Source organism: Perissodus microlepis, chromosome 4 (genome assembly GCF_051167445.1).
Source record: "Perissodus microlepis isolate ML-2025 ecotype Zambia chromosome 4, ASM5116744v1, whole genome shotgun sequence".
Taxonomy (NCBI): Eukaryota; Metazoa; Chordata; class Actinopteri; order Cichliformes; family Cichlidae; genus Perissodus; species Perissodus microlepis.
Window position 1 is genome coordinate 2,023,035 of NC_140464.1, and position 70,713 is coordinate 2,093,747.

Here is a 70,713-nt window from a genome sequence, read left to right on the forward strand (position 1 = left end):
TCGTTAGTCCAATTTCTCCCAGCTGTGTCTCCCTCCTGTTGCCCATTCCCTGATTACCACCCTGTGTATATTAGCCCTGTGTTTTCTTGTGCTCAGTGTCGCGTCGTACCCTCAGAATTATGCCTGTGTGTTCAGTTCTCAGTGTCATTGTTCAGTTCATGTTTTCGTTTATCACCAGCAATAAAGCTAAGGTTCTCAGTTTCAATTCAGTCTCAGAGTCTCGCATTTGGATCCTCCTCTCCATCTGCCTGCACACAGAGCCCTGACAGAACGACGTGACCAGTAATGGATCCAGCAGACTCCGTATGGTATCGGCGACCCGCAGTTTCCATCTTCCTCAAGGAGAGGGAGAGGCAGGGGGCTAGGTGTGCCTGGGAGCACGAGTCACCCTTCGATGGGTCTCGTTTGGCTCTGGGTGGGCCCCGCAGCTTCCAAACTGCGATGGCTACCGCCGTTCCATCAGCTGTTCCGTCAGGGATGCGAGGGGCCAAGCGCTCTCCCTCGACGGCAGTAGCTCCTCAGTTTTCTGGTGTCACTCCACCGCTGCTCTCAGAATTCAGGCCCTGCAGGAGGGGCAAGCAGCGGCGAAAGAAGGATTATGTGGTGGAAGACACTGGGCTCACTCCACTGCAATCCTTTGCTTTGTTTTTGGGACTTCCACGTTCGGAGCTACACAAACTTCCCGCCCCTTCGTCCCAGCCCAGCCCACCGAAAGTCTTTCGGCCCGGTCTGCAGGAGGATTCGCAGTCTGGCTTACCTCCCTCTTCCCAGAGTGAGCAACGCTCACGCAGCCGTCGCTCCGCTTCCTCTGGACAGTCAGCAGTGGTGAGCAACAAAGACTGTCTTTCTCATGCTCCTCCTGAACTCATGAACGTAACAAACAATAAATCCACCCCTAAGATTCTGAAGACTACCTGCCATGCAAGTGAATCTAAATCTACTAACTTAAAGGTAGTTGAGTCTGTGTTTAACCCTGTGAACCCCTGCTCTGAGGATTTAAGAACCTGTTTTCATTCTGCACAATCTGAATCTAGTGTTAAAATGACTAAGACTACTCTACTTAAATCTGGGGGAAGAAATGTTCGAACTGCTGTGAAATTTCCGGAGGCTTCAAGTTCTGTTTTCAAGTCAGCTGAAAGGGAGGTGGTTAATGTTTCTAAGCCAGCCTTTCAGCCATGTACTTTTCAGCAAGGGCACAGGCAGTTGGTAGGGACAGAAATTGCAGGCTGTAACTTAGGCTCTCTGAAGGAAGAGGCTGTCTGTTCCCCAAGGACATTTAAGGACTCTAGTTGCACCTCTCTACAATCTATTAAGACTATGGCTCTTCCCAGGGACTGTTCTGTGTCCCAGTTGAATGTTTCTGAGGTTGCCCACTCTGCTAAGACTATATGCCCAGACCCAGTTGGCAATATTGGGCATTTTGAGACCATTCCTGAGCTTCTCTCTCCTCCTGTTCCTGCTCCTAGGGTAGCTCGGGCCCAGCGTTCCCCTCCACCCGTTTCAGTTCCTCGGGTGGGAGGGGTTGGTGTTCAGCTGGTGCCGGCACCCGTTCCTGTGTTAGCTGGAGGCTCAGGCGAGCCCTTCCAGCAGTTTTTCTCGTGTTCAGAAGGCTCAGGAGGATTAGCTCAGTCACCATCACAACCACCATCACTACAACCTTTATGGCAGTTCCCAGCTCAGTTTCCAGTGTTTCCTGTTCAGCAGCCGCCTGTAGCTCAGTGTCCAGTGTTTCCTGCTCAGCAGCCGCCTGTAGCCCAGTCACCAACTCCACCACCACCACTTTCACCTCAAGTTCAGTCACCCATAGCTCAGTCTTCACCCCCGCTATCCATAACTCAGTCGCTACCACAATCGGATTTTCTGCAAGCTTTGTTACAGTCCATAACCCAGTCAGTAGCTCAGTTAGTGGAGGAATCATTAGCGTTGTCATCTGCTAAGTCAGCCACTCATCTTCACCCTCAGCCAGGAGTCCCAATTGCCTCTGGTCCTGCACCTGCTCCAGCTGGAGGGCCCGAGGAGCCCATCCAGCCTCAAGTTTCGTCTGCTGGGGGTTCGGGAGAACCCAGCCAGCCTCAAGTTTCGTCTGCCCGAGGAGCCCGTCCAGCCTCATGCCACGTCTGCTGGAGGGTCCGAGGAGCAGGTCCAGCCTCATGCCACGTCTGCTGGAGGGTCCGAGGAGCCCGTCCAGCCTCATGCCACATCTGCTGGAGGGTCCGAGGAGCCCACCCAGCACCACGCCTCGTTAGCTGAGGGTCCTGGAGGACCCAGTCAGCACATCCTCACATCTGCTGACGATCCGGGGAAGTCTGTTCAGCCGTCACCTGCTGAATCATCCCCCGCGACTTCTACATCATCGCCTGCAGCAGCATCGCCTGCAGCAGCGCTGCCGTCAGGTTCCGCAGCCGTCCCGCTGCCGTCAGGTCCAGCCTCTGTGCCTTCATCCACGCCTGGCCCAGCCTCTGTGACGCCACCTTCGTCTGGCCCAGCTCCGCCTTCGTCTGGCCCAGCTCCGCCTGGTCCTGCCTCGTCTGGTCCTGCCTCGTCTGGTCCTGCCTCGTCTGGTCCTGCCTCGTCTGGTCCTGCGGTTGCCACACCGCCGTCAGAGCCAGCTCGACCCGTTCCGCTTCGCCTCTGCCGGCCGTTTTCCGGGCCTCTAAGTTGGCATCATGGCCTTCGGGGACGGCCTCCGGAAAGAGTTCGTCGCCGCCGCTGGCATCGCGGCCGACCTCCGGACCTGCTCAGTTGCCACAACTGCCACCCGCATGGCCGGCCACCTGATTTGTTTTGTCTGCACCGCCATTGCCGCGTGCACAGTCGGCCCCCAGAACTGTTTCCCCGTCATGACCGTTGCCGTCTACATGGTCGACCCCCTGAACTTTTTCGTGGACTCGTGTTGAGATCCGCTCTGGTTTTGTTTGGGTCATTTCTGTATTCCTGGACTTTTGGTTTCTTGGACTGTTTCTAGGTCTCCAGTGTTTTTGGTTTTTGACCTGTTTCCCTGACCTCCAGTGTTTGTGTTGCACTGTTTTTCTTGTGTTTATGAACTACTTTGGACTCATGCTCCTTGTTTTCTGTTTTTGTTTTCTCACTTTGGTGAGTGACTCATTAAAACTCGATTCAGTAAAAAGAATCAAATTTACCATCACTACTATACAGAGATGTGCTTCTGAATGTGGACGATGTGTCTTCTGCTGCAGTGATGCAGTTCTGCTTGTGTTGAGTGATGTAAACAACTGATCGATCTAAACTCTTTAAACGTCAAAACTGATCATTAGATTTTTTATGACACAACAGTGGTGAGTGTTCCCACCTTCTGCTTTTTGTAACTTAACGCGATCTTTCCGTTTTCGAGTTTTGGACATGATTTTGGAGTATATCGTCGCAGTAGCGATTGACTGCAAAGTAAAGCTACCGGAAATGTACAACCCCACATCCGGTCTCAAACCAGGAAGTTAGCATTTTCTCGTGCACAGGGTCAATAGACTTCAATACTTGAAATGTGCAATTCCCTTGTATTCCTATTCCTATTTATTCTATTTATCCCTTTTGTATACTCTTTATTTACACATGTCTCTGTATTTATATATGTGGACATATATAATATTCTGCTCACATTCTGTAACTTCTGTCGGTGCTGTGCTATTTGGAAACTGAATTTCCCAGAGGAATCCACCCGAGGGATTAATAAAGTTATCTTATTGTAAGCGCCAGACGTCTGCTTTATATTTTTATTTACGATTGAGTTCATGTTTGTTTTATAATTCATAGATTCATTACATAAGTCATCTTTTCAGGATTAATAAATGCGAAAATATATGTGTTTACATAAAGTAATTTTAAGTCACTGTTTTGGGATTGGAACCTAAAAGGGGGTACCTCTCACTTTAAGTATGTAAGTGCAATAGTAGCATGAAACCCTGTGTGAGAGGGAAGGGGCGGAGCATGGACAGAGAGGTTAGGAGTCTCACGGTTTTCTGACCGTGTGCACAGGTAGTTCTGGATAACTGCTATTTTTTTGGAACTTTCATGCTTATTTAGGAAGGAGTTCATTGTTACATCTTCAGTTTGTAATAAATAAACAGTCTTCAAATCATAATGCAACTGGAAGCATTTCTTTTGGAAACCACGAATACGCGTCAGCCATAGACTCCCTTTTTGAACTTGGTTTATTGGAAATTACCCTACACTTATCTTATCTTATCTTTGTCGTGTTTTTAATAAAACATCAGTAGTAGTGAGCAAGCTTCTTTATTTTAACGTGGCTCACATCCATGCATGTAAACATAACCCGCCGCTGCCTCTACGACACAGTATATATCACAATTTGGTTTAGACAGCCCCCTAGTGGTGAAGCTGAACTAACCCACATAACTCCTATCAACACAATCTTATCTCTCTCTTATCTAAAAAAAAAAGTTTTTCCTAATTTTCAACCACAGTCAGAATTTGCATTTTTATTCTAATCATAAATCATCATCATAATCTGTCAGATTTGTACCACACGAAACAAATGTCATAACAAAATAATCGGTTTTAACAAAGCTGTGGACAAACGGCGAGTCGAAACTGGACGGTTTTCGCGCTCGCCTTTTTTGTTCCTGGTGGGCTCCCCTCTGTCTCCATGGTAACGCAGCCACCGCCATAGCGCGAGTGTTGTCTTGTTTTTGAGCAGTAGCAGTGCGGCGGGTCCAGAGAAATTGCTTTCTTCCACATTTAACGATAAAACCTGGCAAATGTGAGTTCACCGAAACTCCCCGCGCTCATGTTTGTTACCGAGAGCGCCGTGAACGCGCAGCAGGAGCTTCCGGTCGTTTGTTTCGTTGTAAAACGTCTGTAACGTTTCAGGCTTTATTAACGGCAGCATCTTCAGTTTAACAGGTAACTGCAGTTAAACTATAATTGCCAAAACGGATTCATCAGGAATAAAAACGTTTCAGAGCTAACGACACAGAACGAGCTAAAGATGACAGAATAAGGTATAATAAATAAATACATTAAAGAAGTATTGTAAACAAGGAACCAGCCAGAGTCCTTTAGAGGGAAACAAAAGAAAAGTAAATGAGATAGAATCAGAATAACAGACAGGGACATCACTCAAAGCTCAGAAACGGCCAGACTTTAATAACCGCGTTAGACTTCCTTCCATTAAATTGGTTTCTGAAGCACTCCAGATTGGTAAAGAGCACTGAGGACAAACCTGGAGCTGATGGGCGTGGCTGCAGACCCAATTTTAACAGGTGGAGAGGTTTAGGAGGAAAAGCGATAGAAACCTCAGACCTCTGAGATAATCCTGTGTGGTTGTAGTGCGCGTGACTCTCTGAGTGAGGGTGGCTGCGGCAGCACCCTCGTGTCCACAAACGTAGAAGAGCTGAGCGCAGGTTTCTGAAATGCTTGTGGACGAGCCGCGGTGCTTCTGGCAGCTGATTTTCTCTGAAACAGAAGATAACGCCAAGTTTTTCCTGTGTCGTGGTGAAACTTTAAGTCTCTGTGTTTTCCTCAGACTCTCCCGAGGCTCCTCTGACTTCAGAAAAACACAATGCCGGTGAGGAACCTTAATCCATTACTTTTTGTCAGAGGACGGCAGGTGTGACGCCTCTTCAGCTCGACTGTCACGTGTTTGATGTTCAGTTGGTCTTCTTCTTCAGGTGTTGCCTGTTTGGAGGCTTGCAATCCCTCTGCCTGCAGTGCTGATGATCACTGTGAGCCTGTACATGATCGTCCTAGGGATTGGGCTCTGGATCCGATACTGCCTCAAGGTTGGTGCTCTTGGCCGGGTTCATGCTTCTTACAGACCAGAAAACTAAGAAATGGTTCCCCGTGAGGTACTTACCTTTGGTTTGACCCTTGCAGGGACCCGTCTTTGCTCTATGGGCTGTTTTTTTTACCCACTGTGCTGTCAGCTTTGAACTTATAATAAAATTCTCTGCTGGATTCATGCAGGTATAGGAAAATATACATGAAACGTTTATATTGTAAACCTGGCAGTTATCATTTTACAGCTTATGAACACTTATATCTCAGTAGTTCTCAGAAACATGCCTGTGTCTGCTTGAGGTGCAGTAGTTAACCCTGTGGGTTTACTCAGGTTGTGGCTGTGCAGGCAGTCATGCACTTTTACTGTTCCCCTGATTCTGAGAGATGCAGTTTATAAAGTGTAACACAGACGACTGGACTCTGGAGAAGATCGGCCGACCCAGCTGTGGAAGGGTTATTTATTCAGCATTTAAAGAAGTTTGTATTTGAGGTTACAGCGTGACGTCCAGGGTCTAGCAGGATTCTGACTGAGGTCATGTGACAGATTTTTGCATTTCTGTGTGCCTTTAAGGACTACTGTTCTTTAGAGTGCAGTGAATGCTGTGCAGGCCTCTCTGTGTGCGAGCAGTGCATCAGACTGGGTGAAATGTGCGACTGCCGCCTGCCGGCTGTGGGACCATTCCTGGCTGAATCGTGCTCTCCGGCTTCTGTAAGTAAACCAGCAGCACTGGCGGTCACAGGAGCTCCGGCACAGAAACCATCAGCTCACGTTTGGAAACACTCTCCTCAATGTTGGTGTAAAATGTGATAAAACACTCAGACACATTCAAACAATGATGCTGATGAGGTGGGCAGAAGGTTCATTTTACAGTGAATAATTATATAAAATAAATCAATGATAGTCATTAAAAGCAGAGCGATTAAAAACTGACGTAAATAAAATGAAGCCTCACTGTTCCTGTAGTGGTCACATCAGGTGCCACTACCCCTAAACCAAAGGAGATTACTGGAGACAAACCAGCAACCCTTCACTTTCTCAAACCACTTTGGAGGCACTAATCCTGGTGATCTCAGATGTTATCAGTAATGACATGGTGTATTGATAATGTCTGTGAACTGGGAAGCCAGTGACCCCATTCACAGTGAGGTGAACATTTGCTGCAGAGCTGTGTGTCAGCTGTCGCCAGAAAGGAAAGGTTCCTCAGAGGGTGCTGGACCGCCCCACCATGACTGACAAAGGTTTGCAGATCATGTAAATGTTAAACAACACTGCGTTTTCCATATCATGCTGCAACCCACAAAGAATTTGAATCAGCAGGCTGTTAAACCCACAGCTGACCTCTGAACTCTGTGCTTCTGTAGAAAAAGCTGCTTCTTGTTGTTGCCTTATGTGAAGAAAGTAAGCTTACATATGATCAAGATTGTCAGCTGTGTTAGCTGATCAAAGTGTATCATTAATGCAAAATGTATAGTTTGGTTTGCATTAATAAAATCAGGAGGTATGAATAACCACACGCCTCATGATCTAAGTGTTATTGTCAGGGGTATAATGGTAACTTAACATAATGAATGTGTGTGGGTAAAGTTCACCTGCTGGGACAGGTGAAGCTACACAAGCGTGCTTGTTGGTTTCTGCGGGTTCTTCAGGACACAGCAGGTGCCGCCGTTAAATCCTCGCCCAGAAAGTTAGTCTCCTGTCTGAGCTGCTGTGTTTTTCTTTCCCACAGTGCTCCAGGTGGGACTGTGCCTGTACCTGCCAGGTTCCTGACTGCGACACCTGCAACTGTTTATGCTTCGAGATCAGGATGAAGTAGGAGGCGAGGATGGAGGTGCTCATCCACCGAACTAATTTTATACTTGTTATAGCATTTACAGCGGAGATGGAGGTGGCTACACACAGAACCGGCCTTACACCTTCTCTTCTGAGTCATTCACTGACTTTTTCTCTTTGACTTTTTGAGACTGAACATTTTTCTTTCATTGCCAGAGAATGGGTTGCCTTGCCGCTGATAGGCTAACCGGCAGCTGTATGCTGATATATTTCTTCTGTAAATGTGGCTCCATAATCACTATGGTTGGCTAACCTTTTCTACAACATCACACTGTGCTGCTCTATACACTAATTTCCACTAATTTAAGAGACTACCCACCTCCACCATCACATATCCTCCTCTACATTTACTATAATTACTGCCTTTGGACCATCTGTGCATTCATCTGAGTAGCTGCATCGATCTTACTCGGATCACACGGAGCTGACTGAATGGGCAGGTTTTCGCTTCCTTCCTGATCAAGGTCCGCCCTTGGTGGATTGTGATAATGTCGACTGTAGGTCTCTAAAACGGTGCCATTATCCCCGAGCAGCGGGTCTTGGATTAAAAGCATCAACGCCAAAAGAGACCTTGTGCCTTATGAAACGGCCTGAGGTCACGCCGAGCTGATGTCTGTTTTGCTGAAAGTACATTCAGTACCTTGTTTTTGACGAATGGTTTATTAAATCCACATTTACACCACAGAAGCTTCTTCTTGTTTTATCTCCTCCCACTAAAACCTCCCTCCTCGGGAGGTAGCTACAAAGTTACAGCTGAGTTTGCACACAGTGCCATATGTACATGAGCATGTTCAGGGATTGTACTCCTGTTTATGTTTCCAGGACAGTACTGCAAACAGGAAGGATTTCCACGTCATCTCAAAGCAATAAAACAGACACATTTTGTGTTTACCCCACAATTTTTTTATTCTTTCATCCCTCATATCAAACATTTGTTTTCCACATGTAAATTCTTTATGTCATTTTATCTGTTTGGCGGATATTTGCTGACTTCTGCTCACTAACTAAGATTTGTAGTCAACCTCTCCATCAGGTGTTCCAGATGTTTGTGTTGATGATTCGTCCAGTAGAATGTATGATTTGATCCTCCACAGCTTCAACACTGAGCTTTCTTTAGATAACCTGTTAAGAATCAAGTCAAATTTTTGCAGGCACAGCTTTAAGACTGAAAGTCTCAAGGTCGAGGCTTGTTCACATTCATTTTTGTCCGCGACATCATGTAAATCAGGTCAGACTCTCTACAGGAAGAGTTGGAGACAAAGGGTGAGGCTGAGGAGGTGGAAGATGGCAAATGTGTAGGCCTGAGCCAGACGACCCCTGCTGCTGTCAAACACACTATTTGAGTCATTTGTAGTGGTGGCCATAGTGGTGGTATAGGTGCTGCTGGTAGTGGTAGTGATGGGGGCATTGGTGGGGTTGGCAGTGGTGTTGGAAGCCGGAGCCAAGCGCATCTCGAGGGTCTCAGTCAGGAAGGAGTCAAAGGAGCTCACTCTGGAGAAGGTCATGACTGAGTTTCGTCTTCTCCTGGCAGAGGGGCTTGGAGCTGTTAACACGACCGCCTGGAACCAAGAGCCGCCCTGCACACACCTCTGGGTGCCGCCAGAATCACCCTGAACAAAGAGACAGGAAGGTTCAAATTTAAAATTCAGAATTATTTGGGTGCCAGGTTGTTCCCTCTAATAAAAAATGTAAAAAGGCTTAAAAATAACACAAAATACAGAAGCTCTCTTAAATGAAATCTAATTGGCCTGTAATGAAGACTGAAACTTCAAAGCTAGAACTGCTTTATGTTTGTACATGTTTCTAAAGATTGTAAGCACTCTGGAAACTCAAGATGATGAACTATCCAAATTCAACATGTGACTGTGATAAGCAGCTAAATCCAAGGTCCAGAATAAACAACATGTCAGCAGACAGTGTTATAAGAAGAAGAATCCAGTCATTTACCTGCTGCAGTGCAAACACGTCTGTACAGATGCTCTGACTCGATGATGAGTTCCCACAGTTTACCACCGAGGTCTGAAACTGCTGCATAACTTCCTCAGCTAACAGTATGAAAGATAAGAAAATGTGATGTTTGACTAAAGAAACTGTAAGTGCAGTGGTCCACATGTGTAATCTGAGAAATGGACTGGTGCAGAGTCTGGGCAGAACTCTGTCAGCCTTCATGTTGCTGACTCACCTCCTCCTCTTCCAGGACTCCAACCGGCCGCCCAGCACGCCAAGCCCTCGGCGAAGGTTCTCCCGTTGTCCAAGCAGATGGGCTGGATGTAGTCGGTCAGGGTGGGCTGGGCAGATAGACGGAGGATGGCTATGTTGGTCCCGGTCGTGTTGCTCAGAGTGATATTTGTCACATTCAGCGTCACCTCAAAGGGGTTGGATCCATTTAGCTTCAGACGCCCCAACACGACAGTCCACTCGGACGCTACAGGGGAGCTGTGGGAGGAACGAAGCACACAAACATAATCTTCAGCTTCAAACAAAATCTACACTCAACTTCATGGGACCCAAGTTTCACACATTTGAACCTGGTGACATTCAGGCCTGGTTCTAATTAAAGAGGTATATATTTAACTTGATGAACTCCATGCAGAGCAGAGCAGCATCCATGACGGCAGGTGTGATGTTAAGTCGGGAACAGGGCTGGAGGTGGGTTGCATTGTGGCTTGCAGATCCACAGTAACCACTGTCAAAACAATTCACTTCAATTTTATTTATACAGTGCAAATTCACAACAACAGTCACCTCAAGGTGCTTTATATTGTAAGGTAGACTCTACAATAATACATACAGTGAAAAACCCAACAATCGTATGACCCCCAATGAATAAGCACTTTGGCAACAGTGGGAAGGAAAAACTCCCTTTTAACAGGAAGAAACCAGTTAGCAGTGAAGTTTCTCTTCGAGTTTGTTTGGGGAAAAAAAAGTATCCAGAAATACGTCAGAGAAAATGCTGCTGTCAAATGGACCAATCACAGCGGGCTGAATCGAAGCCTTGTTATATTTCTATACAGCTGCACATCAGGTTACACTGTAAATGACAATGTACCTATGGAATAGATTTAACACAGAATCAGCTTTAATGCTAACCCGGTGTGGGACTGACCAGTTACATGTGTAAAAAGTATAGAAGTGTGGCACCATCAGGTGATGTGGGCTGGCACTGAGATCATCTGATCTGCTGGGACTGTGTTCAGTTTCCATTTTTAAAGACTCGCTCATTTCCTTAAAGGGATGGTTACATTTGTAGTCTGTTGGGCACAGTTTGTTTACAACGCATTGAGTCAGTTTGAACTGTAAAAAGAAGTGAGTGTAAATCTGAAAAAGACTTACACCATCTTTACAGGTTTACATCCGTGGTCCATCTCCATGTGTATGCTTTTATTTATAATTCTGTAACTTTACTGTAGATTTTTTGCTGTGTAAAGCAAACAGCGGTGAACGGGAGCAGCTGCAGACTAAACTTTTCTTCATGTTGAGCTTGTAGCTCAGGGGATTTGATTCCCGTCAGCTTTTCTCAGTGAAGGTTTTATAGTGATTACTGGAACAAGACGTGCTGCTTAGGATGCTGTAAACTTCATTTCACCTGTGCTCATCATTTTGCTAATGGCTCCACCTCTTTGATCTTTGCTCTCTAATGTGAAAATTCTGATTCATCATAAAATGCAAACATGTGTTACAACTCTTGCTGGTGCTGTTGTTGGTCTTTCAGCCATGTTTAGAGAGGAGCCACATCCTAACAAACAAAGAGCTGCATGTTAAAAACAAAACTATCCACTGCAGCTGCTGTCTGTGCCTTTTTTTTGTCTTTCATGTTTTTCCTTGTGGTTCCTCCCTCAGCTGTCTCTTCCTGTTTTGGTCAACTTGTCAACCAATCACATTTGACTGGACAGTGTCATACACGTCACCCAGCGTGCAGTTTGAATTTTGGTGGATTAAATGGGAAGGCATCTGAAATGAATGGAAACCGGTCTTTGTACACTGTCGCTATCAAAGTTCATGCACAGATGGGCACAACCATAGTACTAGAAATTACGCAGGCCCAGAGGATGAACTGTTTGATCGTCTGTCCAAACTTGAACCTCAGCTCTAACTCACCTTGAGAAACAGTCAGCGTCGCTCAAGACCGAGTCCAAGGTCACCAGAGTCCCACCACACACGTGACTTCCATTCTTCTGTAGGCTCACCATCCACGGCCACAAGCCAGACATCACTGAGGTCCCCTCCAAAATGTGAGGACTCCTTGGCGCTTGTCCACAGACCACCGCTGAGGAGAAAAAACAGAAGGAATGTTAAAAAAAAACCCTTTAACCACATGAACCCATCAGTACAAGTTCAGGTAGTATGTACTAGACTCAAGGTTAGAATATTTTTCATAAAGTGTTGTCATGATGGGCGCTCACATTGGGGAGTAGCTGGAGGTAGCATGGCTGTAGTGGAGGTGGTTTTTGCTGAGGAGGTGGTTATAGGTGTGGTATTGGTGGCAGTTGTAGTGTTTGTAGGGGTGCTGGTGGAGGTTTTGGTAGTGGCTGTAGTGGTTGTAGGGGTGTTGGTGGTGATTGTAGGGGGGGTAGTATTGGTGGCAGTTGTAGTGGTTGGAGGGGGGGGTGGTTTTGGTGGCAGTTATAGTGGTTGTAGGAGTGGTGTTGGTGGTGGTTGTAGGGGTGGTGTTGGTGGAAGTTGTAGTGGTTGTACGGGTTGTGGTGTTGGTGTGCAGGAGACACTAAGGTCACTGTTGGTCCCAGTGGACGTGAACGTCATGAAGCCCGGCTGGTTGGAGGAGATCTGGCTGTTGATCCAGGTCTGGCACTGGGATACTCTGGTGTAGACTCCTGGAAGATTCGGCCTGGCACAACCTGTTCCAAAACTGACGACTCCCGCCTGAATCCAGCGACCGTTCTGCTTCCTCACCATTGGACCTCCTGAATCCCCCTTTGAGAGCAGAAACATTTACTGTTAGCTGAGGAGAAGAAACTGTAGAAGGTGAAAATGTGCCAAACACGGGTAACAACAATCACCTGACAGGAGTCCTTTCCTCCTGCACTTAACCCGGCACAGATCATGTTGTCAGTGATTGATCCCACTCCACAGTTACACTTCCTGTTTCCCACAACAGGAACCTCCACCTCCATCAGGTTTTGTGGCGAAGGTAGAGGCACTGAAGGGGTAAAAAAATGGTTTGAAATATATAACATGTGACTCATCAAATGCACCCTCAAGCTAAGTATCAAAATAATGCTGCTACTCATAAGCCAGGTGAAACATGGATGAAGATTAAATCCAAAGACAAGTTTCTCTGTGCAGTCGTGTGTAAACAAAGATGGGAAACATGTCTGTCTGCTGTGGCTCATCCTGTGCTGTTCCACTGGCTGACAGTTGGTGGCAGTAAAACAAAGTAAATGTAGAAATTTGCCAACAAAGTCTGAGACACAAACTGTATAAAAGGATTGATTTTGATTGAAAAAGACTAATATATAGTTTACAACTGGTTACACATAATCTTTCTTTCTTGTTTTGAATTGTCTCCACAGACTTAACCTTATAGAAGAATATGATTATTCTAGATATTTGTGAGACAGCACACTTGTTTCCTGCATTAAAGTGATTATTTCTCTAAAAATGAACAGGTGTCTTTATGAACCACCTCCTTCTCCAATGTTGCCCCAGCCGGTGACCCAGCTGTTAACACCGCTGTAGAAGGTGCTGTTTGAAGCTGCCAGGCAGACGGGAGAAATGTAGCTGCTGAAAGTCACAGATGAGGAGAGCTGCAGGAGGCAGATGTCGTTGTCATCGGTATCAGAGTTGTAGTTTGGATGTTTGATAATCTTTTAATAACATTTAGGTTAATGTTTGCATTAGCACCATAAAGTGACAAATCAACCGTTTGGTGGAGCACTTTAAAAAAAAAATCCAACATTAAATTTCATTCATCTATCACATGTCAAAAAAATATACCTAAAATGATTCTCGACCGTTTGGTTTAGCAGGTTGTTAAAGGGTTAAAGAGCCATACTCCCTTCTGCACAGTACCTTTGTCTCAGCAGGTTCTTTGGCTTGTTCTGGCCGGAAATTGATCATGTGATCAGTGTAATTGATAACATTGATGCAGGTGAGCTGATCCACGGTGGTGGTGTTGTGCTCACCGGCCTGGATTACTGGAGTGCTGGATGGAACTGAAACACCTGAGATTTCCTGATCTTAACTTATTACTACAATCAGCAGAAGCACTTTTGATAAACAGGGGATTTAACTCATTTTGAGAATTCTTTGAGTGAGTGAGTTAAGTGTAAAATAATAATAATAATAAAACATGAGGTGTGGTCTGTGTGTGTGTGTGTGTGGGGGGGGGGGGGGGGGGGTGTATTTTTGGAAACTGTGTTATGTAAAAGATGATTTCCTGGAACAATGCTTTACCAGTACCAGTAAAAGATTACAATCAGAATAAGGAACAGCTAAGCACAGTTGAGTTTACAGGTATGCAGAAGTGCAGATTCATGTTTGTAGTGCCAGGAGAGGCCCTGAGGATGAAACAATTCCACTGGTTAAAGGAGACGATAGATGATAAACAAATGAGGTCAACAGAGATTGTATGAGACGTTGTTTACATAAGTAGGTTATTAAAGGTTGCCAAAAAAAAAGGTTATTAAAGTGCAAGTGAAGAGCCGGCGCTTGCACACGCTGAGTTTGACACACCTGAAACACACAGCAAGTTTATTGAGATGAAAAAGTAACAACAAAAAATGTAACATATATAAGCAAGTTTCTTAGTAAGAATAAACTTGTTACATTTTTGTATGTTTACTCATTTTAGGGGGTTAGTGAGGTAGAGGAGTGTTTATCTGGAATGGAACACAAGGAGGGAAACAAGACGCAAGGGCTCACACAACATATATAAACACAGACACACACAGGGCAAAGACACAAGAGGGAATCTAATAATCAAGTGAGAAAACTCACAATAAAATACCTAAGATCATAAATGAACCTGAACATAAACCATAATACAATATTACTAGAACACAGGAAAGTCAAAATGCTGGGTCAGAAGGATCCAGAACCATGACAAATCCCATCATATTCATTCTGCAAATTGTTTGTAAGATCTCAATTAAAATGTCTGGCTTCTGAATGACTGTTATCCAAGCTGGCCAATGATGAACTAGAGTAAAAACAGATTATTGTCCGCAATGGTTTGTTCTCCTCCAAACACTGAACAGCTAACACACCAACATGTGTACACTGAAAGTCCATTATTGAGCCTTTTCCCACCTTTATCTGGAATTGTGGAACATCGAATGCTGTAGTGATGTGGCGGTCGTGAACGAAATGACTCTTAGAGCCGGATCTTTGACGTGAACGACGCCGTTGTTTTTTTTTTCTGTCTCTCACCCTCTCTCTCTCTCTCTCTCTCTCTCGCACTTTTTTCCGCTTCACTCCGCACGCGAGCCTTGTGCTTTGCGCTGGGCAGGGGGGGGGGGGCGCGGTAGTTACACCCGCAGTAGCACAGGAACAGAGCAGGAGGGAGAGAGAGAGAAAGAGAGCCAGGGACAACAACGTCACATTAGAAAGGTATAGTAATCATCCACAACTATTTTCAGTTGTGGATGTTAAAGGATTCAGAAAGTTTATTCATGCAGGTCCATATGACAGAGAATGTGAGCGACAAGGGTGCAAAATTGATAGAGCTTTTTAAACTGAGACAGAATTCTGCGGAATTGGTTCTCGTGGGCAAACCACAGACATGTTAGATCGAGCACCGCCCCCTCATCTTTTAAAAACCATCTCGCCCCAGTTTCCCCAGACCATCCAACATGTTTACCGAGGACAGCTTCAGAGCCCTTGCTGCTCATGCCTGGTTCGAGCCTTGCTCTGAAACTACGCCTCCCCCGAGCCTGCCGGCAAATGTGGCCACGCTGCCTCCAGCGACCCCGCCACCGTCATCCCCTCAAGGATGGAACTCATACCCAGGCCTCGCGAATCTCCCCTGGGAATCTCCAAACCAGACACCTGGCAAGTCTTCAGGGTCCACCGCCTCGCTTAAGCCCATTGAGCAGATATTTCACGGCTGTAAATATTTGGAGATATGTGGATGTTACCAGTTATCATCGTTCCCCCAGTCAAGTACATTGAGAGAACACACCGCTAGTATTTAATCAATCAATCAATCAATCAATCAATCAATCAAAGCTTTATTCGCCACGTGCAGGTTGCCCTGCAGTGAAATGGGACCCCCCCCCCCGACCTTACACACACAACACAGACATCACATGGGGATACAGGTCGGAGATCGGTAGCGTTACAGAAAAACACTGAAATGTACACTACAATGGGAAAGTACAAGAGGAAAAAAAGAGACCTCTGCTCATGCTGGGCTCCTGGGAGGACAGCATGAGAACAGGAAACAAAAAAACTCCTCTGCACAAAAAAGCACATAAATGTCCACAGCACAACATTATGGAGCACGTGACAAGCAACAGGGTCGGGTGGGGGGTGAAGAGTAATCCTAGGCAAACACAGCAGCCATCCTGCCCAGCGCTACCATTCCAGCGCGGGCTCAGACCCGCCTCGTGTTCTCAGGAGGGAACAAGCATCGAAGGCGTTTGGAAAGGGAGGGGGGATGAGTGTGTGCATATCAGTGTATATGTATGTGTGTCCAGAGTTCAGCTGAGACAGTGTCCTTCGCCCTGCCAGGCTAAGTAAACAGTCTTCCAGCCAACCCAGGTGGCCTTGCATGGAATGAGAAGGAACAGTCTAAACAGTCGTTATCAGGGTGTTGTTGTTCAGCTCCAGCCTTGAGACCGCAGCTGGCACCGAATGTATGGCACTTTTTCTATTTGTTCCAGAATAAGCTCATGAAATTTAAAAAGGGAGATCACGTGAGATTGTCTCAAGTTAGAGGTGTGTTTGATAAACGCTATGAACAGACTTTCACGGATGAAATATTCACTATAGACCAATGCATACCTAGGGATCCTCCGGTTTATAAAATCAAAGATTACGATGGGGAACTAATTATCGGTAGTTTTTACGAGCATGAGCCACAGAAAATCAAAGTGGTTGTGGGTAAGCTGTATCATATAGAGAACATTCTGACCAAACGTAAACAGAGGGGGCAAATGTATGTCCTGTCAAATGGGGAAACTGGCCTGAAAAGTTTAATAGCTGGATTAAAGCCAGTGACCTTAAAAACCTAAAATAAAAAACTTCCACCTCATTTCATGCTGGTGACATGACTCTCAGGTCTCAAGGCTTTTATGTAACACTACCTTCAAACGCTAGCCTAAATGTATTTAAAAATAACATGAGTAGCAGTTTCGGTGAGGATCTTGCCCAGTATCTCCATCTCGATGGGGCCTGGGAGGTGGCTGTCACTAAAATTTCCTATCCCTATACATGGTTCAATCTTCCAAATGATATGGCATACTTTGAATGGAGGAAAAAGAGTGATGCAGAGCAGAAGCTGGCTGATGTTGATAAGCAAAAAATATTTTTTTTATGGTTTTTATGAGGATCCTAACATGTTGAGATCACAGATTGATGATGCCTGCCTTAGACGTATTGAATTTGATATTTTTCTCAAATATAACCCAATTCAGAAAAAGTCTGAATTCACATCTGGTGGAATATATCATCTCAGAGTTTATCCCTCCCCCTTGCATATATGGTTGGTGTCACACTGGGGTCTGGTTAAGATTCGAGCGCAAGTTTGCCCTGTATCCCGCGGATGTAACGGCTGGCTGTTACCATTTCTTTTGTTATTCTGACATTGTGACGCCATAGCTTGTTGGTGACATCTATTTGCTTCTGCTGCGTGCTGTCAAAATACAGGGTACTTATGGAGATGTCGTTACACTGAGTTTTAACAAACCAGATTACATACCAGTGTCGGAACCATATCGAAAATATTCATATTGAAATCAAAACGGATCAGAACGAAACTGTGAACTTTACCTACAATAAAACAGTAGTTAAGCTACATTTCCGGCCTATCGAGGATCTGTCGTAATTCATAAACAAAATGGATAATAATAGATTCATAAAATATTCCGAATTTCAGGCTGGTAATGGCATGCCCGGGTTTTCAGGTGCTCCGCTTATTTCTGGGTGCAGGTTAGCATCTATTTTTTCAAAATTCTTCCGATTTGTCACTCCTTTCGTAAAGCGGGGTCTCAGCGTCGCAAAACCGCATTTGAAGACCGCTGCCAAGAACATACAGTGGCTTGCAAAAGTATTCGGCCCCCTTGAACTTTCCCACATTTTGCCACATTACAGCCACAAACATGAATCAATTTTATTGGAATTCCACGTGAAAGACCAACACAAATTGGTGCACACGTGAGAAGGGGAACGAAAATCATACATGATTCCAAACATTTTTTACAAATAAATAACTGAACAGTGGGGTGTGCGTAATTATTCAGCCCCCTTTGGTCTGAGTGCAGTCAGTTGCCCATAGACATTGCCTGATGAGTGCTAATGACTAAATAGAGTGCACCTGTGTGTGATCTAATGTCAGTACAAATACAGCTGCTCTGTGACGGCCTCAGAGGTTGTCTAAGAGAATATTGGAAGCAACAACACCATGAAGTCCAAAGAACACACCAGACAGGTCAGGGATAAAGTTATTGAGAAATTTAAAGCAGGCTTAGGCTACAAAAAGATTTCCCAAACCTTGAACATCCACGATGGAGTGCCCATGTTAGCATGTACATGGTCCGTAATTCTGGCTCTGAGAAAGGCCCTGAGACGGACTTGACAGCCACTTCTTCTAATTGTGATGATAATTCATCAAGTAGAATTTCACGTCCAATTTGATCCTCCACAGCTTCACCACTGAACTCTTAGATAACTAGTTAAGAATAAACTCAAAGATTAGCAGAAAAAGCTTTAAGCCTGTAAAGTCTCAAAGTCAAGCTTGTTCACATTCATCTGTGTCCATCACATCATGTGAATCAAGTTTGGGTTCTCTAAAGACAGAGCTGGAGACAAAAGGCGAGGCTGAGGAGATGGATGAAGACAAAGATGAAGGAGTGAGCAGGACGACCCTCGCTGCTGTCAATCAAACAATTCGAGCAAGTTGTGGTGGCCATGGTGGTGGTGTAGGTACTGCTGGCAGTGGTGGTGACGGAGACATTGGTTGGGTTAGTGATGGTGGTGTTGGAGGCTGGAGACAAGAGTGTCCCCAGCGTCTTCGTCAGGAAGGAGTCAAAGGAGCTCACTCTGGTGAAGGTCATGACTGAGCTTCGTCGCCTCCTGGCCGAGGGGCTTGGAGCTGTTAACACGACCGCCTGGAACCAAGAGCCACCCTGCTTACACATCAGCGGGCCGCCAGAATCACCCTGAACAAAGAGACGGGAATTCAATTTAAAATCAGAAAATCACATCTAATATTATTTGGTTGCCATGTTTTCCCCTCTAATAATGTTTTTTTTAAAGGTTTAAAACAAAGATACAGAGACACTCTTAAATTAAATCTAACTGGCCAAAAATGAAAACTGAAATTTCAAAGCTGGAACTTCTTACATGTTTCTGAAGATTGTAAGCACTCTGGAAACTTAAAATAATGAACTATCCAAATTCATCATGTGGCTCTGATAAGCAGCTAAATCCATGATCCAGAATAAACATGTCAGCAGACAGTGTTATAAGAAGAAGAAGAATCCAGTCATTTACCTGCTGCAGTGCAAACACGTCTGTACAGATGCTCTCACTCGATGATGAGTTCCCACAGTTTACCACCGAGGTCTGAAACTGCTGCATAACTTCCTCAGCTAACATCATGAAAGATAAGAAAATGTGATGTTTGACTAAAGAATCTGTAAGTGCAGTGGTCCACATGTGTAATCTGAGAGATGGACTGGTGCAGAGTCTGGGCAGAACTCTGTCAGCCTTCATGTTGCTGACTCACCTCCTCCTCTTCCAGGACTCCAACCGGCCGCCCAGCACGCCAAGCCCTCGGCGAAGGTTCTCCCGTTGTCCAAGCAGATGGGCTGGATGTAGTCGGTCAGGGTGGGCTGGGCAGATAGACGGAGGATGGCTATGTTGGTCCCGGTCGTGTTGCTCAGAGTGATATTTGTCACATACAGCGTCACCTCAAAGGGGTTGGATCCATTTAGCTTCAGACGCCCCAACACGACAGTCCACTCGGACGCTACAGGGGAGCTGTGGGAGGAACGAAGCACACAAACATAAACTTCATCAGCTTCAAACAAGATCTACACCTTTACACTCAACTTCATGGGACCCAAGTTATACAGATTTGAACCTGGTGACATTCAGGCCTGGTTCTAATTAAAGAGGTATATATTTAACTAGATGAACTCCATGCAGACCAGCATCCATGACCACAGGTGTGACATTACCTCAGGAACAAGGCTGGGAGGGGTTACAGTGTGGCTTGCCGATCCACCAGTAACCACTGGCAAAACACTGGTTAGTTATAAAGTTTCTCTCTTTGAGTTTGTTTGGGAAAGAAGTCTCCAGAAAATGCTGCCATGAAATGGACCACAACACGCTGAATCAATTCAATTCAATTCAATTCAATTTTATTTATATAGCGCCAAATCACAACAAAAGTCGCCTCAAGGCGCTTCATAGATACAGAGAAAAACCCAACAATCATATGACCCCCTATGAGCAAGCACTTTGGCGACAGTGGGAAGGAAAAACTCCCTTTTAACAGGAAGAAACCTCCGGCAGAACCAGGCTCAGGGAGGGGCGGGGCCATCTGCTGCGACCGGTTGGGGTGAGAGAAGGAAGACAGGATAAAAGACATGCTGTGGAAGAGAGACAGAGGTTAATAACAGATATGATTCAATGCAGAGAGGTCTATTAATACATAGTGAGTGAGAAAGGTGACTGGAAAGGAAAAACTCAATGCATCTTGGGAATCCCCCGGCAGCCTACGTCTATTGCAGCATAACTAAGGGAGGATTCAGGGTCACCTGGTCCAGCCCTAACTATATGCTTTAGCAAAAAGGAAAGTTTTAAGCCTAATCTTAAAAGTAGAGATAGTTTCTGTCTCCCGAATCCAAACTGGAAGCTGGTTCCACAGAAGAGGGGCCTGAAAACTGAAGGCTCTGCCTCCCATTCTACTTGTAAATACTCTAGGAACAACAAGTAGGCCTGCAGAGCGAGAGCGAAGTGCTCTAATAGGGTGATATGGTACTACAAGGTCATTAAGATAAGATGGGGCCTGATTATTTAAGACCTTGTATGTGAGGAGCAGGATTTTGAATTCAATTCTGGATTTAACAGGAAGCCAATGAAGGGAAGCCAAAACAGGAGAAATATGCTCTCTCCTTCTAGTCCCTGTCAGTACTCTTGCTGCAGCATTTTGGATTAGCTGAAGGCTTTTCAGTGAGTTTTTTGGACATCCTAATAATAATGAATTACAGTAGTCCAGCCTGGAAGTAATAAATGCATGAACTAGTTTTTCAGCGTCACTCTGAGACAGGATATTTCTAATTTTAGAGATGTTGCGCAAATGGAAGAAAGCAGTCTTACATATTTGTTTAATATGTGCGTTGAAGGACATGTCCTGGTCAAAAATGACTCCAAGGTTCCTCACAGCGTTACTGGAGGCCAAGGTAATGCCATCCAGAGTATGAATCTGGTTAGATACCATATTTCTAAGATTTTCAGGGCCAAGTACAATAACCTCAGTTTTATCTGAATTAAGAAGCAGAAAGTTAGCGGCCATCCAGGTCTTTATGTCTTTAAGACATTCCTGCAGTTTAACTAATTGGTGTGTGTTATCTGGCTTCATGGACACATAGAGCTGGGTGTCATCTGCATAGCAGTGAAAATGTATGCTATGTCTTCTAATGATGCTGCCTAAGGGAAGCATGTATAATGTAAACAGAATTGGTCCTAGCACTGAACCCTGTGGAACTCCATAATTGACCTCAGTGTGTGAAGAGGACTCTCCATTTACATGCACAAATTGGAGTCTATTAGATAGATATGATACAAACCACTGCAGTGCAGTACCTGTAATACCTACAGCATGTTCTAATCGCTCTAATAGGATATTATGGTCGACAGTATCGAACGCTGCACTGAGGTCTAGCAGGACAAGCACAGAGATGAGTCCACTGTCAGAGGCCATAAGAAGATCATTTGTAATCAGTTGTAAGAATGGGGACGTGTTCAGTCTGAAAAAGATTTACGCCATGTCTTACAGTTTCTAGGTCAGGGGTCAGCAACTGCATGCGGCTTTTTAGTCCTAGTACTGTGGCTCCATGTTTGGAAAAAAATTAAAAGTATTTAACTGAAGTGTATTTTATTTGTGTTAGTTCTTTTTAACTTCTAGTTCTAAATTGGAAGATTATTGTGATCTTGAAATATAAAAATAAAATTATATGTTATTATTATTTTTTTTATCACTCAAAATAGGCGTTACACTCGCATAAACCATACCCGCCAAAAAAAGGTGCATTTATGGAGACTTTCAACCCCAGGCAGGCCAAGTATGGATCTTAGGATCCACATACGTATGTGTGTATATATATATATATATATATATATACATACACACGTATGTGGATGCTGCTTTGATATGTCCTGCCTACAGATGGATGTAGGCAGGACATATGTAGGTCCCAGGTCAGTAAAGTCTTAAAACTGCGTTTTGTTTTGTTTTTTGTCAGCAGGGGGCGACTCTTGTGGGTTTAAAATAAAATCTGTTGAATTAGATTTTGAATTAGTAAATGAGTCTACTGCTCACTATGAGCTCTATCAATCAATAGCATCATGAAAAATATCTAATCCCCAGCAGATCTTTAAAAAATTTTAACCAACATCCCACCAAAGTGTGTAATAGACACACGTGCAGAAGCTGCAGTACTACCAGGGGGAGCACTGCCAAAAAGAGAAAAGTTACGAGCAACCAAGGAAGGTGTGTAGCTAGGTGGCTAATATGTATTTACATGTAAATGTGTCTGTTTAAATCCTTTCCTGTAATTATTTTCATGCTGGCTTGAAACAGCTTAGTGCGGTCGTGCAGTTCGTCTTGTAACCAGTCTGCCCCAGGGCAGCTGTGGCTACAACTGTAGCTGCCTCCACCAGTGTGTGAATGTGAGAGTGAATGAATAGTGGAATTGTAAAGCGCTTTAAGGGTCTCGAAAAGCGCTATATAAATGCAATCCATTATTATTATTATTATTAGTGCAACTTCTTATTGTGTGTCCTATTACACGCCTCACCAAGATACTGGGGTCGTCTTCTATAAATGTACACTATGGTACCTCCAACCTAAACCATCTATGCAGTTTAAAGAATTAAATTAACAGGAAATGAAGTACACCACAGAAAAAAAATGTGGCCTATTAGGGCCAGAGTGCCATCATGACTGAAAAATCTAAACAGCCTTCGGATTTACTGAATATTTCCTAGTCCGAGGCAGATGAACTGTATGATCATCCGGCCAAACTACAGCTCCAACTCACCTTGAGAAACAGCTGGCGTCACTCAGCACAGAGTTCAAGGCTACCAGAGTCCCACCACACACGTGATTTCCATTTTTCTGCAGGCTCGCCATCCACGGCCACGAGCCCACTGACGCAAGCAAGGTTCCCCCGAAAATGTATGAATTCCTCGGAGCTTGTCCACAGACTACAGCTGAGGACAAAACCAGAGGCAAACACAAAGAAATCTTAAAAACTTTAACCACATGAACCCATCAGTTCAAGTTCATGTAGTGTATGATAGACTCAAGGTTAGAATGTTTTCTTTAATAAAATATTGTCATGATGGGTCCTCACGTTGGGCAGTGGTCGGATGCAGCGTGGTTGTTGGAAGTGTGGGCGTTGTAGTGGTGGCAGTTGTAGTGGTGGTGGTGGTGGTGGTAGTAGGGGTGGTGGTTGGCACTGGTGGCAGTCCTGTGCAGGAGACACTAAGGTCACTGTTGGTCCCAGTGGACGTGAACGTCATGAAGCCCGGCTGGTTGGAGGAGATCTGGCTGTTGATCCAGGTCTGGTACTGGGATACTCTGGCGTAGACTCCTGGAAAATTAGGCAAGGCGCAACCATTCCCAAAACTGACGACTCCCGCCTGAATCCAGCGACCGCTCTGCTTGATCACCATTGGACCTCCTGAATCTCCCTTTGAGAGCAGAAACATTTACTGTTAGCTGAGGAGAAGAAACTGTAGAAGGTGAAAATGTGCCAAACACGGGTAACAACAATCACCTGACAGGAGTCCTTTCCTCCTGCACTTAACCCGGCACAGATCATGTTGTCAGTGATTGTTCCCACTCCATAGTCACAGTTACACTGCCTGTTTCCCACAACAGGAACCTGCACCTCCATCAGGTTTTGTGGAGAAGGAAGCGACACTGAAGGGGTAAAAAACAAAATCTGTTTAATAAACAGCGTGTGACAGATTAAAGGTACAAACCAGAACAGTAAACAAAGCATTGTTCCACTTCCAGGCATTTATTCTGGTGGTGACTAAGTTTTACCTCAAAGGATTTCCCACTTTCAGTGGTCACATGACAGAAAGCTGTATATATTGAACCACCAGACAAATCTGATTAAAAGTAAAAAAAATGGACAATCAGTTTTTAAAAGTGTTTTTGACGTTCGGTTCGTATCTTTATCTTTGATGCTGCAGACATTTCCCAAATATTTCAGTCCATGTTTCTTTTAGTGTTTATAAAGTCTGTTTCCCCTCCACGTGCACAGATTTATCATCAAAAACGAAACTGCATGAGGCCAGTTTCTTTTTTACAAACATTTCCTTTGAGGTTGGCTCAGAAATTTGGTGTCTTTCATTCATAAATCATAGTTTCTGAAACATTTAGGCTTCTCTTCAGCAACAGAATCATAAAATAAGCAGACAAAGGCCTCCTTTATGGATACTTTGGAGAAGCTGTTTGTTTCCTGTCATCCTCAGACAATATTAATCTGTTCTAACCAGTGACCCACCTCCACTTCCTATGTTGCCCCAGCCGGTGACCCAGCTGTTAACACCACTGTAGAAGGTGCTGTTTGAAGCTGCCAGGCAGACGGGAGAAATGTAGCTGCTGAAAGTCACTGGTGAGGAGAGCCTCAGGAGGCAGATGTCGTTGTCGTAGGTACCAGAGTTGTAGTTTGGATGGTTGATGATCTGTGTTACTGTCCGAGACTCTGTATTGGGATTAGATCCCTGTAGACTCTGAAGGCCCAGATTCACAGTCAGACCGGTTGGAGTACTGCTGAGATCATCAGGAGCAACACAAACAGTGCACAGTTATTACAATTGTTATAGACGAGAAAAGATATATAAAGTTTGACTTCCCGCCCTGTTAAATATTTATCCTGTTATCCCCCCTGAGCCCCCAGATTAGGACCCTCCATAATCTCTTTAAATCTTGTTTAGTGTTCAGCTTCAGCCTCATTACTCACGTTTGAAAGCAGTGAGCAGCAGTCAGCACCCACTGACTGTTAATGAGGGATCCTCCACAGAAGTGGGACCCAGATGTTTGCAGACTGACCTGCCAGGGCCAGCTGCCATCGGGGGCCACCTGTCCTCCTACAATCCTGGTGTTCAGAGACGCCTTACCACAAACTGAAGACAGACATTAAAACACAGAGTGAGCATTACTGTATGAGCTGTAAACTCTCAGCATTACAAACTGCTGAGTGAGGACACAGTGACCCTGGGGGTCTACAGTTCACTCACAAACTAATATTCATATGAAATTAAAGATTTATTACACATAACAGTAAATCATTACACAAAGAAACTTTATCTTACCATCCAGCTGTGACTCAGACTCTGAAACACAGAAAACAAACTATTTTAAAACTAAAAATCTCCATTCATCGTTCTGTGATTAGTTCACTGTCATTAATAATAGTGGGAAAGTTGATTGTCTGTGGTTAGCTATAAGCATCCAGCAGAAGCTCCAGTAGTGGCTGTAGCAGTGAGTCAGTCCCCATGTTGGAGAATTTTAATGACATCATCTGACCAATAGCACGGCTGCTGTGAGGCGACTGTACTAACAGACCCTTTAAAATCTTGATTATGTGACCAGCTTTGTTTATGCTGCCACCTGTTAATTAATTGAATGTATTTTGGGAAATTTTCAACTTGTATACATATTCATATATATTTATATGTACTGTATGTGTTGTTTATTCTATTAGTTTTACATCGGTGGTATTTCTTCATTAACAGACGGATGACTGCACCCACTGGACTCCATTCCAATAATTCCAACTAATCATTGACCGAGCAAAGCAGTCAATGACGCCAGTGGGCAGCTTCATCCATCTGTTAAACACAATCTTTGTAGGTATGTCTGTGAAGGTTCTCAGTCATCCAGGTCATCGTAGTCTAAGGAGCTTGGAAAGAAAAGCCTCTGGACTTCTTTGAGTTGCTTGAAGATGTTTCATCTTCATCCGAGAAGCTTCTTCAGTTCTAAGGTCAAATGGTGGAGAGTCCCAGATTTAAACCCAGTGGGAGTTTCCCCCCAAAGAGGGACAAAGGACCCCCTGATGATCCTCTACCAGTGGGAGCGTCCCCAGACGCCTTAACGCCCACTCACATCCTGGGCCATCTGACCTCAGGAAATCACATGATAGGGTGGGGCCAGGTTTCACAATGAGCTCACCTGAAACCCTGGCTGATTGTGACCCACACCCGCTTTCACACCTTGGCTCATGTGATTAGGTAGAGGATCATCAGGGGGTCGTGTGAGTGTGTGTGTGTGTGCGGGGTTACCTTTTAGACTGTTATTGTTTTCGTTCCATAGACTGGTTTTACCTCCATTTCTGAGAGGATTGTTATCGTGCTGTTTGTCTCGAAAGAGTTTCCTGATCTCTCTGTGTGTGTGTGTGTGTGTGTGTGTGTGTGTGTGTGTGTGTGTGTGTGTGTGTGTGTGTGTTGGTCTGGGCTGCACACACGGTATTTTCATTTTCCACCCTCCATCATTTGATAGAAAAGGTCTTTCCTCATATTTCTGATTCACCTTCTGAATCAGTTTGGACACAAACGATGCGGCACCTTCTCAGAATCTAACGCACTTCCTGCACTGAGCTATGACGAATGAAACCTGTTATCACATCTTTAACTGGCACAACAAACTGCTGCGCATCGCCGTCACACTTTTCATTTGAAAAACGTCTCCAAAGCTCAGAGATCAAACATCTTTTAGAAACGTCTCAGCCGGTTAAGCTGCAGCTAATAATCCCATGAATGACTGAATTAAAGAAATAAGACAGCCAGCTTTCCCCTTAAATATATTTCCAATTAAATATTAAAGACACACATTTCTTAAATTTTAACTAAAGTGATACAACATTTCAGTCCACATTGTGCAGACTGAGATATGATCATGAAAGCAGATCTAAAATATTTACTAAATCTGAAACTCGACACTTAATGTCACTAAATAATGACGGGGTAGCTTTAATTTTATTGACAAATATTTATAAAATAAACTTTTACTGTTGGAGGAAATTAAAAATAATCCTTTCTGTTTCTTTTTTCAGATGCCATTAGTGTGATTCATGTAGTGAAGACAGCAGCTGCAGAAAGCGGTCATACGCACAGAGGGCAGTTTTAAAGTTATAAACAACCATCAAATAATCATTAATAAACATAAAGATTCAAACCTCTCATAAAGAAACTTTTATGAGAGGTTTGAATCACAGCCAAGTTTGAATGAAGCTTTATTGACCAGGACAGAAAGTAAAACTGCTACTGAAGAATCAGGAGAACATTTTTAAATAAAACAGATGTATTATATATGACATTTATATTATTATATCATGTGATCATGAGCTCTGAAACACAATATATGTACATGTACTGGAACTCAGTTACTGATCTGAAATGTTTAAGCTTAATCAGGTTAAGGTGATATCCTCCTTTGTCCTTTGACACACGTTTAGATCCTCATGAATAAATCATGTGTGTCAATCAAAGCTGACTGAATAAACCAACAAAAGTTAAGGTGAAATAAAGAAGTTAAAACCTCTCAGCTGCTTCCAAACCAAACAGATCATCACATTTATCTGTGAACCTAAAATAAACCACCAGTCCTCCTTTTCCTGCTGTGTTACTTCCTGCAGTGCCACTTTAAAGTGAAGCGCTGTGCTCCTGAGTGTTTTCACCCTCTGAGTCGTACCTGATGCAGGTGTGTGCAGAGAGCTCTTACCTTGGGTCAGGAGCATCAGCCCGGCAGCCAAACACATCACTTTGTAGAAAGCCATCGCTGTAAGATCCAAACCTCCAGACCTGCTGAGGCATAAATAACCTTCCTCTCTCCTCCTCTCTGTCTGCGGTGCATCCCACACCAACACCTGTCTGATGACACGCCCAACATTGCAGCTCACCTGATTTTCCTCACATCAGACACTGTGAAAAAGCAAAGAAGCCAATGTGGGCGACATGAGAGGAGTGACCCGGAATAAGAGGAATCATGATTTCACTTCAACAAAAACACACACAATCTTTTCTATTCCCAGTAACCTGATGGGCCTCCTGCGTAGAGTTACGCACGGATTTTGTCTTGGGTCAGAAACTATGGTCAGCACCTGAGTTTCTCCAGTGTCTACATGGCAGCCTTAATGCATTTTATCTGCATCCCCTGATTTCCTGAAGTCATTTTGCTTCAGCTGATCTTGAGAAGCTCAGTACTATTCAGCAGCACAATCAGAAATATGATGTAAGCTAGCTGTTCATCAATGTACCAAAATTATTGCTCATTAAATCAGGCTTTTGGCACAACTGAGGCTCTTTCAGGATTTTAAGATAACGTATCAATTTTTAGAAAAGGAGTATTAAAAGTTGTGTTAGCTGGACTCTCAACACTGATGCTGTTTTAGACTGACATGTGAATAAAAGCTGTAATTGGTAACTCTACATTGCCCATAGATGTGAGTGTGAATGGTTGTCTGTCTCCATAGCTGGACTGGCCATTGGGCATACCGGGCATTTGCCCGGTGGGCCGCTGGCGATTTTTTTGTTTTTATGGGCCGATCGATTTTTTTTTTTTTTTTGGAAGGGTATAAATAATGAAAGGTGTTGGATTGGCCAATTGGTCATGATCGACTCTGGGCTGGACCAATTACAGCCGAGGAGGTCGGATGCACCCTCCCCCTTGTTTAGCAATCTTATAGACGAACTAAAGAAAATGGAGAACAAAAAAAGGAAAGCAGGTGCAGAAAAAATTAGGGCCAAAAAGAAACAAGCCCTTCAGGCAGACGCTGCCAAATGTGTAAAAATAACTGAATTGTTTGGCGGTAGCTATGGCATAGCTTCCACAGATTTAGCAACATCAGCAAGTGGTGGAGGCCAGCAGGTGGATAAGGGAAAGGGGAGGCAAGAGGAGGAGAGACCCGAGGCGGCCGCCGGTCATAGTGGCAGAGGAACTGAACTTCAGGTAAGAAGTTATGACCTGCTGTCTATCTGTGTCAGATATAAACCAAGTTTAGTTGTAGTTTGTTTTCGTTGTGCTGACTTTTAGTACTGCGTACTAGCTAGCATGACGGAGTTTATATACTGCTGGGCGGGTTCTATGAAGTTACTGATAGTAAATTTTATTTTATGCTTAAGGTTAGTTTCTCAAACTCCTCAAAATCTTAACAAATTGTGCCAATCCTTACATGTTGCACCAGGCTGATTTATCATCAAAAGTGGAGAAGTCTGTGACAGAGGAGACAGAAGAGCAGCAGAGAGAGATGGAGCAAGAGAGAGAAATAAAAGAGCAGGGGAGAGAGATGGAGATGGAGAGATGACTTTATGTCATCCATGAGGGATGCATTTGACATTTGATTATAGCCCAACAAGTTACTTATAGCAATTTAAATACGAGCAATCAGTTTTTGGCAAATACCGGAAATCAGTTTTTTGCAGACAATCACCTTTTGGCACAACACCGGCTATTGCAGTAAATAATACAACAGCTTCTTGCCATTTTTTGTGTTTCTTTTTATCGCTGTGTAACTGAGTTCAATTGAAAGCCTGCATGCGCTAGTACCTCTTGCCACAAGTTCCCAGAATCCTTTGCGGTTTTACCCCTGAATGACATCACATTTTTGGTGGGCCGGTCTCTAGTCAAAATGCCCGGGCCGATTTTTTGTCCCAGTCCAGCCCTGTCTGTCTCTGTGTGTTAGTCCTGCAACAGCCTGCGACCTGTCCAGGTGTACCATGGAGCCCTGGGATAGGCTCCTGTCACCCTGAAAAGGATCAGATGGATGGAACATAAGCGTGTCCTATACTTCTAAGAGGAAAAAAAAGAGGTGGACCAAGATTGGACTCTTGAGGGACCCCGCATGTGAGCAAAGTCACTGGTCATAAACCCATAAACTATAAAACTTGTCGTCTTCTTCCACCTGCTCCCTTTAGAGGTCACGACAGCAGATCGTCTGCCTCCACCTCCTCCTGTCCTCCTATCCCAGCATCATCCTCTGTCACTCCACCCCGCCGCATGTCCTCCTTCACTACATCCAAGATTCTTCGCTCACGTCTATCTTTTCTCCTCCTGCCTGGCAGCTCCATCTTCATCGTCCTCTGTCCGGTATATCCCCCCTCCCCCCTCCTCTCAGACCATCTCAGCCTCTCTGACTCTGACTCCCCCTTCCATGAGACATTTCATTTTGTGTCCTTTACAGTCCCAGATCACTATGAGACCTTCAGCTGACCTGTACAGGAAGAACAATGGCAGAACATCATCAGGTGAATCTCACCTGTCAACATTCCCGCGTAATGACATTAGTCTGATACTAATCTGTCACTCAGTGAACACCAACCTCGCAGACATCTTTCACACACTGTGGAGCGTGCAGGTTTTTTTTTTCCTGATGCTTCAGATAATAAAGGTTCAGATTTCTTTCCAAATTTGCACAGCGGAGGAATTTGAATGATACTTTATTTTATCTAAAATCAGGTCTAAACACATCCACTCCCACAGTCTTTAACTACGTCACTCACGGAGAGAGTCCCTAAAATAGCCTCCAGATTAATCCCGGGGCGCTCGTGTTAAAGTTAGTGTGAGAAACAACAGTCAAAAAAATTTCGGCATACACTCACCCTCTCATTCCAGTGAGCTACACCGGTGCCCACCCACTGTGCTTTTCCACATGTGCTCTGCCCTCTTATCATCTTTTCTTTTTTCCTACCTCTGGTGGTGTCTGAGAGAAAAGGTGAGGAAGCACTTGAACTCATCCTTTTTCCTCATGGAGTAGATTTTGCGATAGAGCTTTTTCTCAGCAGCTTCTTTGGTTTGTTCTGGATGGAGACAGAACATGTGATAGGTGTAATTGATAAGGCCAAACAGTTCAGGGGCTGATCGTGTAGCCAGCGGTGGCGATGAAGCTGGTCCAAATGCCAACCATGTGGGATGCAGCCGCATGTACATAACTGCAGACCATCGGGCAGTTTTGCAGGGCCCAGTGTACAGGGCTTGGCAGAGGCAGGACCGGGCGGTTCACTGACCTGTGGGGGAATGGCAGCCACAGGCGGTGGAGCTGGTGATGGTGGAACTGCAGGCGACGATGTAGAAACTGTTGATGGTAGAGTAGGAGGTGGTTGAACGGACTCAGAGCCAATAGCGGACACAAGGTTGTGCTGGAGCACACCTGAACTGAAAGATGTGAACAAACACTGGGCATGCGCTGAACTGCTCTGGGATTGGAAGTCTATGATCGGACCTTGGAGTGTCCATCCTAAGCAGGTTTTGACCACAGCAGGAGAGCCATATGGACCATGTCTAACTGGTGCAGTAGGCGTGATGAGGCGAGTATGATCTGAGCCTATGAGCAGTAGTCGAGCTGCTTTGTTAACAGCTGATAATGAGATGCCTTGAAGATGTTTGTAATTCCTTTGGAGAGAGAATACGGGGTAGGTGTGTTCTAATAGTGCTAAGAGACTTGTATCGAAAGCATTATTGATTGTGAAAGTTTTCTCTGGGTGTGCAGTGGAAGAGATCTTGAAACTTACAGAAAAAATTTGAATAGTTTCAACATGTTGACGGACAGGTCTAAGTGACAAATTCTCAGCTTTCCCAGTTAGGTGGCTGAGCTGCTGATGTCTGAAGCATGGTACGTTGGGAGCCATCATCAAGTACTGCATATGTCATATGCCATTACGCAGGAGCACTTTCACAACTTTTAATAGTACAGTAGGACAGTCAACAGTCTATCAAAACACAACGTCCTCACTACAGGATTAATTTCAGTTCTAGGTCTCTGATTTACCTCACACAGGATCTGTAGATGTCGTCCCATGCAGGTGACACATGCTTTCCTAAGATCACACTTTGCAGCCCGATGAGTCCTAGCACAATGCCAAAACTGTTTGTTCCTCTTTACCCAGTTTATTTTCTCATCCTTTGTCTTGTGAATAAACTCAGGACACTTACTGATGTGGTGTTCAGGTGAGCAGCAGCACATGTAGCCTTAATCGTTAGGATGGGTTGTGCTGCATGTACAGGATCATCAGATGTATTTGCCCCATGTAATATTGTTGCAAGTGGAGAGGTGTACTTACGGGCAGCTCATGGCTGGCTGAAGGACGAAACAGGACTGTCCTTTCTTGGTTGACACCTGCACTCCATTTGCAACCACGATAAGAAAGGTAAGTTATACGTCATTTCTCCTTGTTTCCTATAAACATGCCGTTTAAAGCGACTACAATGTTCTGCAGGCAACTTTTCAAGCAGGCGATCAACATAGGAGCCACAATTTAGTTCTGTCCATCCTTGATCACCCGTGGTGCTAAGCAAACCAACTAGAGCTTGTACACAAAGACCAAAGTTATTTATTTTGAAGTTATTTCGGATTTCATCTTCTCTGGTAAGGTCTGGGAAAGAAGGACCCTCAATCTTATACACATGTGTTCTAGTACTAACAGGGTGACTAGAACTAGCAGGAATGGGTAGTGAAGGTTTCTTTTCATGCAAACCATCAGATCTAGCTGGTTGCTGCTTTACAGGAGGGTGCTGCCTTTGTTCAGGAATGCAAATGAGAGGTTGAGCGGGGTCTTCGTCTAGAGCACATGTGTCAAACTCAAGGCCCGCGGGCCACACACGGCCCGGCATACATTTATATCCGGCCCGCGAGATCATTTTATATAGATTTTTTATTACTGTTATGCATGGCCCGGCAATATGCGGTGCTAATAACACACAAACAACAGATCCCATAATGCAGCGCTGCAGCCTTCTTTGCCGAACGCTAGGCTACCTGGGAACATTCCCGCATCAATCAAGTCAAACTTCAATTATTGCGAAGCTAGCCGCTCTCAATGGCGAAGAGAAAAGTTGATTCTGAAAACAGAGCCTTTCAGCACCGGTGGGAGACTGAATATATGTTTACAGACATTGCTGGTAAACAGTTTACCAGCAGTTTACATTGCTGGTAAACTGGTAAATCACAAAGTGAAGCTGTTGCGAAAGCAAGTTTTATTGTAGCAGAGGAGCCAAATCAGCCCGGCACTCTGAAGAACTGCATTATGAAGCTGTGCGACATCTTGTGTCCAGACAAAACAAAAAGGGAGATCAGTTTGAGAGCAGAAAAAAACACCTCTGCACATGAAAAAACTCTTAATACACCAAAGAAACACATGACAAGCAACAGGGGTGGGTAAAGGGTGCAGCATCGGAAGGGAATAAGCGTCGAAGGCGTTTGGAAAGGGAGGGGGATGAGTGTGTGCATATCAGTGTATATGTATGTGTGTGCGTGTCCATAGTTCAGCTGAGACAGTGTCCTTCGCCCTGCCAGGCTAAGTAAACAGTCTTCCAGCCAACCCAGGTGGCCTTGCATGGAATGGGAAGGAACAGACTCAACACAGTCATTATCAGGGTGTTGTTGTTTGGCTCCAGCCTTGCAGCTGGCGCCAAAGGGGGTATCCGCATGAAGTGATGGTGGTTTTTACTTTAGTGCGAACAGCTCATATGAATTTCAAAGCAGTTCTACAGTCCAACACTGGTCTCTCAATCTCCCGTTGGAGAGCCGCGAGCTTCGCCATACTTGCGTTCTGTGATGTTGTCATTTCTTGTGCTCAAAGAGCTGATTCTGAGAACTCACGGCAGTGTGCCTCCCCGAGATGTCATCCAATTTGCGCCCAGAGATGTTATTCTGGGCTAGCCCTTCCGAGATGTATCCAGTCTGCAGTCAGAGATCTTATTCTGAGTATTCACAGCAGCCGTAGCCTTTCCAAGATCTTATCCGTGCTGACTCAATGAGCCCATTTTGAGAAACTCACGCCTCTTCCCATCGTTTCAATCCCAGCGGGCAGCCTTGTGGGGGTTTGATCAGCCAGTTCCGCTTTCTTAATTCTTCGATAAGTCAGGGCCAAGCCAGCTCCGATCCGCCAGAGCCCTGTTACCATGGTTCCAAATAGGTAGATATCTTCAGCACTCAGGCTCACCCAAGCCCAAACTTCTCGTTGAGAAAGGGGTGTCAATTGCATTTAGGGACCAGTTGATCCAATCCATAATTCCTCTTTTAGGTTTTAGAGAACAGACTGTGAGAGAGTGTTCCAGGGAAAAGTAATACAAAAAACACGAGACTAGACAAGGACACAAGAGGCTAAGCAAGGAAGCTAAGGGAGAGGAGGAGGAGAAAAGTGTGACCGCCTTCGTCAAGAGCAAGAGCAGAAAAAGAAAATTTTCCTACACATATTAAGCAAATATGCACATATTAGAAGCCCTTTGACTTCTTTGCTTTCATGATTCAAGTCTGAACATCTGCAGATGTATGTTTGTAATTAAAACAGCTTTGATTTAATTTTCACCACTGAGTTAACCGAAAAAACGAAAACAAATTTGAACATGACAATAAAATATCCTCTGAGACTGGATTGACACTCATAAAACACCATCATGGTGATGTAGTGTAAAGGGAATTTTTAGAGATGTTGTTGTAAGATGGGTGTCATGTTCCTGGGTCATGTTGACCTAGCGTTTTAAGTTTTAGTTTATTTGGATGTTGTTTATGTTTAAGTTCATTAGATTAGCGAAGTTCATTTGGTTATTCGACTCCTTGTGTTTTCTTCCCCTGTATTTAAGTTTCCCTCACCCTTTGTTTCATGCTGCGTGTCTTATGTTATCAAGTTTGTATTATCATGTCTGTCTCATGTTTCCTGTTTTATTTTGAAGGAGTCATGTGTTCTTTGTTCATTGTATTTAGTTTCACTTCCCTTGTCCTGTCATTAGGCTCATGTAAGTCAGCTGTTCCTCCATGTGTTCCCACTTCCCCTAATCACCTCCTGTGTATTTAAGTCCTCTGTTTTCAATGTGTCATTGTCAGGTCGTTTGTTGTCCTTTGTGTCATGCTTCCAGGTTCTGTGCTCTAGGTATTTTTGTGTCCATGTTAGGGTTCATGTTTTGGGTTTCTATGTTATCTTAGCTCTCCCAGTTTAGGTTATTGTTTAGCTTCTCCTCTGCCTTTTGTTTTGTAATGTTTTCACCAGCCTCAATAAACGGCTCGCTTTCTGTTAACATTTAAGTTTTTGTTTCATGGTGTCCGCATTTTGGGTCCTTTTCATAATACATACAGTCTGCCTCTGCCAGACTGTGACGATGGGTTTTTTTGTGGAGTGACAAACTGGATCTGCCAGTAACAGAGTAAAAGCACAATAGAGTTCAAGAGTTGAATGGGTGTATGCAAAAGTGCAAATTCATGTTGGCAGCACTGAAAGTAAGAAAAACATCCACTGGTTAAATGAGATGATAGATGATTTGAAAAAATCATGCTAAATGATCCTAGCACGACAGCTGGCAGGTTATTAAAGCCTCTGCACACGCTCAGTTTGACACAGCTGAAACAAGAAAAAAAGTTCTTGTTAAGCATTTTTCTGTTTAATAATTATTTTGGGGGGTTGGTACAGGCTGTGTCTCAGTTTCTGTGGAGAAATGTGAACACATGTGTTGAGCACTTTGAGTATTTCAATGACACATTGCTGCTTTGTGCTATGAAAACGCGACACACCTTTGTTATCACAGTACTGTACTTTACAGGCTCCAGCAGATCAGCATAACAGTGTTTATGACACTTTTAGTTACACCTGTTCAGCTGCCTGTTACGACAGACAGTCGCATGGTTGCAGTTCAATGCATTTAGGTATGCAGATATATGAAGATGACCTTCTGAGGTTGAAACTGAGCATCAGAATGAGGAAGAAAGGTGATTTAAATTTGAACGTGGCATTGTTGTTGGTGCCAGACGGGCTGAGTGTTTCAGAAACAAGTCATCAGACTGGTTCAAGCTGTTGGGAAGGCAGCTGTAACACAAACAAGCACTCGTCAGAACCAAGGCGTGCAGATTGCACAGTACAGCAAACCTTGATGGGCATTTTTCACCTGAGGTGTCTCATTGCCTCCACCGACATCTGACCTCAGCCAAGCCATCACATTCACTGTTGCCAGTTTCTGGCCTGCCAGTCTGTCCCTTGTTGGGATTTAAATATATAATCTGAATGCTTATTTGATGATTATATTGTTTTATGTATAAGAGAGTCCCAACTCTGAGTACAGTCTGTGCCAAAAAGTACTGACAGGAAACTGCATGCTTTTGCAGAGAAAATAGGAGCTGCAGCCAGAAAGTGAAACTAAGCAGAGTCTTTGATCAAAACTTAAAGTGTGTGTGACGTCTAGAGGAAGTATATAAATAACTAGGCTTCCTGTTTGTGCTTCAGACCTGAGCTTGTGTGTTCGTGTGTTCAGGTCTCCGTTCCCGGGAATGTAAAATAAAGATCATTTTTCGAGTTTGACCACTTTGAGCCTTGAGTCTTTCTTGGCCGCCTGAAGAATTAAAAGAACGGGATTTAATACCCTGAAGAGCGTGTCGTCTGTTTTACCCTGTGACCTGGCGAGCTCTCTGAACTGACTTGTTTGCTGTTGTGCCAATAGCCATCATTTTGTCTTTGGACTCTCTGCTCTGGGTCCCCTGTTTATCTCTTTTAGTGTTTTTGGTTTCCTTCTATGCCTTCCACACAGCCATTCCCTGAAACTTTTTTTGTACCTTGCGTTAATATTTGAACATTAATATCTCAAAGTGTGTTAAAGATAAAAGCCTGAGATTTTACTATTGGCTATTTAAATAAGAAAAAAGAAAGAATCCAGCACTTGTGTAAAGTCCCACATTTGAGCACACATTATTAAAAAAATTAACATTTCAATTCAATTCAATTCAATTTTATTTATATAGCGCCAAATCACAACAAAAGTCGCCTCAAGGCGCTTCATAGATACAGAGAAAAACCCAACAATCATATGACCCCCTATGAGCAAGCACTTTGGCAACAGTGGGAAGGAAAAACTCCCTTTTAACAGGAAGAAACCTCCGACAGAACCAGGCTCAGGGAGGGGCGGCCATCTGCTGCGACCGGTTGGGGTGAGAGAAGGAAGACAGCATAAAAGACATGCTGCGGAAGAGAGACAGAGGTTAATAACAGATATGATTCAATGCAGAGAGGTCTATTAATACATAGTGAGTGAGAAAGGTGACTGGAAAGGAAAAACTCAATGCATCATGGGAATCCCCCGGCAGCCTACGTCTATTGCAGCATAACTAAGGGAGGATTCAGGGTCACCTGGTCCAGCCCTAACTATATGCTTTAGCAAAAAGGAAAGTTTTAAGCCTAATCTTGAAAGTAGAGATAGTGTCTGTCTCCTGAATCCAAACTGGAAGCTGGTTCCACAGAAGAGGGGCCTGAAAACTGAAGGCTCTGCCTCCCATTCTACTTTTAAATACTCTAGGAACAACAAGTAGGCCTGCAGAGCGAGAGCGAAGTGCTCTAATAGGGTGATATGGTACTACAAGGTCATTAAGATAAGATGGGGCCTGATTATTTAAGACCTTGTATGTGAGGAGCAGGATTTTGAATTCAACTCTGGACTTAACAGGAAGCCAATGAAGGGAAGCCAAAACAGGAGAAATATGCTCTCTCCTTCTAGTCCCTGTCAGTACTCTTGCTGCAGCATTTTGGATTAGCTGAAGGCTTTTCAGTGAGTTTTTTGGACATCCTGATAATAATGAATTACAGTAGTCCAGCCTGGAAGTAATAAATGCATGAACTAGTTTTTCAGCGTCACTCTGAGACAGGATATTTCTAATTTTAGAGATGTTGCGCAAATGGAAGAAAGCAGTCTTACATATTTGTTTAATATGTGCGTTGAAGGACATGTCCTGGTCAAAAATGACTCCAAGGTTCCTCACAGCGTTACTGGAGGCCAAGGTAATGCCATCCAGAGTATGAATCTGCTTAGATACCATATTTCTAAGATTTTCAGGGCCGAGTACAATAACCTCAGTTTTATCTGAATTAAGAAGCAGAAAGTTAGCGGCCATCCAGGTCTTTATGTCTTTAAGACATTCCTGCAGTTTAACTAATTGGTGTGTGTTATCTGGCTTCATGGACAGATAGAGCTGGGTGTCATCGGCATAGCAGTGAAAATGTATGCTATGTCTTCTAATGATGCTGCCTAAGGGAAGCATGTATAATGTAAACAGAATTGGTCCTAGCACTGAACCCTGTGGAACTCCATAATTAACCTCAGTGTGTGAAGAGGACTCTCCATTTACATGCACAAATTGGAGTCTATTAGATAGATATGATACAAACCACTGCAGTGCAGTACCTGTAATACCTACAGCATGTTCTAATCGCTCTAATAGGATATTATGGTCGACAGTATCGAACGCTGCACTGAGGTCTAGCAGGACAAGCACAGAGATGAGTCCACTGTCAGAGGCCATAAGAAGATCATTTGTAACCTTCACTAAAGCTGTTTCTGTGCTGTGATGAGCTCTGAAACCTGACTGAAACTCTTCAAATAAACCATTCCTCTGCAGATGATCTGTTAGCTGTTTGACAACTACTCTTTCAAGGATTTTTGATATGAAAGGAAGGTTGGAGATTGGCCTATAATTAGCTAAGACTGCTGGGTCTAGAGATGGCTTTTTGAGTAAAGGTTTAACTACAGCCAGCTTGAAGGCCTGTGGTACATAGCCGATTATTAGAGATAGGTTGATCATATTTAAGATCGAAGAATTAATTAATGGCAGGACTTCTTTGATTGTCAAAAGACAATTAAAATAAATGACTGAAACATAGTTGAATTATACAACACTGCAAAATACAGCATGTAGAATACTTTCTAACATGAAACTGAGTCACAAAGATAAAGAAATAACATTTTCATGTTCAGGTTTTTATCTGTAACAGTTTTGGAGATAATTATGTTCAAACATAAACTCAGATTTCTATATGTAAACAAAAGGACGGAAAGTGGGTCACTGGACTATTTTAAAAATGTATATGGATTTCTTGAAAAGTATTTGATTATATGAAGCAAAAATGTCACATTATAAATATTCAATACTTGGTTGATTTGTGATAGAATGACCCAGATACCAACTGAGATGGATACAAACTCTGTCTGGGTCGTCGACCCATGTTTTGTGTTTTTGGTTCTTTGATTTTGTTTATTTCATTATATTCTATCTTTGTGTTATGGGTTATAGGATTTGTGAGGAGAAAACTCTTAGGAGGCAAAGAAACACAGACTCAAAGATTTTACATGTACATGGGCGATGCCCCGACATGATCTCTGCACCAACGTGTGCACTGTGTGTGTGTCACAGAGGAATCGCGTGGGGCATCAGTTCATCCTTTATTTTATACTCAAACAACAATAGGCGTAACATGTATAGAATTCAATAACAACTCCTTAAAAGGAAAAACCGTTAGCTTATCTGTTGAAACAGGAGGTAGCTGTTTAGCTGTCACAGCACATATTTTCTGCACACAATGTCTCACTTCCCTTTCCTGCAATTGTACAACTCATAAGCTCTTCTTCCTTTAAATGAAGCTACAAATAAACATAACACAAAACTCAAAATCTCCCAACAGGATTATTCTTAGTTTAGGTTCTCTGTGTGGGTTTTGTTAGAGTTTTAGTGTTCTGGTTCTCTGTCTGTGATCCATAGTTGCTGTTTCCCCTGTCCTCTGTATTCCTGTGTCAAGTCCACGTCTCTGTGTTATGTTTCCTGTTTTACTTTGAAAGTCTGTGTCTCATGTTAATGTTTCTGGTTTTGCTTCCTTTGTCTCGTCAGCCCTGGTTTGCCCCAGCTGTGTTCCCCTCCTGTCTCTCATTTCCTGATGGCTCCCTCTGTGTATATAAGCCCTGTGTTTTCATCTGTCTGTGTTGTGATCTACCATCATCCCCTGCTGTGCGGTTTGGCCTTCTGCCTGCCAGTTTAGTTTTCTGTTTTGTGATTTAGAAATAATCTTTGTTCTGAGTCTGTACTTTTTGGTCCTCCTTGCTACAACTACTGCCTACACACAGCCTCTACATAACACTGTCAGGGTCTGTGGTTGATTAATTAGACGGAGTGGAGTAGAGGCATGTAAGACTGCAACTCTGCTTCCTGGTCCCAACTCTGGACAATCATGTTTTTGAGGGTTTAACAGGTCTGACCAGATTTCTAGAAATGAGAGCTGCGCCATCCAAAGTGGGATGGATGCCATGTCTGCTAACAAGACCAGGTTTTCCCCAGAAAAATTCCCCAATGATCTAAAAAAAAACAACAAAAAACATCCCACAATGAATATATGTATCGAAAACAAAGAAAGACAGAGGGTTTATATATATATATATATATATTTGCATTTACTGGATATTTATTGTTTTTCCTTCAAATTACACATTTGTTTTCGACCGCAGTTCAATAGTTTGAGTACTTAGCGTTGTGGCCCAGACACGAGGTAGACGAGGAACAGCCTGATCATCATCCTGCTCCTGAGAGCTCCAAAATATGTTTCTTTAAATCAGATTAATTGAGACTGCAGGATATGCCATTAGCAGTATTTGTGTTACAATTTTGTTAGAATTACACAATACTCCTGAAAATGAATGAAAGATTTAGAAACACCATTCACCGTTATTACCTCAAATATATAGATATGTATGTAACAAGTGCAGATAATGAACTGCTGGGATAAATTTTCATGTTCAGTGCAAGTTTAAAGGAATTCTTCATTTTTATACCAAAGTTTAGCTCCGACGCCTGGTGCCACCATCACATTAGAGCAGGAGTAAAGTGCACATAAATAATAAAGACGTGGAGCTGGAAATCAGAAGAAAGATCTTCTTTACAGAATAAAAAATTATTAATCAGTTTTATTCATCACTCAAGAACATGGACATTAGTTCGTATAAAAGACAACTTAAATTTGGTGGGAAAGTAAAACTGTTTGCAAAAAAGCAGCTACCTGTGCACGGATACGTAGTTGTTCATGTTATTCATCTGCAAGTCGTCTGGCAAACATCTTGTCAAGTCTGGGGTACGTATATAATCATAAACAAGTGTACAGTACACACTATGAGTCAGAATTCATGATAAAAATGCTGCGCCTCAAAAATGATATGGCACACATTGCACAACTAGCTTAATTTTCTTGGCAGTGGTACACTAAAGTCACCCTTAGTTGACAGTAAACCTGCCCAAACGTCACCACTGAGCTCTAGATAACCGATTGAGGCAGAATCAAGTCAAAGATTAGCATACACAGCTTTAAGCCTGTAAAGTCTTAGAGTCAAAGCTTGTTCACATTCATTTGTGTCCATCACATCATGTCGATCAAGTCAAACTCTCTACAGGAAGAGCTGGAGACAAAAGGCGAGGCTGAGGAGATGGAAGAAGACAAAGATGAAGGAGTGAGCAGGACGACCCCCGCTGCTTTGTGATACGGGGTGTGAGGTAGTTGTGGTGGTGTTGGAGGCTGGAGACAAGAGTGTCCCCAGCGTCTTCGTCAGGAAGGCATCAAAGGTGCTCAGTCTGGTGAAGGTCATGACTGAGCTTCGTCTTCTCCTGGCGGAGGAGCTTGGAGCTGTTAACACAACCGCCTGGAACCAAGAGCCGCCCTGCTTACACATCAGCGGGCCGCCAGAATCACCCTGAACAGACGAAAAGGGTTAGTTATTGTTATAATCTTATATTTTATATTAGATTATTATTATTATATTATAATATTCTACATACGATGGTTAAATGCCTTAATCGTAACCATCGAGTATAGGTTGCAATGGAAATATTAAGCCGTCTGCACATAATTCACTGTGAGTTTTTGTTTCTCCCGCACGCTGTGAATGTATCATTAATATTATCAATTGGTGGTTGTAGCTGAGATTCAGAGGTTTCTGTGGATACACACATGCCAGTATTTATATAAGGAAACTTGACTGCAGAGGTTTAAACTGCAGCTAAGCCCCTTTGCTCCCGGTACTGGGGCGCTTGGCCTCAAGACATATTACATTATTTATCGTGTTTCACAATATAGCCAAAAAATATCACAATATTATATTTTCCTCGTATTGCCCTAGTCGGAGCATTTCAGGATTCATTTTGTTTTGAAGGTGCTCTTCAAATCTGACCACTCAGCTTCCATATTGAAATGGGCACCTAATTTATGTATTTTCTAAACTATAGGTCATCGGGACATAAAATCTACATGTACACAGTCATCAGTCAGAGCTGCTAAAAACACTTTAAAATCTTCCAGCTAAAGGTTTAAACCATTTTAAAGAGTTTTATGCAGTTTCTGAACATTTGGAGAAATCAGAGAACTTTGTTTAAAGCTTTACTTCTGATAAGCAGCTAAATCCAAGATCCAGAATAAACAACATGTCAGCAGACAGTGTTATAAGAAGAAGAATCCAGTCATTTACCTGCTGCAGTGCAAACACGTCTGTACAGATGCTCTGACTCGATGATGAGTTCCCACAGTTTACCACCGAGGTCTGAAACTGCTGCATAACTTCCTCAGCTAACATCATGAAAGATAAGAAAATTTGACTAAAGAAACTGTAAGTGCAGTGGTCCACATGTGTAATCTGAGAAATGGACTGGTGCAGAGTCTGGGCAGAACTCTGTCAGCCTTCATGTTGCTGACTCACCTCCTCCTCTTCCAGGACTCCAACCGGCCGCCCAGCACGCCAAGCCCTCGGCGAAGGTTCTCCCGTTGTCCAAGCAGATGGGCTGGATGTAGTCGGTCAGGGTGGGCTGGGCAGATAGACGGAGGATGGCTATGTTGGTCCCGGTCGTGTTGCTCAGAGTGATATTTGTTACATTCAGCGTCACCTCAAAGGGGTTGGATCCATTTAGCTTCAGACGACCCAACACGACAGTCCACTCGGACGCTACAGGGGAGCTGTGGGAGGAACGAAGCACACAAACATAATCTTCATCAGCTTCAAACAAAATCTACACCTTTACACTCAACTTCATGGGACCCAAGTTTTACAGATTTGAACTCGTTATGTCAACCTGTAATGGCTGTGTTAAACCTCCCCACCTTTCTTGAAGCATAATTGGCAAACACAAGCTGGGGAGAAGATGAGCCATATAGAAGGGAGCATTCCTGACATCAGTGTCATCCATGCAGAACTGACATTAAGTCAGCTTGAAATACTGACTTAAAGAAATGTAACTGAGGAGTGGGGCTGGAAGTGCAATACAAAGGTGCTTGCTGATTCATAGCAACTGTGTATAGACTAGTGCTTAATGTATACTTTTGCTCTATTTTGGGCCTAAAATGTAGCCTATGCATGTGGCCCGCATCATTGCTATCATTCATACTCATGTATGGTGGGTCTGAGTTGTTTGGTAATGTTGCTGCTGAAATACTAGCTCTTGATGGAATTTTTTTGATTCTCTTCCTGAAGATTTTCAAAGGGCACTGGGAAGAAAAAGTAACCAGAAATGCATAGGAGAAAACAAAGGTAGCAAACGAGCCAATCACAGTCATTCCAGTCTGAGTGAAAGCATAATCATATTTCTATGGAGGTGTACATCAGGTTATGCTGTAAAATATGATATACCTACAGACTACATTTAACACAGAAGTATAAGTGGTCCTTAGAGCAGGACATCATAAAACACTACCTGTATAATACACTATACCTGGCTAATTTTTCAGGAGACAGACACTATCTCTACTTTCCTCTTTGCTAAAGCATATAGTTAGGGCTGGACCAGGTGACCCTGAATCCTCCCTTAGTTATGCTGCAATAGACGTAGGCTGCCGGGGGATTCCCATGATGCACTGGGTGTTTCTTCTTCACTCACTAGGTGTTAACAGACCTCTCTGCATTGAATCATACTTGTTATTAACCTCTGTCTCTCTTCCACAGCATGTCTTTATCCTGTCTTTCTTCTCTCACCCCAACCAATCACAGCAGATGGCCCCGCCCCTCCCTGAGCCTGGTTCTGTCGGAGGTTTCTTCCTGTTAAAAGGGAGTTTTTCCTTCCCACTGTCGCCATAGTGCTTGCTCATAGGGGGTCATATGATTGTTGGGTTTTTCTCTGTATGATATATACATATTATATATGTACAATATAAAGCACCTTGAGGCGACTTTTGTTGCGATTTGGCGCTATATAAATAAAATTGAATTGAATTGAATTAATTTATACCATGGATTAATCCAATGGTTCCCAAACTTTTTGTGCTAGGCCCTCGTGTGTTTTACAAGTAAACTATTAAACAAATACAAGTGAACTGCAATAAATTACAGGTAGTAATAAAATAAACTACTAACTCTTTTACGCTATGTCCACACCTACACGGGTATTTTTGAAAATGCAGCTGTTTCATCCACACGCAAACTGTCATGGTTCTGGGTCATTTGACCCAGCATTTTGAGTTTCTTATGTTTTGGTTTGATTTTGTATTATGGGTTATTCTTTATCTCTGTGTTGTTGATTATTATTATTGTTATTATTATTTCTAGTCTGTGGTTCTTGTGCCCTCGTGTTTAGTATTGCTTTAGTCTTGTGTTTAGTCTGCGTCTTTGTGAACTGTTTCTTGTATTGTTTACATGAGATGAATCTTTTTTAAGTTTTACACGCTTACATACACACACGCAGTTACTGTCCCTATATTTAGAAAGGCAGAGGCGTCACGGTGTGATTATTTTACGTGCAGTTGTTTTTTCCTGTGTAATAATGTTCAACGTCTTGATGCATTCTCAATCATCCAGGAAAGTAAGTCTCCAAAAGTTGATTCTGTTCATCTGGACGTAGCGTTTTGTGGGAGAAACGTTTCGTCAGTCATCCAAGTGACTTCTTCAGTCTCAGCTGACTGCAGGTTTCCCCAAATCGTATAAACAGTACATTTGCATCATAACTGAAACCAGCCCACTGAAGGAACAATGGGCTGGGAGGTCAGTTCCTTAATCATAATTATGCAAATTCTCATGACCATTGAACAATGGTCGCATTGCATAATTATGATTAAGGAACTGACCTCCCAGCCCAGGGGTCGGCAACCTGCGGCTCTGGAGCCGCATGCAGCTCTTTAATCCTTATACTGCGGCTCCGCGTGGTTTGGGAAAGTAAATTATAAGTATTTAGCTGAAGTGTATTTTTTTTATGTTAGTTCTTTTTTAACTTGTAGTTCTAAATTGGAAGATTATTGTGATATTGAAATATAAAAATAAAATTATATTCTAATATTTTTTCATCGCTCAAAATAAGCGTCACACTCGCGGAAGCCGGAGTACCTGCCGAAACGCCGAGACTTTCAACCCCAGGTAGGCCAATTATGGATCTTTGGATCTACATTATGTCAGCAGCTGTTCTCCACCGTGGACTTGTCACGGACCCGGCTGCAGCGGATCAGCGTCGGCGGAGGGTATTTGCGGAGAATGTATTTGCGGCTCCCAGTGTTTTGTTTTGCGTGGAAACCAGGTCCAAGTGGCTCTTTGGGTGTTGCTGACCCCTGTCCGAGCCCATTTTTCCTTCAGCCATTATGCAAATGTACTGTTTATAAGATTTGGGGAAACCTGCAGTCAGCTGAGACTGAAGAAGTCACTTGGATGAGTGGCGAAACGTTTCTCCCACAAAACGCTACGTCCAGATGAACAGAATCAACTTTTGGAGAATAATGTTCAACATTGCTATCAATACATTTTTCAAAAAATGTCTCTCTGTGCAAAATGGCTTCAAAACATAAACAACTGTGGGATACTGTTTGTCCGTGATTTGAACCGGGGGAACAAATCGTGGCAGCATCAGCCTGATATTATTTGTATCCCACTGTAACTTTACTGTATAAAGAGCTAACATCTCCAAAATGTCAGGAGTAGTTAGTCGTTACAAGAAGTGTTTGTGAACTAAAAATCCAAAATGTGGGATACTGTTTGTCTGCGATTTGAAGAGCCCAGCACGTGCTCCCGACGAAGGAAAAACAATTCTGCAGGGGAGACCTACCTTGGCACTTGTGCAGGTGAAGCCAAAGGAAAGACGTGCTTCAGCAGATTTTCTAGTCTTTGGCTTAGAATGGAGTTGGTTTGGAAACATATTCAGCGATGCTTCATCTCCTGCTTTGCGTTTGTGTGGGCGCCCCGTCCAAAACCTGTCCATTATGCTAGCAGTGTCCAAGCGTTCTTTTTTTTTCCTTTTCATACCGCGCCCCCCTGCAATGGCTCTGCACCCCCCCCCCCCCCCCCCCCCCCCCTTAGGGAGTGGGCCCCACACTTTGGGAAGCTCGGGATTAATCTATGCCAGGTAAAAAGTGTCACATTTAACGTGAAGCTGGATTTAAGTAAAAAGTGTTTAAAGTCTCCTCCGCAAATCGCTACCTTATCATGGTGGAGGGGTTTGTGTGTCCCAGGGTTCCCAGGGGCTATGTTGTCTGGGGGCTTTTGCCCCCTCGTAGGGTTTCCCATGGCAAATTGGTCCTGAGTGTGGGACCAGACAAAGAGCGATTCATAAGACCCTTATGAGGAAAACATCCAGGGAACAGTTTACCCTGCCCTGGATAGGGTTACCGGGGCCCCGCCCTGGAGCCAGGCCCCGGGAGGTTGCCCGAGGGCGAGCGTCTGGTGACCGGGCCTTAGTCCATGGGGCGCGGTTGGGCACAGCCCAAAAAAGGGACATTGGCGCATCTTCCTGCAGGCCCACCACCCACAGGAGGCACCGTCAGGGTTGGGTGCAATGTGTGCCGGGCGCCGGCCAGGAGCAAAGGCCCTGGCGTTCCGATCCGCGGCTACCAAGACTGGCAATTGGGACATGGAATGTCACCTCTCTGGTGGGGAAGAAGCCTGAGCTAGTGCGTGAGATTGAGAGGTACCGGATAGATATAGTCAGGCTCACCTCAATGCATGTCCTGGGCTCTGAAACCAGTCTCCTGGAGAGGGGCTGGACTCTGAACCTGAGCGGTGTTTTGTTATTGGACTTCTGTGCAAATCACAGTTTGGCCATAACGAACACCATGTTCGAACATAAGAGTGTCCATAAGTGCACGTGGCACCAGGACACATCTGGTGGTAACCCCTGAACCAAATGGAGGACACCTGAGGTGAGGGGAGCCACCAAACTGAAGAAAGAGTCCTACCGCGCTTGGTTAGCCTGTGGAACTCTGGAGGCAGCTGATAGCTACCGACAGGCCAAGCAGAATGCGGCGCGGACGGTGGAGGAAGCAAAAACTCGGGTGTGGGAGGAGTTCGGAGAGGCCATGGAAAAAGATTTTTGGACTGCCTCGAAGAGATACTGGCAAACTGTCAAGCGACTCAGAAAGGGAAAGTGGTATTCTACCTGCACTGCGTATAGTGCGGGTGGAGTGCTGCTGACTTCGACTGAGAAAATCGTCAGGCAGAGGAAGGAATACTTCAAGGACCTCCTCAATCCCACTGGCACGTCTTCCGTGGCGGAAGCAGAGTCTGGGGACAAAGGGGATGACCCGCCAATCTCTGGGGGTGAGGTCACAGAGGCAGTTAAACAACTTCTTGGTGGCCCCTGGGGTGGACAAGGTCCGCCCCGAGTTCCTGAAGGCTCTGGATGTTGTAGGGCTGTCTTGGTTGAGACATCTCAATGTTGCGTGGAGATCAGTGGCAGTACCCCTTGACTGGCAGACTGGGGTGGTGGTCTCCATCTTTAAGAAAGGGGACCGGAGGGTGTGTTCCAACTACAGGGGAATCATCCTCCTCATCCTCCCTGGGAAAGTCTATGCCAGGGTGCTGGAGAGAAGAGTTCATCCATTAGTCGAACCTCGGCTACAGGAGGAACAATGCAGTTTTTGTCCTGGTTGTGGAACACTGGACCAGCTCTTTATCCTCTCGGCGCATGGGAGTTTGCCAAACCAGTCTACATGTGTTTTGTGGACTTGGAGAAGGCATTCGACCGTGTCCCTCGGGGTGTCCTGTGGGGGGTGCTCTGGGAGTATGGGGTGTCTGGCCCTTTGCTACGGGCCATTTGATCCCTATACGACCGTTGCAAGAGCCGGCAATAAGTCTGACTCATTCCTGGTGGGTGATGGGCTCCGCCAGGGCTGCCCTTTGTCACCGATTCTGTTCATAATTTTTATGGACAGAATTTCTAGGCGTAGCCAAGTGGTGGACAGCTTTCACTTCGGTGGTCTGACAATCTCATCTCTGCTTTTTGCAGATGATGTGGTCCTGTTGGCTTCATCAGGTGATGGCCTCCAGCTCGCCTTGGAACAGTTCGCAGCCGAGTGTGAAGTGGTGGGAATAAGAATCAGCACCTCCAAATCTGGGGCTATGGTCCTCAGCCAGAAAAGGGTGGAGTGCCCACTCCGGGCCAGGGACGAGACTCTGCCCCAAGTGGAGGAGTTTAAGTATCTTGGGGTCTTGTTCACGAGTGATGGGAGAAGGGAGCGGGAGATCTACAGATGGATTGGTGTAGTGATGCAGACGCTGTACCGGTCTGTTGTGGTGAATAGAGAGCTGGGTGTGAAAGCGAAGCTCTGAATTTACTGGTCGATCTACGTCCCTGCCCTCAGTTATGGTCACAAGCTGTGGGTAGTGACCGATAGAACGAGATCGCGAATACAAGTGGTGGAAATGGGTTTCCTCCGAAGGGTGGCCGGCCTCTCCCTTAGGGGCTCAGAGCAGAGCTGCTGCTCCTCCACATCGAAAGGAACCAGTTGAGGTGGTTCGGGCATCTGAAAAGGATGCCCCCTGGGCGCCTCCTGGGTGAGCATGTCCGGGGCAGACCTAGGACACGCTGGAGAGATTATATCTCTCAGCTGGCCTGGGAATGCCTTGGTGTTCCCCCGGATAAGCTGGAGGAGGTGGCTGGGGAGAGGGAGGTGTGGGCTTCTCTGCTTGGGCTGCTGCCCCCGCGACCCGGCCCCGGATAAGTGGAAGAAAATGGATGGATGAATGGTGTTTAAAGTCATAGTTTTTAGATCATATGTAGCACTATTATGATCCAGTACAGAGTATGACATTACTAGGTTGGTTGGTTGCTGCTATATTATTTTATATCAGCAAACTAGTGGAACTCAGTGGAAAACAGCAAAAAAAAAAAAAAAAACAGTCTAAAGGGGTCACTTTTGTCCTGCCGCTGGTGTTATGATCTGAGCAAGTGTTTCCTGTTTTGGCGTATTTTTCCATGTTGGCTCTGGTTCTCCGGTATCCACCCATCGGGCGGAGCCTTGTTTCTACACCCTTACCATGCACCTGTGATCTATCAGCAACAATTAGAAGGTCGGCATTTAGGACCAGCTCAGCCTTCCACTCATTGCCAGTTCGTCTGCTACTTCTGTGGTGTTAACCCAGCTCCCATGTTCTTGCAAGTTTTTTGCTTCGTCATATACTTACTTTTGTTTCCCTTTGTGTCCAGTTTGTTCCTCCATTCCCAGATCAATCTTCAACTCACTTGCAGCTTATCCTGCCAGACATCTGCCTCAACTGACCTGCTCAGGCTGTACCCTTTGGCTGTGGCTTCCTCACCTGCCTGCCCTCCTGCCCGCTGCTCTGCTCAGAATCTCTGGAAACCCAAGGTTGGATGTACTACCTCTCTGTCGGACACTCACTTTGTCACCCTCCTCAAGCACTGATCATCCTGAACTCCACATCCTAACAGTCCTGCTACGTTTTCATGGCCGCCTGCTCAGCTGTGATATAATGGGCTCACACTGCCAGTTTCACCTGTCATCCTCGGCCAAGTAGAACTACTTTGTTCATTAAACGTTATTTCTGGTGGAGACTTGCGAAAATATATCTCTATCACACAAGTTAACCAGTCACTTCATTGGGCCATTTAAAACTGAATCAGTCATCAGTCCCTCTGTGGTGAAAGTCAAGTTGCCTCATTTACACTCATCCACTCTATGTTCCATGTTTTTCAGGTCAAGGCTATTCATTCCAGTCCGTTGTTGCTTCTCTCTGTGCTGGCCATAAGTGTTTAAAGTTATTATTGTCCTATAGTTATTGGACCGATGAACCACTGGTGCACCTGATTCGAACAGGCTTATTTTTAAAATCCAGCTTCGCAGACTGTGTTGAAGTTATAGGCTCTGTGTTGTGAATGAGACCAAATACATGTAGTATTTCATGTTCACTTTAAATAACATGCCCTGAATGGCAAATTTTGGCCAGGCTGAAAACAACCTTGAAAATGTTGCAGTTAAGAAGCATAGGGCAAAGAAGTCCATTTATATTTATAGTTTAAAATACAGTTCAACTCATTATGTGTGTTCTGATAGGAAACCTCAGGTCCTGATGGTCTACTTGGACACTTTCAACACTGGTGCCATTCTTGTCAGAAAGGACCATAAAGGAGGGTTTGCTTGAGACTGTGGCTACATGTCAGTGAAACATTGTTAACCAACGAATATGTTGGTTCCTCTGTCTGATCCACCCTTTTCTCTTCATGTGATTCAAAATGCTTAAAAACTCTGAAATTGCTCCGTTTGAGACTATATAACAAGACCTAACTTATTATTTAGTTGTATCATAATCTAACCCATTGGTTCCCAGACTTTTTTGCTGGGCCCCCCTTTGTTTTACAAGAAAACTGTTCGCGGCCCCCCACCACCTAAACATTATTATTTGTATCCCACTGTAACTTTACTGTATTAAGAGCTAACATGTCAGGAGTAGTCAGGAGTAGTAGTCTGGAACCTGACTCTGTGTCTGTGTTAGATCAGAGTCTTCAACCCCAGCGGCAACTCACCTTGAGAAACAGTTGGCGTTGCTCAGCACTGAGTCCAAGGCCACCAGAGTCCCACCACACACATGACTTCCATTCTTCTGCAGGCTCGCCATCCACGGCCACGAGCCAGCTGTCGCCATTGAGGTTCCTCCCAAAATGCCAGAATTCTTCGGAGCTTGTCCACAGAACACCGCTGAGGAGAAAAACCAGAGGCACACACAAAGAAATGTTAAAATCTTTAACTATCATTTCAGGTCAGCAAGTTTAGACTTTATGAAAGCACACAAGTTCATCCTAGGATGGTTTTAGAGCTAAAGAAGCTACTTGGGTGTGAGGTGAAACACTTTTAAAAAAACAAAACATTTTTATTTAATGTTAAAAAATAGCATTTATCACTGGAGAAAATGTGATTTTTGCCTGTGTATACTATCAGCTAAAATTCTTAAAAAAAATAAATCCCAGTAGTTGGAGACTGACAGTGTTGGAGAGTAATGGAATACATGTACCGGCGTTACATATTTAAAATAAAAAATATGAGTAACTGTATTCCGTTACAGTTACCATTTAAAAAGGTGGTACTAAGAATACAGTTACTTTGTTGAAATAAATGGATTACACAGCGGTCTTCTCCTGTTTCATATGTTAGGCTATGCCCTCTTTATTTTTGGTAATTCCACACCAGTGGAAACCCAAACAAAACACGCATTAAGAGGCTCTTCCTCAGGAGGTTGAAGTAAGTGAGGAACTCTTCCTCATCCTTGCTGCCTTAGGAGGAATCACTTCCTTAGAAGGCTTTTACCGAAGCACTACTCAGAGCATCCTGATGAGCTGCATCGCACCATGGTATAGTGGCATGACTGACAACAAGACTGCAACGCAGGGTGATGGCTGAGAGGATCGTCTCAGATGCAAAAACAAGGGCTTCTCCACTGTGAAGGCCCCCTCGCTTCCTTCATTCATCAGGTTCTTAAATCAAAAAGGCCTTAGGACTGTGTCTTCTCTTTGTGTTTTCTGGTTGTCATTTATTACATTGTCTGTGAAAAATTTAATTTCAATCCAGTGTCTTATAATATGACTGTTATATGACAAAGTAAACTTGTTAACTGAAGTAAACACAACTCGGTATCAGCTGGTTGGAATCAAATAAAATAGTGATCAGTACATTTCTGATTTTAAGCGTGGTGGTTGTTGTAGGATTTGTGGGTTTTGTATTGGTATCCGTGGTGGTAGCTACAGAGGAGATGGTTTTAGGGTTGGTGCTTAACATACGTTTGCTGGTGGTGGTTGGAGGAGTCGTGGTTGTAGGGGTGGTGGTTGGCACTGGTGGCAGTCCTGTGCAGGAGACACTAAGGTCACTGTTGGTCCCAGTGGACGTGAACGTCATGAAGCCCGGCTGGTTGGAGGAGATCTGGCTGTTGATCCAGGTCTGGTACTGGGATACTCTGGCGTAGACTCCTGGAAAATTAGGCAAGGCGCAACCATTCCCAAAACTGACGACTCCCGCCTGAATCCAGCGACCGCTCTGCTTGATCACCATTGGACCTCCTGAATCTCCCTTTGAGAGCAGAAACATTTACTGTTAGCTGAGGAGAAGAAACTGTAGAAGGTGAAAATGTGCCAAACACGGGTAACAACAATCACCTGACAGGAGTCCTTTCCTCCTGCACTTAACCCGGCACAGATCATGTTGTCAGTGATTGATCCCTCTCCATAGTCACAGTTACACTGCCTGTTTCCCACAACAGGAACCTGCACCTCCATCAGGTTTTGTGGAGAAGGAAGCGACACTGAAGGGACACCCCAAAAAAGTCAGGTTAAAGAAACGTGATTGATTAAATGCACTCAAAGGATGGCTCTACCAAACTTAAAAACAAAGTGCAGTCATGTGTGCAAACAAAGACAGTGAGACATGTTTATCTGGTGTGGGTTCTCCTGTGCTGTTCCACTGGCTGACAGTTGGTGGCAGTAAAACACAAAGAAATGTGAAAAAGTGTCACAGTCCCAGGGTTCTTTACCGTAAAGGTTTATTATTAAAGTTTTTGTGGTTTACTGTATTTCTGTTTGTTAATATTATTTGTTTAGTTTGGAGTGTTTCTCTTTGTGTGTTGTGTGTATGTCTGATTCATTGTTAGCTACATCCTGGTGTATTTTGGTAATGGTTTTTCTCTGAGACAGAAGTTTTACTTCCTTTGAATCGTTTTCTTGATTACTTTTAGCTGTTCTCCCAGTTGTTTCCTCCCCCCTGTTTTCTTGTGTGTATTTGTAGCCTCAGATCTCCTTTTTGTTGCATCATCACTCATGGTTGTGTGTTTCCTTGTTCCATATATTATTATCATAATGTGTATGATAATAATATATATAACTTTTGCATTTGTTAAATTTTAATTCTCTGTGTTTCTTTCTTTTTTTAATGCGTCTCCACAGACCTTGACCTTACATAAGAATTTTATTGCTCGATTTATTTCTAAAATGGTACATTATGGTCATCATTACTTAAAAAATGATCTGGTGTCTTTATGACCCACCTCCCTTTCTTATATCGCCCCAGCCGGTGACCCAGCTGTTAACACCGCTGTAGAAGGTGCTGTTTGAAGCTGCCAGGCAGACGGGAGAAATGTAGTTGTTGAAAGTCACCGGTGAGGAGAGCCTCAGGAGGCAGATGTCGTTGTCGTAGGTATCAGAGTTGTAGTTTGGATGGTTGATGATCTGTGTTACTGTCCAAGATACTGCATTGGGATTAGATCCCTGTAGACTCTGACGGCCCAGATTCACAGTCAGACCGGTTGTAGTACTGCTGAGATCATCAGGAGCGACACAAACAGTGCACAGTTATTACAATTGTTATAGACGAGAAAAGATATATAAAGTTTGACTTCACAGCGTCTTTAAATCATGTTTAGTGTTCAGCTTCAGCCTCATTACTCACGTTTGAAAGCAGTGAGCAGCAGTCAGCACCCACTGACTGTTAATGAGGGATCCTCCACAGAAGTGGGACCCAGATGTTTGCAGACTGACCTGCCAGGGCCAGCTGCCATTGGGGGCCACCTGTCCTCCTACAATCCTGGTGTTCAGAGGCGCCTTACCACAAACTGAAGACCGACATTAAAACACAGAGTGAGCATTACTGTCTGAGCTGTAAACTCTCAGCATTACAAACTGCTGAGTGAGGACACAGTGACCCTGGGAGTCTACAGTTCACTCAAAAACTAATATGCACATGAAATTAAAGATTTATTACACATAACATTAAATCATTACACAAAGAAGCTTTTTCTTACCATCCAGCTGTGACTCAGACTCTGAAACACAGAAAACAAACCATTTTAAAGCAAATAATCTCCATTCATCCTTCTGTGATTAATTCACTGTCTGTAATAATAGTGGAAAAGTCTGGTTTGCTAGAAGCAAGAGTGTTAAAAATTAAGCCAAGACTTGCAGTTCCTCTAACATCTACCAGAGTGTGCAATAGTGAATCATTAGAACCAAACTGACCACCATTAATGTTGCAATTGTTGTGTACATCTGTTATATACATACATTTTATATACATAAAAGTGTGTGTGTGTGTGTGTGTGTGTGTGTGTGTGTGTGTGTGTGTGTCAGACTCAGAGGGAGAAGGGGTTTACTGTGTGACTCAGCAAGATGAAAACACTGATGAGCTGTCGATGATGGTCTCTCACACAGAGAAATACAGGACACACACTGTGTGTTGTACAACTAATCCTTCATGCTTGACCCCAACAGAGTCCTCGCCCTCCATAGTTACTCCATCGTTAATTAGAAAATAGTTTTCTGAGATATTTACTGAGACAGCCTGTTCTGCTTCTGGAGATTCACCTTCCTCATCAATGTTTTTTCAATCATAGCGAGATGTGGCGCCATCTCAGGACGCGACCAACTTCCTGCTTGTCATCATGAAGGAAACCTGTCATCACACCTCAGATTATTTGCATTTATCTACAAAAATTCAGAGTTCAAACATCTTTTCAAAACATCTCCTCGGCCTTAATTAATCTCACGAATAGATAATCAGTAACAATCAGCCACAAGAACCTTTACTCCACCACTTCACAAAAAAATGTCAGATTTATTCTAAAAGCTCTACAAACCCGTCAGCTGTGTTTACACAGCATTGCAGCATGTCGTTCCATTGTTGTGCTCTCTCACCTTTAGTCTGTTTGTCCTCTGTCATTCTGCTTTTTTTCCATCTCCTTCCCCACCCTGCCAAACCGCCGAGGTAGGTGACTGCCGCACCCTGACCCTGGCTCTCCTGGAGAGTTTGTCCTCTTAGTTTTTAACTTCACCAGCGTTTTAAAGACCCTACAGTGATCGTTATGGTCTTTACTTTGCAGTTCAAAGTGCCGTAAGGTTACTGTTGTTATTTGGTGTTCTATCAATACACCAAATCAATTTCTAAGTCTGAGTTTAATCTCTTCAACACTTCAATCTGTTAAAATCTTACTACAATTATTATACAATTATTATACCTGATGGAGTGACTTCTTCCATTCATGTGTAATAAAAGCATCTTAAGATGACGTCAAGGTGTGAAACTGACAAATTTACTTCCTTTAGTGCACAGGTGTCGAACTCCAGGCCTCAAGGGCCGGTGTCCTGGAGGTTTTAGATGTGTCCTTGATCCAACACAGCTGATTTAAATGGCGAAATTAGCTCCTCAACATGTCTTGATGTTCTCCAGAGGCCTGGTAATAAACTAATCATGTGATTCAGGTGTGTTGACCCAGGGTGAGATCTAAAACCTGCAGGACACCGGCCCTCGAGGCCTGGAGTTCGACACCCCTGCTTTAGTCTCATGTCTTTGCCTGCAGTTCACATTGAAACTAGTTTATTATTGTTGCATCATCTCCAGAAACATGGAGTTTAATTTGTGAGAGTATCTTCCAAACCACTAAGCCGAGAATACTTTCAAAGAAAAATCTTTACTCCAATAAGAAAAGACATCATGTGACTGCAAGCTCTCTTCTAACTCCATTATCACATCCCAAAACACCCAATATGTACATGTGCTGTAATGGTAAATGGCCTGCATTTGTATAGCGCTTTTCTAGTCCTTAAGGACCCCAAAGCGCTTTACACTACATTCAGTCATTCACCCATTCACACACAGGCGATAGCAAGCTACATTGTAGCCACAGCTGCCCTGGGGCGCACTGACAGAGGCGAGGCTGCCGGACACAGGCGCCACCGGGCCCTCTGACCACCACCAGTAGGCAAACATGGGGTTAGTATCTTGCCCAAGGATATTTGGCATGCAGCCAGGAGGCAGCCTGGGATCGAACCACCGACCTTCTGATTAGTGGCTGACCTGCTCTGCCACCTGAGCTACAGCCAATCAAATCATTCATGTGAATAATAAGCTGTACAGATCAGAATCTCATGTTATGAGAGGTGATTTATATCCTCAGGCTGTAATGGCTGTCGTGTAATTAATATCCTTAGTATCCTTATTTTTTTATTATATTGTTTTATGTACTTTAATCATGAAGGTTTGTAGAGCAAGGCCACTTTTGACTCACAAACTAAGTGCTCACCCAGACTGAAAACAGGAAGTGTAGAGCTGTACAAGTATGTTAATAACTACAGGAATCCAGACAGAAAAGAAGAACTTTGCCATATAAGCAATGTTTGTATCGAAACTGTGATGTGTAAAGTACCAAAATAACACCTATATGAGACACAGTTTATGATTCTAATGTTAGAGATCCTGCAACTGGCGTCTGGGCTGTGCAGGGGTCTCTCTTCCGGAAGATGATTGAATAAAAAGAAATATAAATGTTTTAACACACTATGAGTCGGTTTTCTCTGTTCTATCATGGGGACAAAGGAATTGGGGTTAATACTGTACAGCACAAAGGCATCACAGTTCACTAGAACCACAACTAAGGCTTAAAAAAATTTATTTCGCAGAACAAACAATAAAACTGAAAAATCTTCGAGTCCAAATACTTGGTTGACATCTACAGATGACTCTGAGCAAAGTATTTGTGCTGTAATACCAGCTCTGAACTTAATATTACCGCTGATTAATATCACCCATGTCACTGCAATTTTAAAAACTAACTGTGATATGAAACAAAAAAACATTAAAATAAAATACAGGTTAAAAAGTGATTAAAAGTTCAAATAAAATAAAGCAGCTCTAATAACTGTGATACAGACGCTGATTGATGGAGAGCAGTTCAGCCTCTCAGCTGCTCCCCAAACCAAACAGATCGTCACATTAATCTGTGTTTTAGCTTTCATCACCAAGATAAAGATGAAGCTAAATCACAACACCAGTCCTCCTTTTCCTGCCGTGTTACTTCCTGCAGTGTCACTTTAAAGTGAAGCGATGTGCTCCTGAGTGTTTTCGCCCTCTGAGTCGTACCTGATGCAGGTGTGTGCAGAGAGCTCTTACCTTGGGTCAGGAGCATCAGCCCAGCAGCCAAACACATCACTTTGTAGAAAGCCATCGCTGTAAGATCCAAACCTCCAGACCTGCTGAGGCATAAATAGCCTTCCTCTGCCGCCCTCCTCTCTGTCTGCATTAAACACACCTCTCTCTGACACGCCCAACACCTCACTGCAGCTCACCTGATCCCCCTCACATCAGACACGCTGTAACAGGAATTTCAGCTTTCGGGCATCAGTCTTGAACTTGTTTATTAATGATTTACTTTTTTTTTAGATTAATTATCCATTGCACATGAGGAAACCAAAGCCCTGCTACAGACTGAAATATTTTTCCTTTACCTGAGGAGATACCTCAGATATCATTAGTTTGCAGTTTCATCAGAGAAAAATATCCCCTCAGCAGGATTTCATTTACAAAAGTCTGCAGGGAAAGTACGTCCAATTATAGGAAATCTTTCTTTTAAAAATAGCCTGCACTGAAGGCGCCTTTAGTCAACATCACAAACGTCACAAAAGAGTATTTTACTACATGACATATAATCTCTTTCATTGGCTGCTTTTTACCTCATTGGAAATTGTCTTCGTGGAAAGTTGGCCACCAAGAACCAATCTTAAAAGGAAACTAGAAGTAAAGGCTGCGGTATGCCAAAATACACAATAAGTGGCAACAGATCTGGTGATGACTCATCACTCATCATGTATGTACAGAGGTCAGGAGAAAGGTACAACAGTGAGTGTTTATATCCAGAATTCAAAATCCTGCTCCTCACATACAAGGTCTTAAATAATCAGGCCCCATCTTATCTTAATGACCTTGTAGTACCATATCACCCTATTAGAGCACTTCGCTCTCACACTGCAGGCCTACTTGTTGTTCCTAGAGTATTTAAAAGTAGAATGGGAGGCAGAGCCTTCAGTTTTCAAACTGACTGGTGTCATGGCAGAGTGTATGTCAACCAGATGTGGGCCAGGTTTGGCAATGATGGCACTGTTTATGTCCCTATTTTCCTATTTTAGTTAGAAGACCCAAATGCCATGTTGCAATACTGTACTACTATGGTAGCCAATGTTTCAAATGCAGGTTTGACAGGTTTGTGAGTTTACACTTTATCCAAAACCTAGTGAGGGTTTACTCATCTTTGCCATTGGGTGGCTGTAGCTCAGGAGGTAGACCAGCTCACCAACTGGTCAGAAGGTTAGTGGTTCGATCCCTGGCTCCTTCAGTCCACATGTCAAGAGTGTGAATGTGTATGAATGTAGTTAGGAAGCACTCAGTGTGATTGGGTGAATGTGGCATGTTGTATAGAGCACATTGAGTAATCCGGGAGACTAGAAAAGAAAGAAAACTAGAAACCTATATAAGAGTCAGTCCATTCAATGTCTGAACAGAGTTTTGTCATGTCACTTTTGCATGTTCCAGCACATGTTTTTATTACATGGCTTGATTAAGGTTCACAGCGCTAGAAAAGCGCTATACAAATGCAGGCCATTTACTCAGGAGGAACTGACATCTGCCATGTCAAAAGTATTTCTTTCACTTCTGGTGTAAAGGAGAGTGACAACAAGAGGCAATAACAAGTCAACCCTCAGAGGATGCAGCAGACCATCGCCCTCTCAACAGGACAAACAAAAAATAATCTGGGCGAGTGTCAAAAAACATTAAATTTAATGGCAATAAAACATGAGGTTTTTTTAGGAACTCATGAGACAGTTTTAGAAACACTGCTGAAGACGTTTTTTCCCGTGTCTTAGCCCTCCTGTTGACAAACTGGATCTGCCAGTAAGAGAATAATAGCTCATCGATGAAATGTAATGTACAGTCAGTTTGCAGGCATGCAAAAGTGTCAAGTCGTAGTTGACAGTGTTGCCAGTGCCAAGAAAAGATCTGAAGATAAGATACAAAAATGTCCCTGGTTAAACTAGTTAATAGATGACAAATAAGTGAGAATAAATGTGAGATTTCATGTAAGCACGGCCTTATTAAAGGCTCTGCGTTTGACACACCTGAAGCTTACAGAAGTTTTATTCAGATGAAGAAAAACCAACAGTATAAAGACAACAAATCAGGAAATATTCAACCCTGTCGGCTTTGTTTTTGTTATTCTTACAGTTATTTTCAGTAAGTTCTGGATAAACTTAGTGAGGTGGGGCAACCTTCGTCCCCACCGCTGGCACCTTTGTCGATTCTTTGTCCGACGGCTCCCCGTGTCTCGGTGTCTCTGAGCAGAGGTGGTGACACATCACTGCTTTGGAGCCATGAAAACGGACACAGCTGCAGCATCTGTCCAGCATTTTGTACAGTACTGTACTCTACAGTCTCCAGCAGATCAGGACAACAGTGTTTATGACAACAGCAACCATTTTGTTAGGTACACCTGTTCAACTGCTTGTTAATACAAATATCTAGTCAGCCAATCACATGGTAATAACAGGTCAAGACTAGGGGTGGGTTTTTATAATCGATTTATCGATTAAAATCGATTCTGGCTTGGATAACGTGAAATCGATTCATTAAAATCCTGAATCGATTTTTTAATATAAATGAATTTTTCCCGAAATGCCAGAATCTCAGGTGAAACCTCACAAAATTTCAACAACCACCAAACAGTTAAGACAGTAACTGAGAGCAGGTACACGGCTTCTGCACAGAGACGTAAACACACAGCGCAGACCCGCGGATCAGAATCAGTGAGAGTGACTTTCTCACCCGACGGCACGGAGACGGTCGGGGCTGAAAGCCGACAGCTCGCTGACTCTGATGTTTCTGCGGGTCGAGCTTTGTGTTTACGTCCTTTTTGTGCTGATTCTGAAGCTGTTAGTTTGATCTCTCTCCAAACAATATTGACCGAACCAGCAGCAAAAGAAACTACGCTTCACATAAACATCGTCATGGATTCACTCTGACTTTTGCTGTTTTGCTTCCACCAGGATAAAATCACACTTCATGCACAGCTCTCTCTCTCTCTCTCTCTCTCTCTCACAGTTTCCCGTCTAAAAATCTGTTTTCTGCATTATTCGCTTGCTTGTTACGCACCAGTCTACCGTTGTTTACAGGCTTTCGGCCGCTGTTTGTTTCCTTTTACATACTTCCGAAAAGAAAACCTAATTTCTGCCGTTCAATACTGAACAAATTTAAACTTTTTAAAATTATGCAAAATGCAAAACGCTGTGTCTCTAATAAAACCGCTGTAACTTCAGAGGTAATGTTCAAATGTTGATTAATGGTTTTCTTTCGTTTTTGATCTACTGCAGAATATTTTTATAAAATCCCAGAACAGGAAAATCACCTTCATGTTTTTCTGTGTTTTATCCTCAGCTGCTTTGACACAAAGGCCTCTGCTGTGATGCTCACACCTTTGATAAAGTCTTGCGTGTGTCAGCTTCCTTTTTATAGATACAAAAATATGTAAATGTACTGATCTGAATTATAATATTTCTGACTGTCAAAATTTCCCAGATTTAAATCGAATTGAATCGAATCGGGACCTTGTGAATCGGAATCGAATCGATTCTAGAAATCAGTGACGATACCCAGCTCTAGTCAAGACCACCTGCTGAAGTTCAACCTGAGCATCAGAATAAGGAAGAAGGCTATTTAAGGGAAGGTAACATGTAACACTGTAACACTGGTGCCAGACAGGCTGGTCAGACTGGTTCAAACTGATAGAAGGAAGAAAAACTGTGGTCATATGAAGAATTTAGGTGTGCTGGTTTCAACTCAATTTTTAAAAGACACGCTGTAGAAGAGAGCCAAAGATTAACAATAACTAATGATTCGATGCAGAGAGGTCTATTAACACATAGTGAGTGAAGAAGAAACACCCAGTGCATCATGGGAATCCCCCAGCAGCCTACACCTATTGCAGCATAACTAAGGGAGGATTCAGGGTCACCTGGTCCAGCCCTCCCATATAGAAAAGATATATATAAATCTTATAAAGTTTGTATCTGTCTTGTGTGAAAGTTGTATGAAAAGCATACAAGAGTGAAAACAGATATAAGATCCCTTGAAAAATTATATAAATGAAACCTGTATGTTTTGGATACTTACCAAAACAATATATAAAAGTAATGAGAAAGTGGCCACTTTCATGAGTGAATCATATAAGCCTTATATGATTCACTATGTGAAGTAAGCCAAATCTTATGCAAGTCTTTTATAAGTTTTTTCTATTTCTTTTCCATATGGGCTTAATATATACTAGCAAAAAGGAAAGTTTGAAGCCTAATCTTAAAAGTAGAGATAGTGTCTGTCTCCTGAATCCAAACTGGAAGCTGGTTCCACAGAAGAGGGGCCTGAAAACTGAAGGCTCTGCCTCCCATTCTACTTTTAAATACTCTAGGAACAACAAGTAGGCCTGCAGTGCGAGAGCGAAGTGCTCTAATAGGGTGATATGGTACTACAAGGTCATTAAGATAAGATGGGGCCTGATTATTTAAGACCTTGTATGTGAGGAGCAGGATTTTGAATTCTGGATTTAACAGGAAGCCAAAACAGGAGAAATCTGCTCTCTCTTTCTAGTCCCTGTCAGGACTCTTGCTGCAGTATTTTGGATTAACTGAAGACTTCTTGATAATAATGAATCACAGTAGTCCAGCTAGAAGTAATAAATGCATGGATTAGTTGGTCACTGTCACTTAGAGATATTGTACAAATGGAAGAAAGCAAGAAAGCAGTGCTACATATTTTTAAATATCTTTATTGTAATGAGCTCTAAAACCTGACTGAAACTCTTCAAATAAGCCATTCCTCTGCAGATAATCTTTTAGCTGTTTGACAACTACTCTTTCAAGATTTTTTGAGACAAAAGGAAGGTTGGAGATTATAATTAGCTAAGACAGCTGGGTCAGGTGATGGCTTTTTAGGTAATGGTTTAACTACTCCCAGCTTGAAGGCCTGTGGTACATAGAGTTAGGCTACGATTAAGCTAGGCTTCAGATTGATGGCAGGTCCTGCCATCCAGGAAGTTAAACCTTTTATATCTTTCATATTTTTTAGTTGTGTCACTTTTTTTTTTTATCTTTTTCAATTAAAAAATCAATCCTTTTATACAGTTTGTGTCTCAGACTTTGTTGGCACATTTCTACATTTACTTTGTTTTACTGCCATCAACTGTCAGCCAGTGGAACAGCACAGGATGAGCCACAGCAGACAGACATGTTTCCCATCTTTGTTTACACACGACTGCACAGAGAAACTTGTCTTTGGATTTAATCTTCATCCATGTTTCACCTGACTTATGAGTAGCAGCATTATTTTGATACTTAGTTTTTAAGGTTGGTCTAGCTTCATTTGAGGGTGTATTTAATCAGTCCCACGTCCACTGTCGCTGTCGCCCTGACTCCTGCCATCAGCTGCTGACGCCGCTTTTCAGTCTCCTCGCCAGCTGCTCCAACTCCTCCTCCTCCTTCTCTGGGCCCAAGCTGCTAATGAAACAGGAGCGGCGTCATCAAAATGATCTGTCTCTGCCCCCTGAACTCACTGCACCACCCTCCCCTGCACCACCCTCCCCTGCAGCCGAGCCACAGAGACACTTGAATTTGTTGATAGAGTCGTCATTACAAAGTTCATCATTGACATTAATGAAAGGGGTGGACCCAGTGTCGTGCTCTGTCTCTCAATAAATGTGTCATGCAGGTGATCTTAGACAAGTCAGAGGAATAAGTCTAACAGAGTGGTTTGAATACTGGGGAGCACTGGAATAAAAAGCCCCGAGCTTTTTCCAACTCAGCAGCGAAGGTCCGTGACGACGGGAGGGCTGTTTCCAAGGGGTCTGGTGGAGCAAGTGGAGGAGTCTGAGAAGAGCTGGATTGGCACCAAGGCGACGTAGTACCTTCTCTTGCTCTCCCAGGTGCTCTCCTTGGTTTCCTGAAGACAGCCTGCATCAGAATCCATGTTTGGCCATTTTCAGCAGAGGGCAAAGGGAACACTGGCAGAGCTTTGACTGAGCAATCACAGGCAGCTCCGTGGGCACAAACACTGTCGTGAAGTCGAGAGGTGTTCTGAATTTTAACATGAGGGCAGCGAGACCAGCAGGGAAGCGCCTCTGAAACCAGAGCCTTATAATTCCCAGTGCGTAACACACCAACGATTTGTCACGTCCCTAGGCATATAATAATAACATTAAAGATACCCTTCCACATCCTTATGAAATGCTTTGGGTTCTCGGTTCAATCCAATATAAAGCCGCTTGTGGCGATAAGACACACTTAGAGCAGAGGCTCCAGGCCTCCATTCAAGCCCTAACCCTAACTTTTACATTCACCTAGAAAGGTCCAGGGGATGAGGAAAAGTAACACAAGGTGTCCATGTTTAAAAATGGAGACAGGGGAAAAAATACTGAAGTTAAAGGGTTTTATTAATTAAGAGACAAAAAAGAGACTAGCCACTCTCACCTTTTAAAGAAAGAAAACAACAAAACTCAGGTGTTGGTCAATAAACTGAAAAGTTAATCAAAAGGGTTAGTCACCAAAACACACTACTCTCCACAGAGCAGGAGCTATCAACCACCATACACACAGCTCACTAACTGCAACCCAACAGGGCTCTCTGATAGTAGATTTCACTTTTCTCTGCCTAAAGTATTATTAATTGCTGATGGGAGTCAGCTGTACAAAAAAGGTGGCACCTAAGGCAGGAGAGATGGCAGGACACACACACACAAGGTCAATTTCAAAGGAGGCTAGGGCCATAACACTAAACTTAACCCTATGACATAGTGTTTTCCAAAGTGATTCAGGATCAGAAAGTAAACAGTAGGTGGATTTTCATGTCACACGTAAAACACATTTATAGATTCATTCCAACCCTCTCTCGTCCCTCCGAACACGTAACATACCGACAGTTTATCACAGTTGTCAGTATATTACACGTTGGGATGAGAACGTGTCGCTGAAACAGGTAATCAGAGTGAGACAGCCACAAACACACAGACAGGTTAGAGAAGGGAGGTATTCTTTAGTCGCACCGAATGTAATGCCAACCCAAAATCTGGAAACAAATACTAGGGCGTCTCCCAGAGGTGACACGCGTCGTGCCCAAAGAAGCTAGTCCAATCACTATGCCTCAGTACCCTGAACATTGTTACATTAACCGGATGAAGACGCAAACTAACCGACACGCTCAAGAACCACTGCATCGACATTTTGTGCATTCAAGAAACGAAATGGAAAGGGGCAAAGGCACAGGACGCTGGGGAAATCGGACTGAGAAAGAGTGGGCATAGTGGTGAGCCAGAAGCTCAGGGACAATGTGGTTAAAGTGACCTGCATATCGGATCATCTTATGTCACTCAAGATCGACACTGGCTCCACCATCCTACGGATCGTCTCCTGCTATGCACCGCAGAACAACTTCCCCAACAGCGAGAAGGAAGCATTCTGGCTCAACCTCAACGACCACCTACAGGCAATTGGCCCCTGAAGAACACCTGGCAATAGGCGATGACCTAAATGGACACATTGGCCAGGAGAGAGACGGATATGTGCGATTTCATGGCGGCCAAGGATTCTGGACCCGAAACAGATGCCGTGTTCTGCACTGCGCAGAGGCACACGATCTCGCCATGGCCAGCACTTTCTTCAGAAAGAGGCCAGCATATCTCATTACGTATTCTAGTGGCGGCAGGGACACCCAAATCTACTACTGGCTAATCCGAAGACCTCACCTGAACCTGGTCACCAAGGTGAAGGTCATCCCGTCAACCAACATCGGTTCTTAGCATCGGCTACACGTGGATGGACCTACTACTCAACCTTGGCCAGCAACGACGACCACCAATCACTTCAGTAGAGAAGATAAAATGGTGGCGCCTTCACGTGTGCAAAAGCCAGCTAGTGGAATTGGGCACTTCGGAGTGGATCGCAATGGACCACTAGACACCATCTGAGATAACATCGCCAGTCAGATACACAACACGGCAGGCAGCACCCTTGGGAAGATGAAGCCAGCGAGGCACTTCATCAACAAGCAAGTGTGGCGGTGAAACCACAGCGTATAGCAAACATTCACAGAAATGAAGACAGCATTCAAGATGTGGCTTCAGTTTCACAACGATGGCGACTATCAACACTACAGGGCACTTTGAGCAAAGAAGGCAGTAGGAGCAGAAAAGGCATCACACTATGACCAACTCTACAAAGAACTGGACATGCCCGGGGGGGCGAACAAAGTCTAACGCCTTGCCAAAAACCACCATCGAGCAACACATGACATCAGCCAGGTCAAACATATCAAGGATGCCAATCATCAGATCCTCCACGATTCGCCCACCATCCTCAAACATTGGACCAAGTACTTTTCAGATATCTGCAATGTGGAGTTCCCCCACCAGCCAATCCACAGCACCGACCCCGTCCCAGGACCCCCAGTTACCATCAAGGAAGTAAAAGCCGCTGCCAAGAAAATGGCAAAGCAACTGGACCAGACGACATCCCAGCCGAAGTTTGGAAGCTACTCAGCCGCCAGGGCATCTCAGTCCTCACCGACCTGTTCAACAACATCGTCAGAGATGGGGCTGTCCCAGCAGCCTGGTCAACCAGCACCACAGTGCCCATCTGGAAAGGCAAAGGCGACGTGGCCAATTGCTGCAAATACCGCCCGATCCGACTCCTGTGCCACACCATGAAGGTATTCGAGCAGATCATTGCTGCCAGGCTGCGAGAAATTGTCCCAATAATGCCCAACCAGTGTGGCTTCGTCAAAGGATGCGGCACAATAGATGCCATCCATGCCGCCCGCCTGCTGTTGGAGAAGCACCGAGAGAAGACCAAGACCATCCATATGGCCTTCCTTGACCTGGAAAAGCCCCCAACCGATTCCCTCATGACCTGATCTGGCACTCTCTCCCATCACACGGGGTCCCCAAGGCCTACGTCGACTGGATCAAGCCCTTGTACAGAAACGTGGCCAGCACAGTCAGAAGCCTGTTGGGAATATCACCACCTTTCAACATTACCGTGGGTGTGCACCAAGACTCCACACTGTCCCCGCTTCTCTTCATCCTCTGCATGGACACCATGACCGCTTACCTCCAAGAAGCCCACCCTTGGACACTCCTCTATGCTGACGATGTCTTCCTCGCAGACTAATCCCAAATGGAGCTGCAACGCCAAATGCAGCAATGGAAGATGTTAGATTTATATTGTTAGATTGTCATTTATGCTTAGAAATATCTACTCATATATGCTTAGAGTTTCATAATCAATGTCATGTTGGTAGAGGTTTGATCCTTAATAGTCTGCAAAGACTTTTTTGTGCATTCCAGAGTGTTCTGGCATTCACACACACATCCTAGGAGCATGGGAGAGGTCGTACCTTCTCTTATTGTTTTGTGGTAGGATAAACATATCTATATCTGTTTTAGTCTAAGTGCCTTTTGTTTAGATGAACTGCTGGACTTCCAGACCAGCAGGTTTAGGGAAGTCATTTATGGTGTCACATTCTGACCCCACACACGCACACACACACACACACACACACACAGTGTGCACAGCCTCACAAATGTCCTCCTCCTGTGTCTGGCATTTTAGTGGTATCAGCGCAATCATTTCTTCTTGTGGTGGTGCGGCTTCTAATACCTGACTATGTCTTGAGCGGCCATAAACCTTGTATACATAGCTGAATTTGCAGACTTCATCCACTTCTTGAATTGATTTTTTTCTCAGACCAGCCTTCCGAAAATTGAGGGTAGGGCACCAGCGCCACAGGTGGGTTGGAATACACCAACCATCCTCTGGATGCTGTAAAACGTGCCCACCCCCAAGGCCCTATATGTATGTGTTATGTGAGAGTGTGAGTAATGTGGATGTCTAGGTTGCAGAATAAAATTGAGGCACAGGCGGCCAGAAGGGGACAGAGGGGGAGTGCCTCCCCTGCACCCTGGTGACATACCTGCACCCCAAGCCCTGCGTGTGTGGGTGGGTGTGGTAGAGCGGGAATAGGGAGGCAGCTGAGGATGGGGAGGGAAGAAAGGGAGCGGCAAGCGGCCCCTCCCTGGGTCCAGCTCCCCCGCTGACCCCAGTAGGCACCCCCACACTCTGGAACCCACCAGGGCAAGGGGGCCCAGGCCCATCCGGACCGGGGCCCGCAGCAGCAGCACCGCCCAGCCCCACAGAGTCCGGGGCAGCCCACCTGACTCCACCCCAGAGAAAACTGCACCCACCCCATCATCCAATCATCTCCCAAACTACACAAGACAATAGACACCCAGGTTGAGTTCATTCTCCACCTCTCCTATATCTCTCCCCCCACCTGCAGAGTGAGCTCCTGTAGTGAGGAGACCACCTGCAAAGATATAACAACCTCCCCATCAGTTAGAGAGCCCACTAGTTGGGCCGATGCACCAGAGGTCCCCTGCACTGGGGCTGAGCCCCCCTGCACCCACCCGCCCACTGCTCCGGCGACACAACAGCCAGGACCCAAGCCCCCAAGGCCCGGCCAGCACCCCAGACCGGGGGGCGGAGCACCCCCAAGCCTCCACGCCCGTCCCGGACCCACCCAGGGGCAGTCAGGCTACCAGAACAGTAACCAACGTCCGCTAGCACAGACCCTCCCCCATCTCCGCTGTACGCAGCCACAAGGAAAACACCATCTAAGAGCCCCCAGAGCTCCTAACCAGGTCATGGCCACATCCCCCAGGTTAGGCCCTCCAGGGAAAAATCCCTAGGGACTCCCCAGACGCCCTAAGGCCATCCCTACCCCCATATCAACCACAATAGCGAAGGCAGGACCAAACCATGACCCCCCCACCGCCACTAGGTGATGAAGCTGATCAAAGGAGCCCAAAGGGATTGATCAAATGTGATGGCAGAGGTTGTATCAAGACTAATGTGATCTATTAGATGGTTTTTATATTGGTTAGAATTAAGATTATTTTTATTTTTCCAGTTAATGAGGACCATTTTCTTGGCAATGCATAGGCCCGTAAAAACAACGTGGGCTGTGTTTATTTCTGCAGTGACCTCATCCAAGTTGCCCAGCAAGCATACTAAAGGGGAGGCTGGAATGTTACATTTCAGACACTTTGATAAGTCTTCACATATCTCACGCCAAAATTTCTGAACTGGTGGACAGAACCAAAGAGCGTGGATGTAATTGTCCGGTGTATTTGCTGTGCAGTGTGAGCAGTTGTTGGAAGGCGTATAGCCCATCTTGAACATCCAATGACCAGTATAGTGCACTCTGTGTAATATTTTGTATTGTATTAATTGCAAACTGGGATTTCTGATCCATTGAAAGGTTTTTAAGGATATCTGAGACCAAAGGTTTGGGTCTAAGTTGATTGATAAATCTTAGATTAGATTAGATGAAACTTTATTAATCCCTCGGGTGGGTTCCTCCGGGAAATTCAGTTTCCAGTAGCAAAGCACCGAAAGAAGTTGCATGTTACAGATACATTAAGGGGAATGAGAGTAAGGATATAAGCATAAATACACCATATATACACATATACAGTGTTGGGACTAACGCGTTATTAAGTAACGCGTTACAGTAACTACGTTATAATTGTGGTAACGAGCACGGTAACTAGTTATTATGCCAAAACCAGGAACGCGTTACTCGTTACTGGGATTTAGATAGACTCGTTATTCGTTACTTCGTGTGGTGGCTATCGCGGAGCTTCCACAGATTCAATAACATTAGCAAGTGGTGGAGGCCAGCAGGTGGATGAAGGAAAAGGGAGGCAAGAGGAGAGACGGAGCGGCTGCCAGTCCGAGAGTGTCAGGTGAACTGAACTTCAGGTAAGAAGTTATAACCTGCAGTCTATCTGGGTCAGATATGAACCAAGTTTAGTTGGAGTTTATTTTCGTTATGCTGACTTTTTCGTACCGCGTACTAGCTAGCATGACGGAGTTTCTATACAGCTGGGTGGGTGCTATGTTACTGTTGAACTTTATTTTGTTCATACGGTTAATTATTAGAGTTGCTAACCGTCCCGTAAAAAACGGAATCGTCTCGAATTAAGAGAAAATATTAGGCGTTTGGTATTGAGGTGAAAAGGAACAGTTTGTCCCGGACAGCTACAATGAAAAAGACACAAAGCTGGAGTTATTCTGTGTTTGCGCTGCACAGCTGCCTCTTCTTCTGTCATTCTCCCCCCTCCCTCTCCTGTTTCTACTTCAATCGTGAAACTGATCAATGATCAGCTGATCGTCTCTCTTGTTTATTTATCAGTGGATGTCGCGCTAAACAACAGCAGCACGTTTAAGCTTGATCAGCTGTTGTTAGAATTTATTCATCATCAGAGCTGAGCAGTTGATGGAGAAACAGGTTTACCTTTTAGGTGACATGAATGAGTTGAAGGGAAGTTATGAACTGTTTCTAAGAGACAAATAACACCAGGATCCTTTTCTAAGTAGCTGACAGCTGGTAACTGTGCAGGAGCGGGTCTAGCAAAGTGTTGCCAGGGGTCCATGTAGGGCATTAACAGGGAAAGGGGGGCACAAGGAAATACTTTTCTTTCTTATTCTCATTTAAAATGTCTCGCTTTTAAAAAAAATAATTATATGAGTCTTACAACAAACAATTGATAGATTGATACATATATACCTTCAGAACAGTGTACATCACTGTCACAACAGTGTTTATTTTCATTCAGAGGCTTTATGATATTTCCTATAATGGTGAGCCAGTCTCTAGTCAAAATCCCCAGGACGATTTTTTTGTCCCAGTCCAGCTCTGTATGCAGCTCATCTGCAGTCTGGTGTTACCTACATCTTCCTATTCAGAAGGCAGAATTTCCGAGTTCTGAGTACAGTCAAAGCACCACGACGAGCAGGCTAGAATCATGCAGCGGTCAACGACGGTCCAGGTGTGGGATTTCTCTCGTGGCAATGGGCACATTATTTTTTCTTTTCTATTGGTAGGTGGCACAATGCACGTGTGGCATGTAAGAAAGCTAGAAGACTGGCAATCTTGCTGGGTATCCAGTTATGGAAGCAACACATTAACAAGTTACTTTCCCTAGTAACTAGTTACTCTGAAAGTAACGAGTAACTTGAAGTAACTGAGTTACTTTTGATAGAAGTAACTAGTAATGTAACTAAGTTACTAATTTAAAGTAACTTACCCAACACTGCACATATATAGATACAGAATATACAATATGGATAAATAGGATTGCTCATTTGAGTGAGTATATTGCACAGTGATTATTGCACAGTCAAATATAAGAAAAAAGACAAAACAAAAACAAAAAACAAATATTGCAAATATTGCACAGTGTAGAGAAGCACCTACAGCTCAGTTGTTCCCGCCCTCCCTTGTCCCCCTGTTTCTCCTCCCGCTCCCCTCCAGTGAGGAGTTAAACAGTCTGATGGCGTGTGGGACAAAGGAGTTTTTAAGTCTGTTGGTTTTTGACTTTGGGAGAAGCAGCCTGTCGCTGAATAGGCTCCTCTGATTGTTTACGACCGTGTGCAGAGGATGCCCGGCATTGTTCATAATGTCCATCAGTTTCTTTAAGGTCCTCTTCTCTGCCACTGTCACCAGAGTGTCCAGCTTCATGCCGACCACAGAGCCCACCTTCCTGATTAGTTTCTCCAGCCTGGATGAGTCCTTCTTTGCTGTGCTGCTCCCCCAGCACACCACGCCATAGAAAAGGACTCCTGCGACCACTGACTGGTAAAACATCCTCAGGAGCTTCCTGCAGATGTTGAAAGACCTCAGCCTCCTGAGGAAGTACAGTCGGCTTTGGCCTTTTTTATACAGGTGCTGCGTGTTGCATGACCAGTCCAGTTTGTTGTCCACCCACAGCCCGAGGTACTTGTATGTGTTGACCACCTCCACCTCCTCTCCCTCTATCTGAACTGGCAGTG

General features: G+C 44.2%; 3 protein-coding genes and 1 pseudogene across 6 annotated transcripts; 1 reads left to right on the top strand and 3 right to left on the bottom strand.

Moving 5' to 3' along the window:
* The first annotated feature begins 4,612 nt into the window (after positions 1 to 4,612).
* Positions 4,613 to 8,272, top strand: LOC146387976 (uncharacterized). Its single transcript, XM_084925049.1, has 5 exons — positions 4,613 to 4,735; positions 5,501 to 5,542; positions 5,646 to 5,756; positions 6,326 to 6,463; positions 7,482 to 8,272. Exons 2-5 carry the CDS (start codon positions 5,537 to 5,539, stop codon positions 7,566 to 7,568), a joined length of 342 nt encoding a protein of 113 aa, XP_084781175.1. The 5' UTR covers positions 4,613 to 4,735; positions 5,501 to 5,536; the 3' UTR covers positions 7,569 to 8,272.
* A 375-nt stretch (positions 8,273 to 8,647) lies between these two features.
* LOC146387977 (uncharacterized) lies at positions 8,648 to 12,635 on the bottom strand (annotated as a pseudogene). Its single transcript, XR_014800013.1, has 5 exons — positions 11,989 to 12,635; positions 11,684 to 11,852; positions 9,768 to 10,021; positions 9,533 to 9,630; positions 8,648 to 9,195 (listed from the first exon to the last, which is right to left on the bottom strand). The product of XR_014800013.1 is annotated as an uncharacterized LOC146387977 (transcript).
* A 3,131-nt stretch (positions 12,636 to 15,766) lies between these two features.
* LOC146387978 (transmembrane protease serine 9-like) lies at positions 15,767 to 27,818 on the bottom strand. 2 transcript variants are annotated; one of them, XM_084925035.1, is made up of 10 exons: positions 27,732 to 27,818; positions 25,325 to 25,345; positions 24,973 to 25,135; positions 24,514 to 24,779; positions 23,776 to 23,921; positions 23,350 to 23,689; positions 23,035 to 23,206; positions 19,494 to 19,747; positions 19,259 to 19,356; positions 15,767 to 18,924 (listed from the first exon to the last, which is right to left on the bottom strand). In XM_084925035.1, exons 1-10 carry the CDS (start codon positions 27,784 to 27,786, stop codon positions 18,553 to 18,555), a joined length of 1,887 nt encoding a protein of 628 aa, XP_084781161.1. In that variant the 5' UTR covers positions 27,787 to 27,818; the 3' UTR covers positions 15,767 to 18,552. The 2 variants fall into 2 exon arrangements, with proteins under 2 accessions (XP_084781161.1, XP_084781160.1); XM_084925034.1 differs by having other exon boundaries at positions 24,514 to 24,782.
* An 11,031-nt stretch (positions 27,819 to 38,849) lies between these two features.
* LOC146387979 (transmembrane protease serine 9-like) lies at positions 38,850 to 56,978 on the bottom strand. Of its 2 annotated transcripts, none has more exons than XM_084925041.1 (10): positions 56,903 to 56,978; positions 53,763 to 53,783; positions 53,411 to 53,573; positions 53,010 to 53,278; positions 52,126 to 52,271; positions 51,754 to 52,039; positions 50,506 to 50,677; positions 42,480 to 42,733; positions 42,252 to 42,349; positions 38,850 to 41,480 (listed from the first exon to the last, which is right to left on the bottom strand). In XM_084925041.1, the coding sequence occupies exons 1-10, from the start codon at positions 56,955 to 56,957 to the stop codon at positions 41,178 to 41,180; spliced, it is 1,767 nt and encodes a 588-aa protein (XP_084781167.1). In that variant the 5' UTR covers positions 56,958 to 56,978; the 3' UTR covers positions 38,850 to 41,177. The 2 variants fall into 2 exon arrangements, with proteins under 2 accessions (XP_084781167.1, XP_084781168.1); XM_084925042.1 differs by having other exon boundaries at positions 38,852 to 41,480; positions 53,010 to 53,275.
* Between the last annotated feature and the right edge of the window lie 13,735 nt (positions 56,979 to 70,713).

What these genes read in the sequence shown, in the direction of transcription:
- LOC146387976 (XM_084925049.1), top strand. An exon ending in GGATCCGATACTGCCTCAAG is followed by an intron (nt 5,757 to 6,325) that starts GTTGGTGCTCTT and finishes TGTGCCTTTAAG; the next exon opens with GACTACTGTTCTTTAGAGTG. An exon ending in AATCGTGCTCTCCGGCTTCT is followed by an intron (nt 6,464 to 7,481) that starts GTAAGTAAACCA and finishes TCTTTCCCACAG; the next exon opens with TGCTCCAGGTGGGACTGTGC.
- LOC146387978 (XM_084925034.1), bottom strand. Translation starts at nt 27,786, where the DNA reads ATGGCTTTCTACAAAGTGATGTGTTTGGCTGCCGGGCTGATGCTCCTG. An exon ending in GCTGCTCACTGCTTTCAAAC is followed by an intron (nt 24,783 to 24,972) that starts GTGAGTAATGAG and finishes TGATGATCTCAG; the next exon opens with CAGTACTCCAACCGGTCTGA. An exon ending in ACGTGTTTGCACTGCAGCAG is followed by an intron (nt 18,925 to 19,258) that starts GTAAATGACTGG and finishes CTCTTTGTTCAG; the next exon opens with GGTGATTCTGGCGGCCCGCT.
- LOC146387979 (XM_084925041.1), bottom strand. Translation starts at nt 56,957, where the DNA reads ATGGCTTTCTACAAAGTGATGTGTTTGGCTGCTGGGCTGATGCTCCTG. An exon ending in GCTGATGCTCCTGACCCAAG is followed by an intron (nt 53,784 to 56,902) that starts GTAAGAGCTCTC and finishes TCTGTGTTTCAG; the next exon opens with AGTCTGAGTCACAGCTGGAT. An exon ending in GAGGAAAGGACTCCTGTCAG is followed by an intron (nt 52,040 to 52,125) that starts GTGATTGTTGTT and finishes CTGCTCTCAAAG; the next exon opens with GGAGATTCAGGAGGTCCAAT.